Source organism: Ylistrum balloti, unplaced genomic scaffold (assembly GCF_031769215.1).
Source record: "Ylistrum balloti isolate Yb309-2 unplaced genomic scaffold, AGI_CSIRO_Ybal_v1 Utg370270, whole genome shotgun sequence".
NCBI lineage: Eukaryota > Metazoa > Mollusca > Bivalvia > Pectinida > Pectinidae > Ylistrum > Ylistrum balloti.
Genome location: NW_026782210.1, coordinates 49,897 through 121,985, shown reverse-complemented (window position 1 = coordinate 121,985; position 72,089 = coordinate 49,897). Strand labels below are relative to the sequence as shown.

At 36.6% G+C, this 72,089-nt stretch overlaps 6 protein-coding genes across 6 annotated transcripts; 1 reads left to right on the top strand and 5 right to left on the bottom strand.

Moving 5' to 3' along the window:
- Nucleotides 1–11,671: 11,671 nt before the first annotated feature.
- LOC132552708 (uncharacterized) lies at nucleotides 11,672–12,580 on the bottom strand. The gene has a single exon (XM_060216901.1). It carries the CDS (start codon nucleotides 12,578–12,580, stop codon nucleotides 11,672–11,674), a length of 909 nt encoding a protein of 302 aa, XP_060072884.1.
- A 567-nt stretch (nucleotides 12,581–13,147) lies between these two features.
- Nucleotides 13,148–15,739, bottom strand: LOC132552707 (uncharacterized). Its single transcript, XM_060216900.1, has one exon. The coding sequence runs from the start codon at nucleotides 15,737–15,739 to the stop codon at nucleotides 13,148–13,150; it is 2,592 nt and encodes an 863-aa protein (XP_060072883.1).
- Nucleotides 15,740–20,220: 4,481 nt separating this feature from the next.
- On the bottom strand, nucleotides 20,221–21,382 carry LOC132552706 (uncharacterized). Its single transcript, XM_060216899.1, has 2 exons — nucleotides 20,897–21,382; nucleotides 20,221–20,793 (listed from the first exon to the last, which is right to left on the bottom strand). The coding sequence occupies exons 1-2, from the start codon at nucleotides 21,380–21,382 to the stop codon at nucleotides 20,221–20,223; spliced, it is 1,059 nt and encodes a 352-aa protein (XP_060072882.1).
- Nucleotides 21,383–33,501: 12,119 nt separating this feature from the next.
- Nucleotides 33,502–40,148, top strand: LOC132552705 (neuronal acetylcholine receptor subunit alpha-6-like). Its single transcript, XM_060216897.1, has 5 exons — nucleotides 33,502–33,526; nucleotides 33,699–33,797; nucleotides 34,476–34,669; nucleotides 36,067–36,759; nucleotides 39,936–40,148. The coding sequence occupies exons 1-5, from the start codon at nucleotides 33,502–33,504 to the stop codon at nucleotides 40,146–40,148; spliced, it is 1,224 nt and encodes a 407-aa protein (XP_060072880.1).
- Nucleotides 40,149–43,172: 3,024 nt separating this feature from the next.
- Nucleotides 43,173–46,601, bottom strand: LOC132552709 (opine dehydrogenase-like). Its single transcript, XM_060216902.1, has 2 exons — nucleotides 46,545–46,601; nucleotides 43,173–44,913 (listed from the first exon to the last, which is right to left on the bottom strand). Exon 2 carries the CDS (start codon nucleotides 44,907–44,909, stop codon nucleotides 43,704–43,706), a length of 1,206 nt encoding a protein of 401 aa, XP_060072885.1. The 5' UTR covers nucleotides 44,910–44,913; nucleotides 46,545–46,601; the 3' UTR covers nucleotides 43,173–43,703.
- An 8,812-nt stretch (nucleotides 46,602–55,413) lies between these two features.
- On the bottom strand, nucleotides 55,414–66,681 carry LOC132552701 (perlucin-like protein). The gene is made up of 5 exons (XM_060216894.1): nucleotides 66,456–66,681; nucleotides 64,207–64,301; nucleotides 63,514–63,610; nucleotides 61,021–61,246; nucleotides 55,414–59,477 (listed from the first exon to the last, which is right to left on the bottom strand). The coding sequence occupies exons 1-5, from the start codon at nucleotides 66,661–66,663 to the stop codon at nucleotides 59,453–59,455; spliced, it is 651 nt and encodes a 216-aa protein (XP_060072877.1). The 5' UTR covers nucleotides 66,664–66,681; the 3' UTR covers nucleotides 55,414–59,452.
- Nucleotides 66,682–72,089: the final 5,408 nt, after the last annotated feature.

Sequence of the window (72,089 nt, the reverse complement as noted above, 5' to 3'; positions counted from 1 at the left end):
TAATACAACACACACGGCGAAATTATAATACAACACACACGTGGAAATTATAATACAACACACACGGGAAATTATAATACAACACACACGGGGAAATTATAATACAACACACACAGGGAAATTATAATACAACACACACAGGAAATTATAATACAACACACACAGGAAAATTATAATACAACACACACAGGAAAGTATAATACAACACACACAGGAAAATTATAATACAACACACACGGGGAAATTATAATACAACACAAGGGGAAATTATAATGCAACAAACACAGGGAAATTATAATACAACACACACAGGAAAATTATAATACAACACACAGGGAAATTATAATACAACACACACACACAGGAAAATTATAATGCAACAAACACAGGGAAATTATAATACAACACACACAGGGAAATTATAATACAACACACGCGGGGAAATTATAATACAACACACAAGGGATAATTATAATACAACACACACAGGGAAATTATAATACAACACACACAGGGAAATTATAATACAACACACACAGGAAATTATAATACAACACACACACACAGGAAATTATAATACAACACACACAGGGAAATTATAATACAACACACACAGGAAAATTATAATACAACACACACAGGGAAATTATAATACAACACACACAGGAAATTATAATACAACACACACAGGGAAATTATTATACAACACACACAGGAAATTATAATACAACACACACAGGGAAATTATAATACAACACACACAGGGAAATTATAATACAACACACACAGGGAAATTATAATACAACACACACAGGGAAATTATAATACAACACACACAGGGAAATTATAATACAACACACACAGGGAAATTATAATACAACACACACAGGAAAATTATAATACAACACACACAGGGAAATTATAATACAACACACACAGGGAAATTATAATACAACACACACAGGGAAATTATAATACAACACACACGGGAAATTATAATACAACACACACAGGGAAATTATAATACAACACACACAGGGAAATTATAATACAACACACACAGGGAAATTATAATACAACACACACAGGGAAATTATAATACAACACACACAGGGAAATTATAATACAACAAACACAGGGAAATTATAATACAACACACACAGGGAAATTATAATACAACACACACAGGGAAATTATAATACAACACACACAGGAAAATTATAATACAACACACAAGGGATAATTACAATACAACACAAGGGAAAATTATAATGCAACAAACACAGGGAAATTATAATACAACACACACAGGGAAATTATAATACAACACACACAGGGAAATTATAATACAACACACACGGGGAAATTATAATACAACACACACGGCTAAATTATAATACAACACACACAGGGAAATTATAATACAACACACACAGTAAATTATAATACAACACACACAGGGAAATTATAATACAACACACACAGGGAAATTATAATACAACACACACAGGGAAATTATAATACAACACACACAGGAAAATTATAATACAACACACACAGGGAAATTATAATACAACACACACAGGGAAATTATAATACAACACACACAGGGAAATTATAATACAACACACACAGGGAAATTATAATACAACACACACAGGGAAATTATAATACAACACACACAGGGAAATTATAATACAACACACACGGCGAAATTATAATACAACACACACAGGGAAATTATAATACAACACACACAGGGAAATTATAATACAACACACACGGGAAATTATAATACAACACACACAGGGAAATTATAATACAACACACAAGGGGAAATTATAATACAACACACACAGGGAAATTATAATACAACACACACAGGGAAATTATAATACAACACACAAGGGGAAATTATTATACAACACACACAGGGAAATTATAATACAACACACACAGGGAAATTATAATACAACACACACGGGGAAATTATAATACAACACACACAGGGAAATTATAATACAACACACACAGAAATTATAATACAACACACACAGGGAAATTATAATACACACACACACACAACACACACAGGGAAATTATAATACAACACACACAGGGAAATTATAATACAACACACACAGGGAAATTATAATACAACACACACGGGAAATTATAATACAACACACACTGGGAAATTATAATACAACACACACAGGGAAATTATAATACAACACACACAGGGAAATTATAATACAACACACACGGGGAAATTATAATACAACACACACAGGGAAATTATAATGCAACACACACAGGGAAATTTTAATACAACACACACAGGGAAATTATAATACAACACACACAGGGAAATTAGAGAGTAAGTCTTTACACACACAGGGGGACGACCGAAATGACTCAAGTGTGTCATCACACACGGGAAATATTAACGTGCACATGTATGTATATGTCTGGAGTGAATGACATAATAATTTATCGACGTAAGAATACATGTGGACATGACAACCGTAAGACCACTGAACATTGAATCAATACACATGAATATGTCTGGAACGTGTAGTCCATGAACGGTCACGTGGACAGGTAACTGAGATAACGAATGTAGTCCATGAACGGTCACGTGGACAGGTTATGAGATAACGAGCTGTAGCCATGAACGGTCACGTGGACATTGGTATCATCGATGAAATAACGAAAAATGTAGTCCATGAATAACGAGCTGTAGTCGGTCACGTGAGCAGATAACTGAGATAACGAGCTGTAATTTTTGAATCACGTGGACAGGTAACTGAGATAAAGAGCTGTAGTCCATGAACGGTCACGTGGACAGGTAACTGAGATAACGAGCTGTAGTCCATGAACGGTCTCGTGGACATGTAACTGAGATAACGAGCTGTAGTCCATTATCGGTCACGTGGACAGGTAACTGAGATAACGAGCTGTAGTCCATGAACGGTCACGTGGACAGGTAACTGAGATAACGAGCTGTAGTCCATGAACGGTCACGTGGACAGGTAACTGAGATAACGAGTTGTAGTCCATGAACGGTCACGTGGACAGGTAACTGAGATAACGAGCTGTAGTCCATCAACTGTCACGTGGACAGGTAACTGAGATAACGAGCTGTAGTCCATGAACGGTCACGTGGACAGGTAACTGAGATAACGAGCTGTAGTCCATGAACGGTCACGTGGACAGGTAACTGAGATAACGAGCTGTAGTCCATGAACGGTCACGTGGACAGGTAACTGAGATAACGAGCTGTAGTCCATGAACGGTCACGTGGACAGGTAACTGAGATAACGAGCTGTAGTCCATGAACGGTCACGTGGACAGGTAACTGAGATAACGAGCTGTAGTCCATGAACGGTCACGTGGACAGGTAACTGAGATAACGAGCTGTAGTCCATGAACGGTCACGTGGACAGGTAACTGAGATAACGAGCTGTAGTCCATGAACGGTCACGTGGACAGGTAACTGAGATAACGAGCTGTAGTCCATGAACGGTCACGTGGACAGGTAACTGAGATAACGAGCTGTAGTCCATGAACGGTCACGTGGACAGGTAACTGAGATAACGAGCTGTAGTCCATGAACTGTCACGTGGACAGGTAACTGAGATAACGAGCTGTAGTCCATGAACGGTCACGTGGACAGGTAACTGAGATAACGAGCTGTAGTCCATGAACGGTCACGTGGACAGGTAACTGAGATAACGGAAACAGCTGTAGTCCATGAACGGTCACGTGTGCAGGTAACTGAGGTAACGAGCTGTAGTCCATGAACGGTCACGTGGACAGGTAACTGAGATAACGAGCTGTAGTCCATGAACGGTCACGTGGACAGGTAACTGAGATAACGAGCTGTAGTCCATGAACGGTCACGTGGACAGGTAACTGAGATAACGAGCTGTAGTCCATGAACTGTCACGTGGACAGGTAACTGAGATAACGAGCTGTAGTCCATGAACGGTCACGTGGACAGGTAACTGAGATAACGAGCTGTAGTCCATCAACTGTCACGTGGACAGGTAACTGAGATAACGAGCTGTAGTCCATGAACGGTCACGTGGACAGGTAACTGAGATAACGAGCTGTAGTCCATGAACGGTCACGTGGACAGGTAACTGAGATAACGAGCTGTAGTCCATGAACGGTCACGTGGACAGGTAACTGAGATAACGAGCTGTAGTCCATGAACGGTCACGTGGACAGGTAACTGAGATAACGAGCTGTAGTCCATGATCGGTCACGTGGACAGGTAACTGAGATAACGAGCTGTAGTCCATTAACGGTCACGTGGACAGGTAACTGAGATAACGAGCTGTAGTCCATGAACGGTCACGTGAACAGGTAACTGAGATAACGAGCTGTAGTTCATGAACGGTCACGTGAGCAGGTAACTGAGAATAACGAGCTGTAGTCCATGAACGGTCACGTGAACAGGTAACTGAGATAACGAGCTGTAGTCCATTATCGGTCACGTGGACAGGTAACTGAGATAACGAGCTGTAGTCCATGAACGGTCACGTGGACAGGTAACTGAGATAACGAGCTGTAGTCCATGAACGGTCACGTGGACAGGTAACTGAGATAACGAGCTGTAGTCCATGATCGGTCACGTGGACAGGTAACTGAGATAACGAGCTGTAGTCCATGACGTGAGCAGGTAACTGAGATAACGAGCTGTAGTCCATGAACGGTCACGTGGACAGGTAACTGAGATAACGAGCTGTAGTCCATGAACGGTCACGTGGACAGGTAACTGAGATAACGAGCTGTAGTCCATGAATGGTCCTATGAGCAGGTAACTGAGGTAACGAGCTGTAGTCCATGAACGGTCACGTGGACAGGTAACTGAGATAACGAGATGTAGTCCATGAAAGGTCACGTGGACAGGTAACTGAGATAACGAGCTGTAGTCCATGAACGGTCTCGTGGACAGGTAACTGAGATAACGAGCTGTAGTCCATGAACGGTCACGTGGACAGGTAACTGAGATAACGAGCTGTAGTCCATTATCGGTCACGTGGACAGGTAACTGAGATAACGAGCTGTAGTCCATGAAGGGTCACGTGAGCAGGTAACTGAGATAACGAGCTGTAGTCCATGAACTGTCACGTGGACAGGTAACTGAGATAACGAGCTGTAGTCCATGAACGGTCACGTGGACAGGTAACTGAGATAACGAGCTGTAGTCCATGAACGGTCACGTGGACAGGTAACTGAGATAACGAGCTGTAGTCCATGAACGGTCACGTGGACTAGTAACTGAGATAACGAGGTGTAGTCCATGAACGGTCACGTGGACAAGTAACTGAGATAACAAGCTGTAGTCTATGAACGGTCACGTGAGCAGGTACCTGTGAATATGAGCTGTAGTCCATGAACGGTCACGTGAACAGGTAACTGAGATAACGAGCTGTAGTCCATGAAGGGTCACGTGAGCAGGTAGTCCATGAACGGTCACGTGAACAGGTAACTGAGATAACGAGCTGTAGTTCATGAACGGTCACGTGAGCAGGTAACTGTGACTATGAGCTGTAGTCCATGAACGGTCACGTGGACAGATAACTGAGATAACGAGCTGTAGTCCATGAACGGTCACGTGGACAGGTAACTGAGATAACGAGCTGTAGTCCATGAACGGTCACGTGGACAGGTAACTGAGATAACGAGCTGTAGTCCATGAACTGTCACGTGGACAGGTAACTGAGATAACGAGCTGTAGTTCATGAACTGTCACGTGGACATGTAACTGAGATAACGAGCTGTAGTCCATTATCGGTCACGTGGACAGGTAACTGAGATAACGAGCTGTAGTCCATGAACGGTCACGTGGACAGGTAACTGAGATAACGAGCTGTAGTCCATGAACGGTCACGTGGACAGGTAACTGAGATAACGAGCTGTAGTCCATGAACGGTCACGTGAACAGGTAACTGAGATAACGAGCTGTAGTCTATGAACGGTCACGTGAGCAGGTAACTGTGACTATGAGCTGTAGTCCATGAAAGGTCACGTGGACAGGTAACTGAGATAACGAAATGTAGCCCATGAACGGTCACGTGGACAGGTAACTGAGATAACGAGCTGTGGTCCATGAACGGTCACGTGAACAGTTAACTGAGATAACGAGTTGTAGTCCATGAACGGTCACATGGAAAGGTAGCTGCGATAACGAGCTGTGGTCTATGAACTGTCACGTGGACAGGTAACTGAGATAACGAGATGTAGTCCATGAAAGGTCACGTGGACAGGTAACTGAGATAACGAGCTGTAGTTCATACAAATTCAAATTCATTTATTGACTTTGTGCTTTACAGCTCATCAGTATGTACACAATACATATAAATACAGTGGCAGGCAATGCAATACCGCAGTGGAGAATGGACAGAAAATGCATGTAGTTACATATATTTCAACATTATATCATGCTATTCCTCAACTGGATGGCATCATATATATATTTACTTAACATAGTTAATTCTTTAAAGTTCGTTGTACTCAATAATTGTATCAGCTTGAAAACTGATGTTTTTTTTTCCAGTAATACAATTTTATACGTCTCTCTCTTAAAGCTTGATAAAATGGACAAATAAACAAAAAAATGATATTCGTCTTCAATATCTTCAGAATTACAAATTATGCATATACGTTCATTTCTAACAATGTTTCGGTATCTCCCGGTTTCACTATACAGCATATGCGCTGATAAACGTAATCTAGTTAGAGCAATTCTATTTCGCTTTGGTATATATTTACATAAATATTGTTGCAATGTTAAATTATCAACTAAATGTCTATACAAAAAACATTTCGAGGAATTCTCTAATATTTCAAACAATTCTTGCCGTGCATTATCAAAGATTCTCTGTTTAACAATTGGCAGGGCAACAGACGGGTTCACATTGTGTTGATTCAACCACACTTCGCCAAGACCGAGTAAAAAAAGTTTGTCTTTCACAAAAGTTACCAAATTAAAAACAGTATTTCGCTGTGGCATATACATGAGTTCATCATAAGCAGTTTTAAGAACACAGTTCTTAGTATTTAAAAGCTTGAACCAGTATTTGATTAAATTATAATGTCTGGTATGTACAATTGGAAATCTACCCAATTCAAAATAGATCATTACATTGCATGTTGACTTCTTAACACATAATATCCTTTTGCAAAATTCCAGGTGAACTTTCTCAATATCTATGTCTTTGCACGAGCCCCATACCTCAGATGCATAACACAGTATACTGTTAACATATGTATCAAAAAGTTTAATCAAGGTATGGCAGTTTAAATTCAAATTTTTACATTTTGTATATAAGGCAAATACTGACTTTCGACCTTGCCCGGATAATTGCTTTTGTACAACATTAAATTTATTGTTCCATTTAAAAACGATACCTAAATAAGTAAACTGTTCAACGACTTCTAATTTGTTTCCATCGAAGAACCATTCCTCGTTATTACGTAAGCGGTCTCCATTTCTAAAGACAACAATCTTAGTTTTTGCCGTGTTAACGGTCAATTTCCATGAATTCGCATATATAGACAAACTAATTAACATATTCTGTAGCTCATTGGCTGATTCTGCAAGTAGCACCAAATCATCCGCATACATTAATAAAAAGAGACTGAGTTCTCCAAAATCATACGGCCTAATATCGTTCATGAACGGTCACGTGAGCAGGTAGCTGCGATAACGAGCTGTGGTCCATGAACGGTCACGTGGACAGGTAGCTGCGATAACGAGCTGTGGTCCATGAACGGTCACGTGGACTAGTAACTGAGATAACGAGCTGTAGTCCATGAACGGTCACGTGAACAGGTAACTGAGATAAGAAGCTGTAGTCGATGAACACGACAGTGATAAATCTACATTGATTGACCTCGTCTACATTATTCTTCGTCCTATTTATTGGAATCTTTCAGGATCGATATTGAAGACACAAACATTCTTGTTAAAGGTACTTTATCTAATAATAAAAACGAGGTTACACAAGACAAAAATAATAGATAAATCCAACACAGGTGAAACTACACGATAATATTGACTAGAGAATACTACAACTTCCCTTTGTTTAAAGATAGATTGTAGCTTTACACATTCATTCAAATCTGTTGATTATGTTCTGAGACCATACAATTCATGCATTACAGGATTTGACTAGAATTTGCCAAACATTGACTAGCTAATAATTATATTTATCATTGTTATGGTATCACTGGTGTTATTTGTGTGTTCGAATACATAGGTGTGTAGGTTTGGGCGGGGAATGGGACGTACACGACGTGTGACGGGTAGCACGTGAATTCCGTGGGGCAGGGCGGACCAATACAGGGTGTATAGTTTGTAGCGTCATTCGAGCTTTTGCAGCCATACAGTGCGCTCGTGGTTTATACTACTCTAGTTAGTCTTTTTCTCTGTGGACTATGAGCAAGAATCGAACCCTAAACTTAATAGTGGTGGTACTGGGGCCCCTCGGCGTCTACAGCGGGCCACAATGCAGGGGGTTTTGACGCAGTTGAGGCCTTTTCCTTGTTTTGACAACAAGTTAGATTCAATCAAGGCGGATTTAGGAGGAGAGACGGAGGCCAACAGGCCTAAATCAGACAAGTCTGTGAAGTTTAAGTCCCAGGGGAATAGAATCAAATTCCAGTTAACGATGAACTTGAAGTGTTAGTTGCTAATTTGCAGAGAAAACTTGAGAAACGAGATTTTGAAGGTTGTGTTGGGTTGGTGGCCGACCTGAAAACAAAACTGTAGAAACTTAACAAGTTGATAAGACTCGCCGACAAGTCCCCCGCCGGCTGGCAAACGGTGAAGGAGTTAAGGCTTATGGACAAAGGCAGCTCGATCAGGTGTCCGATAATATATTCATTTGGAAGCATGGAACTGTCGCGACCAAGATTGTCGTATTTCTTGTACTTCAATGACATTTAAGCGAAAGCTGCAGTGAGCTGTATTCTATATGGCAGTGTTGAGTTTTAATTGATAAATGATTTATGTTCGTTTGAACTGGTGAATTAGAACATAATGATTGAATAATATGAAATAGACACTGCCTTTAAGCGAGCGCAAGTTGGTCAACAAGATGCACATTTTGAACAGCCTAATCCATGACTGCAATGGAGCGTGTTTTTTAAAACGATTTTTAAAGATTTTAACAAAACATCTGTGATGTCGAGTGAGTCCAAAGAAATACAAACTAAACGCCTTTAATGAGTTCCTTTATTACATATACAAAGTTCCCAGTTCCTATAGCCATAGTTCACAATCATCACAAACACAGTGTAGGGGTTCTTGGTTGCACCTAGCTTGCGCCCCAACCTGCGGTAAAAAACTGAAAAATACAGAAATTAACCTGTCCTTAGTACATATTTCAACAAAATTAATCAAACTTCAAACGTTTAAACCGTATTAAAGTTACCTCATGGGTCACCTAAGCCTTGCTAAATCCGTAAGTCTGTTTCCTTTGGACTTTCACGTAAACATATCCCATGATGCATTTTTCCACGATGTACAAAGAATGAACTCTGAACCCTGACCTGACTACCAGAGCAGACGGACAATATAAAACTAGCGTTTCACTACATTCCTCGCCTGATTGCTAAATCACTACTACATTTAAACCCTGTGTAACCTGGACGAGCGCGACTCGCATAGAATGGCACAAACACATAATATACAATATATACAAGTTTAATACACTATATACACATTATAAATTGTACACACAAATGTAAATATGTACAACTCACTCACTCATTCAAAACACACACACTTTAATAATTACATATGAAACAGTATAGTCTGTCCTCAACGAATCTGGAAAGAGGTCTGGAAACGTCTCTGGACCGACTAACAACCAGCAATGTTCACAGCATCGAACAGTTGCCCATAGGAACGTCTGATGACAAATGTCCAACGGAATTCATAATTAGAGCACAACTGTCCACACAGCATAGCACCTGCCCACACAGGATATCAGAACATCTGTCCACACAGGACATCATAGCATCTGACCACACAGGATATTAGAACATCTGCACGACCATATAGGACATCATAGCATCTGCTCACACAGGACATCATAGCATCTGTCCACACAGGACATCATAGCATCTGTCCACACAGGATATTAGAACATCTGCACGACCATATAGGACATCATAGCATCTGCTCACACAGGACATCATAGCATCTGTCCACACAGGACATCATAGCATCTGTCCACACAGGACATCATAGCATCTGCCCACACAGGACATCACACAGGACAGCATCTGTCCACACAGGACTGTAACTGGCGGCTGTCCTGGCCCACATATGACTCTGTATTCTATATATGTATGTATTCTGACTGTGTCACATTCGTTCCCGCCATCAACATGGGTAGAACTGCAATCACACAAGACTACGTCTGACTATGCTGACTATATAGTCTATAATGATTCATAAATATTTATACACAGTATTTCTTCTATTTCAACTATTATTTGTGTATATACATTCATCTGCCTACATACAGTAATTGATATGAATCTATTCACTAATTCTAGCCTGAATTCCATGTAATTCATTGACATATTGACAAGTTTCGCTTATATTTATTAAATACAAACTAAATTCATATAACAGTTGATATCTTATAGCTATAATAGAGATATATTGAACTGTACTCATATAGCGTTATAAGCATATACATTTATCGATAAATATTCGCCTCAAATATCAAACACAACAGATTTCGGGCATATAATTGCAATATAAAGGCACAAGAAATGATTTCAAACTTACCGCAAACTGTATTTTGCGTTGGCTAACCCCATATAAGCAATAACTGACTGCCAAAATTTACACCGCTGTTCTCGCTTACATGTATATTTTCCTTCCGGCGAGACTAATTTCAAATATTCGAACTCGGATCCGGAGAATCCGCATTTATAAAATTTACAGCAAATAATTAAGAAAATAAAAGTACAATATTTAGACCAGATAATACCTGATTTCTTTCATCGAATACATGTACAAATAGTTCAGACATTGTTTGATATATACAAAAATGTAAAATATACAAAAGTATGGTTGGGACTGTGACACCCTGTAAACATTCATATTATTTATAACCCGATGAAAATATATAATATCAAAACTTATCTGAATAACAATAAACTAAAGTCTATAAGCAATAAAATTCACTTGTCGCTGTCAATGTTCAACACAATAATTCACTCTGCCATCAATAGTACTAACTGAGTAATAGGACGGATATACGAAACCGATCGTCCATTACGAATTGTCTTAACTCTGACTTTACGAACAAGACCATCGTGACTAGGGAAAACACATTCAACAATTCCCATTGGCCAGTCATTACGATGAGAGTCATGATCCTTCAGCAAAACAATGTCACCTTGTTTGAAGTTTGAACGTTCGTGATTCCACTTTTGTCGCGTTTGCAGCGATTGTAGATAGTCTCTTCTCCACGCGTTCCAAAATTTCTGGGCCAATACCTGAACACATCGCCATTGGGATCGAAACATGTCTTTCACTGAGAAGTCTACCAAGGTTAGATCTACATTTGGAACGCCAGTCTTTTGCGTAATGAGAGTACTTGGCGACAATACCACTGGGTTTTCAGGGTCGTCAGATACGGGTACCAGTGGTCGCTGGTTCACTTATAGCACACGCTTCGGCTAGAAAAGTCGTAAGCACTTCATGCGTGAGGTGTTTAGTGTCAGTATTACGCAACATGTTGTCCAGAATCCTTCTAACGGTACCAATAAGCCGTTCCCAAGATCCGCCCATATGGGAGGCATATGGAGGATTAAAAGTCCATGTGATGCTTTCCTCTGAAAGAAAGTCTTTTACGGCTTTGTCCTCGACATCAATAACATTCAAGTTAAGTTCCTTAACGGCTCCTACGAAGTTAGATCCTTTGTCCGACCTAATGTGCTTTACCGGTCCTCTGATCGCGATGAATCTCCGCAGTGCGTTAATGAAGGAAGATGTGCTCATCTCCTCTACGACCTCAATATGTATCCCTCTCGATACCATGCAACAGAATATTATAGCCCAACGTTTTGCGTTAGCTTGTCCTCCCCTAGTTTTTCTCGCGCGCACATTCCATGGTCCAAACGTATCCAATCCAATATAAGTGAAAGGCGGACATGGTGTCAAACGATCCTGCGGTAAAGTACACATTTTTTGTTCCACAAACTTTCCTCGGAGTTTCCTGCACACGACACAGTGATGTAAGATAGAGGAAATTAATCGCTTTCCTCCCACTAGCCAATAACCAGAAGAACGTATTTTACCCTCCGTAATATGTCGGCCTTGGTGTTCCGATTTCTCGTGATAATGTCTCACGATTAGAGTAGCCACGTGATGTTTTGCTGGGACAATGATCGGATCCTTTCCAGGTAAGTCAATGTCACTATTCTGAATCCTACCACTAATCCTCAGGAGCCCCTCGTCGTCTAGAAACGGCGACAATTTCAACAAAGAATTGTTCCTGTTTAACGGCAGTCCTTTCTGCAAACAGTCGATTTCCATCGAATAAAACTCTTGTTGAACAACCTTCAGTATGAGGTTCTTTGAATCGTTAGCAAAACGCAACACGTCTGGATTGTCTGTTCCGTTGTGATGACGATGCGTCGTTACCGATCAACGGAAATACTTGGTCTCTATACGAACTTTGCAAATCACTCATGACGTCAACGGGTCCGTTCAACCACACTGACTTTCCAACGTCTTTCGCACGCATTGGCCTAGTCGCACTATCGGCAGGGTTACATTCACTAGAAACGAAACTCCACTGCTGTTTGGAAGATAACTTCAGAATCTTGTCAATCCGATTAGCAACATAAACGAAGAAACGGCGCGTGTCGTTAAATATATACCCTAGTACTACCTGACTGTCGGTATAGTAGTAGGTGGCGTCAAACACAACATCGACGTGTTCGGATATAAATAAACCGAGTTCAGTAGCAAGAACAGCCGCGCATAGTTCTAGTCTTGGAATGGTATGTCCGTGGGAAGGCGCTACTTTCGATTTGCCAAGAACGTATCCAACAGAAGCATTTTCCTGTACGTCATAAATTTTCATGTATGCTACTGCGCCTATGGCATCCTTGACGCGTCTGAGAATACGTGTAGTTCACGACGAATTGCCTTTTCCAATGACGAATTGGAGTAACATCTCGAAATTTCTAACTGTTCCAGATCTTTAAGCGAAGACCTCCATTTTTTCCAATCAGAGTTCAAGTCCGGAGGTAAAGGGTCATCCCAGTCAAGATCCTTTGACGATAACACATTTCGCATTAATAGTCTGCCTCCAAGAATAACTGGTGCCACAAAGCCGAGGGGGTCGAATACACTATGTATTGTAGAAAGTACGCCTCGTTTGGTGAACGGTTTCACCTCATCAGAAACACTAAACGTGAACGTATCACAACCGACTTTCCAACGTAGTCCGAGACTCCTATGAACGACATCATCGAAGTCCATATCGCAAATTTCGCTGGTATCCTCTTTTGGAAACTGCTTTAAAACATCAACACTGTTCGACGAGAACTTGTGCAAGTGAATGTTTCCGTTTTGCCGTAATCGAGCTTGAGTGTCTCTCAACAACTGCACTGCGTGACCTTCGTCAGATACAGAGGTCAACCCATCGTCAACGTAGAAGCTCTCTTTGACGAAACAACACACCTCGTCGCACGCGGAAAAATCGATATGGTCGCAAGCAGATTTCCTTAATCCAAGTGTGGCAATACACGGAGAAGACGAGTTGCCAAACACATGCACGCACATACGAAATTCCCTTAGCGGTTGTGTGGGATCATTATCTTGAAACCATAAGAAACGTAGAAAGTTTCTGTCACGCTTGTGCACATAGAAGTTGAAAAACATCTGTTCAACATCGGCCATAATCGCAATTCGTTCCTTCCTGAATTTCATTAACACACCAACCAAATTGTTTATGAGATCCGGACCTGTCATGAGAATGTCGTTAAGCGAATGTCCATTAAACTTTGCCGCCAAATCGAACACGACTCGGATTTTGTTGGGTTTTTGGGGATGATAAACCCCGAATATCGGTAGATACCATGCTTCCTCGCCGTCTTGTAACTCGGGAGCTACCTCTGCATGCTCCTTGTCAAAAATGTTTTGCATAAACGCACAAAACTGTTCGCGCTTAGTAGGATTTTTCAGTAACGACTTTCGTAGATTTTCTGCGCGATGCCTTGCCTGATCCATATTGTTTGACAAAGTGGGTCGTTCCTTTTTTAGCGGTAACGGTGCACTCCAATTACCGTACTCGTCCTTAATAAACTCCCCTTCCATGACACGCATGAATTCCTTATCCTGTTGCGAGTAACCAGGTATATCATCGAATTTTGTTCTTTGAAATATGTCCATTCCAATTGGCAACTTATCGGATTTTTCAAACTGAGCCTTGAAGTAATTCGGACACGGATCCATGAGAGTAGGTCTGCCATTCGGTAAAACGACCGTTTTGCTCACAGTTATGACCGTAGGTTTGTGAACGAGACCTAGGCACGATTCTCCTACAACTACCCAACCGAATTTTAATTTCTGTGCATATGGTTCACGTTCATGTCCAGTTCGCTGTTCCAACACATGATGCGCCGAAATGAGATCTCTGCCAACGAGAAGCAATATGGGCGTATCGTTTTCATACTCTGTGATAAGATGAGCAATGTCCTGCATGTGACTATAGTGTCGTGCAACTTCCGGTGTAGGTATTTCTTGTTTCACATTCGGAATATGATTGCATTCTGTAATCAACGGTAATTTTAATGAGTATTCCTTGTCCAATGATTCCATTACGTATCCGCTGCCTTGCCTCCCGGTTACCTGAATTTCACCGGCACATGATGAAAGTACGTATCCGGTTTCCGTAGAATGATCTCCAAAATAATCGAAGAACTCACTTTTGGCCAATGTCTGATTGCTCTGCTCATCTATAATGGCATAAGCACGCAACACATTATTAAGTTGTCCGTCCTTGTAGATATTTACTAACACCGTTTTTGCACACGATTTCCCCACGAAGGGACCGGTTTCACCGCACAACTGTGTACACTTGGAATTTATCTTACGATTGTCTCCCCTGATACTTGTCCTTTCCTCGCCGTGAGACTGGCGGGGCTGATATTTGTCATCATGAAACATGGTGCAATGCGATGAACCTTTACACACAGTACAGATTACTTTTTCTGTACAGTCCTTGGCCAAATGTTTGTCCTTACAACACTTAAAGCACACGCCGTGTTTTAAGAGAATTTCCCTCTTTTCGTCCTTGGATTTCGATAGAAACAGGTGGCAACCTGATAACAAATGCTTCACTTCTCTCGCACTGTCATGAAGTGGGCACAAAAATGCTGTAGGCACATTATTAACTTCCGTTTTCTTTGAAAAGACGTATGCATTCCTACTTCCAGTAGACGCAGTACGACGTTGTTCTTTGCTGACGCTAGGTACCGCAGTACCATCGGTGTAATTGAAACTCGGGTTGTTCATTCGCGAGCTCATTTCCTGTATGAACCTCTCGAAAACACTGAATTTCGGATATGTAACATTGTGCTCGGTTTGATATCTGCACGCATAGTCAGTCCATTTGTTCTGTATGAACACGAGTAACTTGCAAACAATTGGGTTTATACCGCTGGACGAATCGTAGTACGCCATTATCGAGCTGAACGCCGTGTTTTCCTTTACTGCCTGAATTTCCGCCAATATGTTCGAAAGATCAAATAATTTCTGACCATCTCGGTTCGTTAATTTCGGGAATTTGTTTAGCCTTTCCCTCAAAGATAACTCAATTTGCTCGGGCGCGCCGTACTTCTCACTGAGCCTAGTCCAGATTTTACACAAGGCTTGGGGTGGGTCGTGTATGTTTGCAGCACGTAGACTTACAGCCTTTTTCGAGATTCTGGCCCCAACCATTTCGATAATAAGTCTAATTGTTCTTGAGGGCTTACATCAAGTTCCTTTACAACATTTAGGAATGACATTTTCCAGACACGATACTCCTCGGGTTTATCAGTAAACTGAGTGAGTCTACCCATAAGCAAGTCTTTCTTTAGCATAAATTTGGTCAAATCATTCAGTCCAGTTACACACTGACCTGGGGTGAATTCTCGAGCCTCAACGTTTAACGGCACTTTATGTGAATAGGGGTCGGATGTTTCATAACCAGTGTTCAAATTTTCGGCTTGACTTTGCACAAATTCAACTGTCCTAGACTTCCTGTGTAACTCCTCATCATCCGACTGTGCTTGTGAACAATGTCTGATAGGGCTACCAGTGTCAATAACGTCATCCATAGCCTTGAGCTCGGCTGCTGCCTCGTCCAGTTCTCTTTGTGATTTTAACAGCTGAAGGGATTTTTGCAATTCGGCCTCTTTCTCAGCAAATTTTAGCCTCACTTTGGCCGCTTCCAATTTCGCTCGTTGTTTCATATATACTGAACTGACCCTGGAGATGTTAGTTATGCTAGAACGCACTGAGGTTTTACTTGTTTTCGACTTTATTGACATAATATCCGAAACGCCGTTTTTATATTCACTTACACTATGCCGAGGATTTTCCTCGACTACAAACCCCTGTGAAATGTTATCGACCACAGATACAGTTTGAACTGGTTTTATTTTGTCAATAAATGATTGAATTTGGTCCAAAACCGTGTCACACTGGGATTTTAATGTTTCCACAGCTGTCATATGAGATAATAATTCTTCCTGGCCTTGTTCCGTTCTACTTTCTTCCAAATATTTACTGAATTTGGTTGAAAATTGTTCATAGGATTCATATGATTGGGTAATGTCTGATGCCAAGGATTTTAATTCATCCAAGTTCATATTTTCATACTCAATATCAGTTATGAGACAATCTAAATTTCTGTATAAATTTAACAGTCTATGTTTATACTTGCCGACTGTGTCCTCAAATGCCTGACGTGCCTTTTCCGTCATTTTGATGGTTCTTTTTCCCGGGTTTTCAGCCATGAGTTTTTTACTGTGATGTCGAGTGAGTCCAAAGAAATACAAACTAAACGCCTTTAATGAGTTCCTTTATTACATATACAAAGTTCCCAGTTCCTATAGCCATAGTTCACAATCATCACAAACACAGTGTAGGGGTTCTTGGTTGCACCTAGCTTGCGCCCCAACCTGCGGTAAAAAACTGAAAAATACAGAAATTAACCTGTCCTTAGTACATATTTCAACAAAATTAATCAAACTTCAAACGTTTAAACCGTATTAAAGTTACCTCATGGGTCACCTAAGCCTTGCTAAATCCGTAAGTCTGTTTCCTTTGGACTTTCACGTAAATATATCCCATGATGCATTTTCCCACGATGTACAAAGAATGAACTCTGAACCCTGACCTGACTACCAGAGCAGACGGACAATATAAAACTAGCGTTTCACTACAACATCGGCACACACAAATGTACCAATATATCATCATCTTTGACTACATATGTAGACTATAAGAATTGATAAAAAAGATCTTCAAAATAAATGCACAAGACTTTCCCTTTTAGAGTTACAGATATTGCAGAGAGGACTATCTATCATCTTTCCTTTACAAAGCTGTAACTCGCTATTTGTAAACACATCTCCATTTTAAACACCGCCATCGAAATTACGATTGTTGCCGAACCACGTCGGAAAGTTCATGACCTGATCTCGCGAGAGTTGAGGTTTCTACTTATAGAGGAAGCACATGCAGATATGTCTACGGTAAGTTTTTGTTTACAAACATTGTTTGCGAAGTCTTGTCGTAGACTTGAGGTATTCCTGTGATAAATATTCAGTTGTTGGGAAATTATTAGAAGGAATAATTAGTTTAGAAACGATACGACGCACAATTATAACGTTAGAATTCAGAACTGGCCTGATGTACGATTGGAAAAAAAGGAAGCGACTGGTGAATGTCTGTACTGTGTCTGCCATGTTTACACACGCGGTATATGCGCATGCGCAATGTCATCGCTACGAGCGGTAATGTATGAATTATTGTGGGTCCCACATTATTTTCCGATTTTTTCAATTTTTATTTAAATTGAAAACAGTCAGTTTTATTTTCTTTAATTAAAGGAAAGTGTTTGTTTTGTTACATATATTACGGGGAAAATAAGATAAAGTTTGTTTGTTTATAGTGATTTTTACGTATATTGGGGCTTTAAAGTACAGTTTGTTAAATTCATTTGAATTATGTAAGACTATTTCTTTTTCACGGAGGCTTAAAAAGATAATTTGTCAAATAATTTTAATCCATTCAACGTGTCGGCAATTTTCGATGCGTTCTGCCGCAAGTGTATTTTCGGTAATGAAGTTCCAGCCACACTTTCGTTTAAAGTTGATCGTATGGGCAGGTTGGTGGCGTTGAATTATCACACACACACACAATACCATAAAGCGCTCGCTATTATTATTACCAGTTCTTATGTGTCCATTGTCTTAGAAGTATTTTGCGCTGTAAAACATTGAATTTGTAGCTCTGATATTTTACTACACAAATAAGTATTTTAACTTTAAAAAATGTCAATCTGGAATGCTTTGATCCTTCGGGAAATAAAATGTAAAGCTTCATCTTCCCACATGACTGAATTCCATGCGAATGATTTTGGATTATATAAAAGACCGAAATTGTGATTTCAACACAGAATTAAGCACATGAATGATGACTAGGGTATGTAGACTGCCATCCCTACACATTTACACATTAGAGGGGAATATTCTGCCCCTTTTCACATAAAGCACATAAACGTCGTAGCGTTTCGGCTTGGAGATAACACGACCACTTCTTGACTTGAATGGAGAACTTGGAATGATTTTCGGAGGTCCTTGTGATTCCTTCGAGTTGGATACACCAGTGTTTTTCGCGTTAGTATGTGTGTAAAATAGAGTGTAGAAGAAGAAGGACGCAGATCGACGCTTCATATTTTTATTCCATTTAATAAAAAAAACCTACAAAGACAATACACAAAGAATTAAGCAGATATCACAGATATTACTAATCCTTACATGATGTACATGAAGTGCTCAGTGAATACATATTTCATATGTTATCACGCTAAAACTATTCAACAAAAACAAGAATAATAATCTATCTTTATAATGAATACTTTTATCATCATAAATATTTATCTTAGAATAGAAAATGCTTATACATTGTTACTATAATATCTATATATCATATTCATAATTGACTACAATCAGTAAAATACACATGTACCTACCCCAACTATGGGTCGGGGGTTTCACAGAAGAACTTCTGTATAAAAACTTCTTAATCTACGTGTATGGATTATCTGTAAAAGATACATACCAACACATACAGATCATGTATGAACAACATTTGCAGACAATATGAACGTTTTCGCCAATACTAATATGATTCTAATAACTTTATAATCTTTACCAATAATTTCAATCCTTATCGCTAATTCCAATTAAGACATACTTTTTCCAAAATTCACAATAATAAATAATAATTCAAAATAACCAAATATATCATTAGATTATATGACAACTAAATGTTGTACATACCATATATATGATCTTCAGGAAGACTTCACAGAATAGTAAAAATTAGGAAGAACCGGACTGTGTGTAACACGTCCGCGCAGTTCCTCTACAAATGTCTCTCTAAAACCGCGCCAAAAGCTAACAAAGACACTGACCACTATACCAAAACGAGGTAACACCTATATATAGAACCATAGAATAAGTAAACAGGTTAGACAAGTGACAGGTACGAACATACACGTATACAGGTACACAGCCTAGCGACCATACGCAGTGCACATACACACGCAAACAGCACAATAAACGCGGCGCAACATTAAATTTAATTTAAAATCAAGACAAATTATAAAACATCATTATTTGCACTTTGTTACATCCTCCCCTTACTTGAAATATGACGTCCTCGTCATGAACAATATCTATCAACCTAGACTATGACAATACTATCATCAATAATATTGCACAAATTCACTTAAGGGGGTATCATACATAAATTTCAGAATTATCAAAATTCCAAAATATAAAGTAGAAAATGTACAAAATATAAAAACATGAAAATATCTCCATCTGGTACAATAATGTGACAGATACAATAATTAAATCTGCAGGAATAATGTCAAAAGTGAAAAATTACACAAGTCCTAATATACTGTTGACAAGAACTTGAGCAACATCCGGTGACACTCTACTTAAAACACTCTGCTGTGCCAGCGTCTCTAACAATGCCATCCGAGAGCTCAAAGTTGTGTCCTGTTGTGATGATGATGCCTGTTGCCTAAATACGTAGTCACCAGATCTCTTCCAAGCAGGCGTTGCTCGTTGTCTGGTGCTTCGTCGAAGACCTCTATCAGCCTGCACATCCTTTCGTCCTCCCCCTCCTAAAGATCCATCCTCTCCGGAGAGCTGGTCGTCACCAGATGGACGTACAACATCAACCGCCTCAGCAACACCATGATCGTCATCCGGGTTCTGAGGTGGGATCACTTCCTGGGTTTCATCAGTAGGTACTGGTCCTTCTGAGATCCGGGAATCAATATCCTTGATATCCTTATAGTGGCAAGCAAAGTAGTCATCATCATCATCATCGTTGTTCTCGTCTTGCGTCTCAACTTCCTCTGGAGCACTATCTGGCAACAGTCTTCGTTTTGCGTTTCGCCGGTATGGGCCGATCCCCTGGAACCTCTGGTTGTTCAGGTAATGAACCTATCGGAAGGAGATTGTTGCGGTGCAGAGTCCGTTTCCTTCCATTTCCAGACTCCGGTTCAACTACATATACAGGGATGTCCTTATTCGATTGTTCCAAGACCTTGTACACTTCCTCCTCCCAGATATCCGAAAGTTTATGTTTTCCGTCAAACGCTAGGATCTTCACAAGGACTCTGTCGTTCACCTGTATAGTAGCTCCTCTTTTTTTCTTGTCGTACTGTGCTTTCTGTCTGTCTTTCGCCTTGTATGCAAATGATGAGGCTAGCTTGTAAGACTCCTCTAACCTTGTCTTGAGGTTGTCCACATAATCCGAAAGCGATGTTGTTGAATCGTTATTTCTGTCCACGCCATAGGCAATGTCTACTCGTAATCGGGGTTCTCTACCGAACATGAGTTGGAATGGTGAAAGTCCAGTAGAATCGTGGCGAGTGCAGTTATACGCATGTACTAGGGAAGAAATGTGACGAGCCCAATCACACTTTTCGCTCTCCTCTAGTGTCCGTAGCATGTTTAACCATGTCCGGTTGAACCTTTCTGTCGTTCCATTTCCCATGGGATGATAGGGTGTTGTCCGTGATCTTTCCATTCCCAGAATGGAACAGCTCCTTCATCATATCGCTCTCAAAGTTGGTTCCCTGATCTGTATGGACCTTCTGTGGTATGCCATAATGTACAATAAAGTTGTTGAATATTGCTTCAGCAGTTGTTTTGGCTGTTTGATTCCTTGTTGGGATGGCTTGCGCGTATCGTGTAAAGTGGTCCGTTATGACAAGAATGTTTCCAATTCCTCCTTTTGATGGTTCGAGTGAAAGGTAATCGAGGCATAACATCTCCATGGGTTGAGATGTATGGATACTGACCAGTGGGGCTCTTATGTTGGCCGATGTCATCATGAAGTCCCTTGAGAGCTCCCTCAATGAATGATGATGGCAGCACCAGCTGTTCTTGTCTGCCTCTGTCTCCATCAGTGTTAATCTCACGGTATAACACTCCACGCTTTAGTCGCAATTTGTCGAAGTTCCGATACATCGTGGTATGATCATGGGTCATGGGTAAACTTTGACGTCTCAGACGAACATGCTTCATGACAGCATCCATCCATGGTTTCAATACTGGATCCTGGGTTTGTGCTCGCCTCCACTGTCGGTTAGTCATTCCATCCATGATTCCACCTTCGGCGTCCAATAGTACATCCACGGCTGTACCTGACATCGACAGACAGTTGACATATGCTGAGGTAACTGATGACTGAGATACAGCTTTGACACTATCCCTTGAGATTTTTTCCTGATCCTCAACAGAGTCTGGCAATCTAGATAATGCGTCTGCGTCGGTGTTGGATTTTCCTGGTCTGTACCTGATATCAAAGTCAAACGCTGCTAATGCCGACAACCATCGATGACTGCTAGCATCTAATTTGGCTGAGGTGAGGACATAGGTAAGTGGGTTGTTATCCGTCAGCACTGTGAATTTACTCATGTACAGGTAATCATGGAATTTCTCGGTTATGGCCCATTTTAGAGCCAGAAACTCCAGCTTATGCGCAGGATAGTTCTTTTCCGATTTGTTGAGTGCACGACTGGCGTAACGGATGACTCGGAGTTGATCGTCCTGTCGCTGGTATAATACCGCACCTAGTCCTTTACTGCAAGCGTCTGTGTGAAGCTCAAAGGGTAGCTTATACTGGGCATATCCAAGTATGGGTGGCGACGTTAGTCGTTTCTTGAGCTCCTGGAATGCCGTGTCCTCCTCTAAACCCCAATGCCATGATGGATGGTCTGTAGTTTTCGGTTTCTTCTTTCGCCCAGTCTTTGTCCTAGATTTGGCACAACCTGGAAGTAAGTCCATGAGCGGCTTGGCTATCTTGGCAAAATCCTTAATGAATTTGCGATAGTAACCAGCGAATCCCAAGAATGAACGAACTTCCTCTGGACTGGTGGGTGTAGTCCAATTCATGACCTTCTCTAGCTTAGCAGGGTCTGGTGACACTCCCTCTGCTGATACCATGTGTCCTAAGTATATTACCTTGTCCTGTAGAAACTTACACTTCTTCGGGGAAAGCTTGAGGCCACATTCCCTCAATCTCTGCAAGACCCTCTCTATTCTTCTTAGGTGTTCTACATAGGTGTCAGAGAAGATGATCAAATCATCCAGATAGATCAGGCAAATCTGAAGATGCAGGTCACCTAGGCACTCTTCCATCAGCCTTTGGTAAGTAGTCGGGGCGTTGCTAAGTCCGAACGGCATCCTATTGTACTCAAAGAAGCCTAACGGGCCAACAGTAAACGCTGTCCGTTCCTTGTCAGCTTCAGCAATTTCCACCTGGTGATAACCTGATTTCATGTCCAAAACGGTAAAGAATTTGGAACCAGTGAGAGCATCAAGTATCTCCTCGATTCTTGGAAGTGCATAAGAATCTTTAATAGTCCGATTGTTTAATTCCCTGAAATCTATACACACCCTCAGTTGTCCATCCTTCTTACGTACTAAAACGATAGGCGAAGCCCAAGGACTGTGGGATGGTCGAATGATTCCAGTGTTAGACAGCTGATGAAGATGATTTCTAACTTCTTCATACATAGATGGAGGGATATGTCGATGCCTCTGCTTAAATGGTGTAGGATTACTCAAAACGATGTGATGTTTGACAGCCGATGAAAATCCTATGTCCTCATCATTATGGGAGAACACATCTTCAAATCCTGCCAAGATGTTCCGTACTTCTGCCACCTTATCTTCTGACAGGGTATCGGAGCCAATCTCCAACTTCTCCAAGATATCATCAAATTGTTGACGTAGTTCTTCTCTCTCGACATCTTCTTTATCCTCCATGTTGACTGGAGTAATCTCACAGAGAACAGCTCGAGGTGCGATGACCATGGTGTGAGTGGACATGTTAAATAGCTGAACCCGTAGACTCCTATTACCTTTGTAGTGATAGTTGATCATAGCAGGGTTCAAGTCCAAGTCCGGCTGAGATGTGATGCATGTCACGTAAGCATGTATAGTTTGTCTATAAATGGTAAGTTTTAATTTGAGTTTGTTTTGCGGTGTAAGGACTCTTAATTGTCCGCACCACTGGGCGGATACACGTCACGGGCTTGACCGGTTATGCACGGAATGGACACTTGTTTACGGTCCACAGTTTTGTGAGTTCGTGTAGCCGATATGTAAATATAGCTGTTTCCGATATTGTGAACAAGGCACAGACGACAGACTGTGGTAAGTTATGTTTCTTTCTTCCGTTTCCATATGGTTTTTTTTCTGGCATTATTTTATCCATGCCGTCAAATCTATCGGGTCAAGCAATCGAGGTGTCGGTGCGCTCCAATCATGCGTAACTATTGTTGATACATGTAGTACACTTGTTTTGTGGTGTGTTTCTGCTATATCATTTTAATTTCATACTTCCTATTGATTTCTGGTGTATTTAGATAATATAAACATAATAGATTGTTGTGTGTAGAATTATTTAATAAATATAGGGTTCTTGTCCGTTTTAAAATTCTATGGAAGCTCTGAGCTAGAGCTATAGCGTTAGTTGGAGTGTGTACGCGCACTGGGTAAAAAAGTATGGAAGCCGTGAGACGCCAACTTCTATGAATTGTGCTTAGTCGTGTTTTTATAGCCATTTGGAGCCGCACACGTATCCCTTTATCTTTATTATATTGATTTACGTATATTTACAATATATTAATGAATATTTATATTATTGATAATTAATTATTAGTTAATTAGTATGCCAGGTGAGAGTGAATCTGTGTGACTACAGCATTATTTTCCACTATGTATTATTGTAGCTTCACATAACGGACTAGGATTCTCAGCTATCAAGCCAGGACCAGTCAGCTGTGCCAACTCATTGTGACTCCAGCGTCAGGACCGACCGGATAAGTTCTCTTCGCCAGGGTCAAGGTCAGCATGGAATACATGTGTTGGGTCGTTACGTAGGCCAGGGTCAGCGACTTGCTTGGAGGCTGAGTCACAGTATATCTACTATTGGGATGGCTGTCGTGTCAAGGACACTAGTGTGTATATCCCAGCTTTCCTGTCGTGTCTTGGACACTAGTGAGTTTGCCATTTTGGGCGTTTCAAGCAAGCATGGTGCTGCTTGATGTGTTTATACCTCTTGGCTCTGGATTGAGCGTGGTTGCAGGTTAGCGACTGTCTTGCACCGGAACTGTACCAGGATCCCATTCGTCGTTGTGTGTGTAGCTACAGACTGTAACTTGTAATAATTGTGTTTGTGAATGAGTGAATTAGTGAGTGTGACGTGTGGGTATTATAGGTTTTTTTTTATTTAATCTCTTTATTGTCATCATTGTAAATAAACATTTGTCATTGCAATCAATCTTTTCGGTGTTCATTTCCCGGATCGCTGACCGACGCTCGTTCCACGTTAACAGTGACGTTGATAGTAGAACAGGTAGAGATGCTGACTTTCTGGCATTTGATGTTCTCCATGCTATGTTACACCAGATTACAGATGATTTTTTTTTCCATTTGAGGACGGAAGTTGAACTATCAATCTCAATTCAGTAGATTATCGCGTTAAGTAATTTGAGCGTCGTCTGTTACAAATGTGTAAATTTTTCGAATTTTGAACAGGCGGACTCCAGGAGTTATTGACGGTAAATTCTCATTTGTGATACGTTAGATGCGAGTGCAATATATTACAAAAAGGATTATATTGGAGGTGTTAAGATTGTATATTTGAATATTTCAATTAATTTTTCTGACTACGCTCCTTTGGTTTAAGTTTGAAGACAGTTATGAGTAGTCGTAATGGAAATAATAAATTGTGTACGGTAAAATATGTGACTTGGACAGATGGTACCAGAATGAGTTCCGTTGAATTTATAAATGACAACAAAGGATTAATTGCTAGCTCATTAAATTGGATTATGAATACCATAGATAGTATGAATTCTCGTCTGGGAGTTTTAATGAAAATATCCATTATGAAGTGGTTAGTTTTGTTCTAATGATAAAATTGTAAATACATATTTGTTGTTCATGCCCCAATGGTCTGTATTTCAGACTAAAGAACCATATAAGCCCTGACTAAACGATGAATGTAAAAGTCTGGATAAAGCATATAGAGAAAGTTTGTTTGTAAATCTTCAGAAAAAAAAATGTTTCGGTTCGCTTCAAAGAACATTAACAAAATGTAAGAAGCAAGGGTGAAATGAATGGAAGATAGAAGGTGATATGTTAAATACCAACGTTCCAAAAATCGTTTTATCCAAATTTTTCATGGCGTAAAAACTGGACGATGAAGGTTTAAGTTTAGATCAGTTTTATGAAAAATTCAAATAATTTCTTAAATGTTCTTTGATTCTTCTGGAAACATGGAACAACATGTTATGGATAATGAATTCATTAATCCTACTTTGGATACTGAAATTAGTCTCAATGAACTGATTGTTTCAGTTAAGGAGATATCTAGGGGTCAGGTATCAGGGCTTTTGCACCATTTTTCATAAAAAAAATATACTATACTAAATGCTGTTTGTATCTCTAAAACTTGGTCAGAAAGGCTAATTATACCTTTGTTTAGGTAAGGCAATAAAAATGATGTGATTAATTATGGGGATATTACGTCACTTTTAAATAACATGAGGACCACACCCATTTTATACTTTTATCTCCAGTATATTCAGAAATAAGATCGTTATATATTAAACCATACTTTTATCGTGGTTTGAAATTGATTAAACTGTTTTCTAGTAATAACGTACAACCTCTTCGTAATTTTGGTAGGTATCTAATTCACACTACGGACAAGATAAATTTTTATTGCATATATGAGTTACTTAATACATCTTTTATTCTTTTGATGTTTTATGTATGTGAAACTAATAAATGCTTGTAAATTTATTTCCTTACTCTTTTCATAATATTATGAGGTAAAAAAGTGCACATAAATTTCTTTTTTACAACAAATAGAATATTGTTGACTCATGGTATTATAATAGCCCGATTCATGTTGAGGTTGCTTGTTATAACTTTTTTCATTATGCACACTTGTTTTTTCTCATAGGTACAGCATTTATGTAATTGTATATACTTTACAGTTTGTAGATTAATGCTTTAGGTTATATGTAATTGTGTACAAGTATTTTGTCATGCGATTCAAATTGTATCGTATTTATCATTTTTCTAATCTACGTTAGTAGGGCTTTTGAACGATATGCTTGAAACATTTTGCTATGTAATAAAAAGGTGGAGTAGGTCAGAAAATATATCGAAAATGTATTGAAAGTATGTAGAAAATTTTCAAATTTAATATATTGAAATTAAGCTTTATATTTGTAGCGCTATTAATTAAGTACCTATATTTATATTAGATAAGCAAGACAAAATCCAGAGTTGTATGTAATGAAGGTACGAGATTATCGGTATTGAGAATTTCCGATTTAATATTATCTAATTTAGCGTGTATACTTGTAGTGCTAAGACATATTCACCTGTATTTACCTAGATTTCTAATAAATGATGGAAGTTTATAATGATATCTGTGTTATCTTTGTAATAACTTTCTGATATAAACAAATCATACTTCTTCCAAGAATGTTTGACCTGAATTTGCAGTTTTGGGACAAACAGGACTAAACCAAATGGCCATCTTGCTACATTATCCATTTTATGTCTGTTTATGATTTTAAACTACGTTACAACTAATTTGGCAGTTGATCTCGATAATAGTAATTTTCCTAATAATATCATTAGGATTTTATTAAAGCACGTGTATACAAATGAACCGATGACAGAGAGCAATAAAAATAATAATCTAGATAGCATAGATAGTAAAATTTAAAGAAATATTTATTCCGATGCTTTCAAAACTGTTTGATGCTAGTTCCATTATGGGTGAATTTCTATCCAGTTGGTATAAAGGTATTATTTTTTCCATTGTTCAAGAAAGGTGATCCTAATGACACTAATAATTATAGATGGATAAGATTGGTAAGTTGTTTGTCATAATTATTAACAGTGTTTTAAACAATAGGTTACTAAAATGGTCTGAGCAGTTTGATATTATCACTGATGCCCAATTCGACTTTAAGGCAGGCCACTACACCAATGACGTCATATATGCACTACATGGTATTGTAAAACAGTACTTGAAAAAGACATAAGCTAAACTGCTGTATTGTAGATTATCGCAATGCTTTCGTCAGTATGAACAGAAACAAATTGTTGTTGACATTGTATCGAAGTGGATTGAGAGGAAGTTTTTAGATATTTTTAAGTCCCTTTATGATAGTTTAAAATTATGTGTGAGAGAGAAGTCGGAGTTGTCTGATTTCCTTTCATGCGCAAAAGGCTAGATGTAGGGTGAGGGCTTATTTCCCTTTCTTTACTCTACATTAATGTATTCAGAGGACCTTGACAATCACTTTATTAATATGTTGTGGCAATTGTCAGTTGATATAGACTAAACTTAAATTGTTATATTCGGGGAAATGGCGGAACACTTTATACAAATGACAAGTTTATTTTGAAAACAATGAATAAGAATCTGTTGATAACTTTAATTGCCTTAGTGTTACATTGAACTTTAACGGTAGATTTACTTAAACTCAGTTGAGTCTTGCTGGCCAAGGACGAAAATATATGTTTTTAATATTTTGAAAGTTTGTAATAATCTAGCTTAAAATGTTGAATCTAAGTTAAATTGTTTTGATGTCTATGTTTCATCTGGTCTTAATTATAACTATGAAGTATGGAGTATTATCCAAGTCGATTAGATAGAAAAAGTACATTCCTATTTCTTTAAGAAAAGTCTTGAATGTTAAAAAGAATACGCCTTCTTTTATACTATATTCTTAACTAGATCGTTTGCCTCTGTATATTACCCTGAAGTGCCGAATAATTAAATACTGACTGCAATTAATTAAAACTAATAATTGTACATTGAAGTCACGTTATGATGATATGATTAAATGTCATCACAGAAACTGTAACTGGCGGTGTCAGGTTAAAAAATTCCTTATTACTATTAATTGGTTTTGAAGACGTTTTGTTAAATCATAGATTTGATAACGAAAAAAGTATTTTTATAATTTTCTTCAAACAGCGTTTTGTCAACAATTTTATTACGGAATGAGTATGCTGAAAATTCATCAAAATGTTATTTGTACAAATTCGTGTAAGTATCGTTTTCTTTACAGCACTATTTATCAATATCTATTCCAGATAATTATCTTCGACTTATATCTAAATTTCGATTATCTCCTCATCAGCTGCGTTTAGAGGAAGGTAGATATCAAAATATAAGGAACAGAGGATTTGCATTCATTGTAACCAGAATGTAGAAGACGAGTTCTAGTTTATTTTCATTTGTCTTCTGTGTATAGATTTACGTAAAAAGTTTATTAAAAGGTATTAATGTAACCTTCCCTCGTCTTACAAATTTGTACAATTACTAACAGTACGTCATAGAAAAAGAACTTTGTTTTCTAGGCAAATATTTACAATCAACATTTTAAGCCTAATGTGTGTTGTTAAATTATCATGCATTTTATGCCAATTAGCCCTTGTAAAATGATATTGTCTGGTATTATTAAAATAATGATTGTCGTATTATATTTCTATATGTGTTCTCAACTGTCCGCCAGTCTGTCGTTTTGCTTCTCGTCTTGTACAATGTACGTTAATTTTCATATTATATCTGAATATTTAGTATGATATATAATTATATTATATTGCACATGTACATTGCATTCTTAAGTATTCAACTTTTATAATTTTGAGATGTAACGCGTAAATGAATAAACAATACAGTTCAATACAATCCAGGTGAATTCACTGGCCATTGAGCTAATTAAAGTCCTGTCATGACCACTCTGCCCCTCAGGTCAGTAGTTTCCCCGCTGAAAGGTAAGTGTGTACTTAAGTACCCCAGGGCATTTGGGACCTAACAGAGATGAATAATGTGATGAATATTGCATTTTATAAACACTTTATGTTAAGATAGAAGTAAAAAAAGGATCAAAGATGGTTCCCATCACTAAAGCGAGAACGAGACAAAAATCGTAAAACAAGCAACAAAACATACAATACTAAAATTCTTCAGCTAAATTAACGTTGTCACTTCAATGAAGTTATAGATGTACAGAAATCAAAATAAGTTAGAATAACTTAAATTCGCCATACCATTCATCAAAATGCTGAATGCCTATAATTGCATATAATAATAACGACGCTGGACAAGACACAATACGATTCATAGCCCATATAATCATTACAGCAATCGTTTAGCTACTTTAAAAATCAAACTGTTATGATCTAATAATTTTTAAATCTTTACTTTTTAGTCGTTTTATGGTGTTAGATATGATTATTCTATTAAATAAAACCGATTTATTATACAAAGGGTGCATAAACTCTACTAATGAATGTGTGTATTGTGTCAGATTTGAGATCACAAATTATCGATCAATGAGAATTATAACATAAGGGAAATAACTCTGGATATCTTAACTGATTAATCCAAAGATTGCCAAAGCCGAGCATGAATAATTTCTGTTTTACAACAGAAACCAAGTTTTTACAGTTAGCTTTAACATTTTCAGCCATTCGGTGAATTCCTCATAGGCTGTTTGCAAAATACATTTTTTAGACTTTAATTTCCTGAACCAATATTTGAAGATAAGAATTACTGCAAAATGTGCAAGAACATATCAACCAAGTTCATAAACGTTCATAAACATAAACCATAACATTACAAGTTGAGCGTTTAACCCCTAACAATCTATTACAGAAATTTTGGTGTACCTTTCAATAATATTACAATTCTTTACGTCCCAAACTTCAGTTACGTAATAGAGAATACTACTTACATACGTATCAAAAAGTTTAAACATGGTTTGAAAATTTAAACCAAAAAGTTTTACATTTGGAATTTAATGCAAACATAACTTTTCTAATCTGACCAAATCAGTAGTTTGAACACTTAGGTTATCATTGCACCTAAACAACATACCTAGATAGCTAAATTCATCCAATACTTCAATAGAAGTACCATCGTATAACCAAAATTCATGTCTGAAATTCTGTTACCATTACGAAACAATTGTATTTTTTCATTTTCAATTCCCATGTCGTTGAGTACTTCTGGAAGTTGTCATATAAATTTTGAAATACCTCAACACTCCAAGAAAAGACAAAATAATCTGCATATAAAATCAAAGTAAGGTAAAGCAGTCATTACAGTTTGTAATGACAAAAGATTCAAAACCATGAATAAAAAATAACAAAGGTGAAAAAATTTAGCTAAAAATCCAGGGTCAGAAACACTTGTTTATGCTCTAGAAAAATAATAATTGCAGATCAGCTTTCTGGAATATGCCCAGATTCAAATAAATTACTAAACATTTTTGTCAGAATTGGGACCTGAAACTTTTTGCATTCCCTCATTAAATCACTAATGGCAGAATTGATTTCAAATTTGGTTGCACTGGTGTGATATTCTTCGTATACAATATCTTCCTCTTTATTGATAATAGCATGTTGCAAGTTACCTGCATATTCACTATGTTATCGTGATAAGCTAAGGACCTAAAATGTTCAAACAACTGTTTTAACCCTATATTTGACTCTTATTATGTTCAGTATTTTTTTTTTTTTTATGAAATTCTCCTGGGTTATATTTTCTTTGACAATCAAGCATATCTCCTTCTATACTGAAGTATTGCCTTTCATATCTTTATCAGCACTATTATATTTCTTTCAATTGTTAATCAAATTATTATGATTAATTGTATTTTTGCATTAGTAACAATTTTTTTTTAAAAATCTGCAAATATGCATTCCGTAAGTTAAAAGTGCTCAAGGTTTATGGTCAGCAAATTGTACATAATTACAATACTTAGAATTACGTGGAGTTGAAGATCTATTAATATTATTTTATTTACAAGACAAAAAAGGATTCACAAGATTTGTAAATTCTTTAGAAAATTTATCAATCATATTACTTATCGACTGTTGCCTAAAGTCACTATCACATATATGATGCTATTTCATTTATCAGTGTTGATCCGCACAGATTCAACAAATTGATTTTTAAAATCACTTTTCCACTTGTAGTCTATAACTTGGAGCACTGTTTAAATCTGCATTAGCTCCATTATAGTCATCATCAGATATATCTGCTTTAAGTTGTAATTGGGGAGAGGCTGATAAGAAAATTCCGTGAAGTTACATACAATGAAACGATTGACACATTTAAAAAGAACAGCTAGCATCAAACAATAGTCAATTACACTCACACCCTGGGCACCACAAAAATATAATTATGCGAAAAGCTTTGTGGGTCACGCTCATTATAAATGCGTATACCAATAGATTTACATAAATTACGTAATCTGTTGCCGGAAGTATTTTTACCTCGGTCAAGATTAACACTTACGTATGAAACCAGTAATTGAAACATGTCCCTCATACTAGGATGTAGAATGTCACACTGGATATAATCAGCATCGGTTCCAATACGGCTATTGAAATCTCCAATATGTAATGTGTATCCCTCTTTAAAGCTTCCAGCCAAAAGAGACACTAACTCATAGAAGAAATCAATCACAATTATAGATTGTGTATTACTGTGAACTTGCTTGGGATATATATACACACTACACTAGTAAATCTTTATCTAAATTCACTACAGTTTTGTCAACCTGGAAAATTACGATAGTATCGGAAAGAACTTTGTCAATAGATATATGTGGTGGTCACAGTTATTCATTCATGTCAGCGAATAGGAATCTTTATCATAATGGATATTTCAAGTAAAAAATATTGTCTAGAATATGGTTGTTAAAAACATAACTGAGGTAAAGATTTGTTTTTTTTTTTACTTATTTAGATGTACGGTCAGCTTCTATTTACACTTGTATGCTACGTTCAGTAGCTAAACACAATAACTAGTATTCAGTGCATTATACTCGAGGGACTGTATTGTGGGAATTTCAATAGCTATAGACCATCAGTAACAGCTATGAATTATTTTAGCCAAAACAAACCATACCATTAGCAAATGTTTTTGCACAATGGAAGGATCTGACAGCCATGTCTAATTGTCATGTGAATGAGGCACTATTGCGTTTTCATGAGTATGTCCAACACTGTTGTTAGCCTGTGGATAATCATTAAGATGATGACCCAAGCATCAGTCGGTTTTCGCACATTTAAAATGTTGACCTAATGTCAGTTTTTAAGTCTGTAATGTAAGCTGAGGAAATCAAAATTAGCTGGGATAAATACCGGATCACACAATAGTAAGTATAAGTTCGTAACACAAAGCTATAATGTAACTGAATTTATGTTATAAATAAAATAACAGATTACACAACGTCTACATTAAGCGCGACTTCTTAACACAATAATGTTACCAGAATGTGTTACAAAAGTGTTCGTGTCCATGGCAACGGACTTGATTTACACGGCAGTTTACATGTATTACAAAAAGTAATTCTAGCATTCAATTATAATAATTGTAGGCAGTAATTGGACAAATTACAATCTCTTAGTTAATCAAAAAGATTACAACAATAACACTGAATTTTGTATTAATGAAAATAGATAACAAATTCCTAAATGTTCTGCGGATTAATTGTGAAATTAACGTAGTATAAGTTCAGATATGTCTCCATAATAGTGATGCAAAGACCTAATACATCTTAAGTGGACTTTCAATAAAACATGAGGAAAGACAAGCGACGTGACGGTAAATGGACTGCTTAATTGACGGAAAACCTTATGTGTTTTACAGTGATTCTTCAAATTGTATGATATACTTGGCGTTTTTTCTCAAAGAGAACATTGCAATATATCGAGTCAGTATCACAATATACTTATATATATAGTATTATATTTTCTTCAGATGCTTTTATTTGCAGACTTGAGGATCATTGTGAAAGGCTCTGAAAACGGACAGATCGGTTTCAAAGAAAACTTTTTGGTCTTTGGACAAGACCTGAATACTCGCCAAATGACAGGTATTTTTCCCATTTTTAATATTCTGTATAGAGCTCAACGCATTAGGCCATTCTCATCGGATTTTATGTGCATTGTAATTCACGCAAGCAACAGATGAGGTATTGCAGCCCATAAAGATATTTAATTCGTGAGAAAGTTAAATAAATACACAAAATGTTAAAACAATATGACAAACATGGCTTATTATGTATCATCTCAACATTATTTGAAATATCTTAAATTCATTTAAATCTTTGACTTTCTAATACAACTAACGAACACAAAATGGTCCAAAGCATAATCACACACATAACAACAGCCTATCTGCCTATTCTGCTGATCTTTACGCATCCGACAAAATAATGTTAAAGTATGTTTTCTTTCAGAATGCAGTTTTTTCCGCAACTCAACAAGATACAAAATACTTTCCTTCAAAAGCAAAGTGCCATTAACAGATGAAGTAGTTTGAAGAGGAGATAAATGACGAATATTGCTCAATCTGTATGTGGACATTTGAAACTAGGTTTCATATCGGCCTTTGATTGACGTACACTTCACAAGAGTAACCATGTATCTGTCTATTGTTCGAGTTATCCTGATCAACATAAGTTTACAAACCTTTCTTGGTCACAACAATATTATGATAACAGGTGCCACTAACTATGTTAAGATTCTTTGGAATGATCTTTTCGTTAAAGGTTCTTATAATAAGTTTATTCGCCCTGTCATAGACCACAATGTACCTGTAATTTTGGAAACAAGACTAAACCTTGTAGCCATTTTGGATGTTAACGCTGTAGAGGAGAAACTCACGACCACTGCTTCTTTAGTTCTAAAATGGAAAGATGAGAACCTTTCTTGGGATCCAGATGATTACGGCGGTGTAGAAGAGGTATTGTGATTTCTTTTTATCTCAGAATCGCTGATATTTTGCAAACCTATATGTAATCTGTCCGCAAACTTGTCGAGAGATCTTCATTTTGCTTCGTCTCTATTTCTTATTTCCTGGGGTTTCATCCGCCGTGGAGGTGTTCTACAGTTCTTCAGAAAAGTTAAAGATTGAATTGATATGAGTGTCGATGATAGCAATACGCAGTGCACATAAAAATTCGTATTTCCATTACATTTACTATGGAAACTACTTGATGTCATCCGAGTAATAAATGTGCAATTTAAATGAAAAAAATCTAAGTGTATTATGACACCGTGAATACTACCACATGTTTCATTACATCATTTACAACTGCGTGGGAGTTTAAATGACAGTTACCTCTATAATCACTTTTCGTCATTTTTAACGATGATAAATTGACTTTGATTTCAACTTTTACACTACTTCCATCACTGAAAGCTAGGTAGCAAACCTGTTTGTATAATGTGTTAATAGTTACTCAAGATAAACCTCTTTTTATAACCTTAATCTACACCAGGTAATTGTAGCTGATCAATATAAGAAATATCAAATGTTCATTCATGCAAAACAATGAAATGTACTGTTTTTATTACGATATCAAATGCTTATATACTCAATGAATACCTGAAAATAATGCAGTTACATTTATGCTCTGAAAATACATCGAGAACATCCCGTTTATTGACCTGAATTGAGTCATATTTTTCATTATTTCACTATCTTTTTGACACTATTACTTACAAAGCCACATTTAAATATAGTTGTCTTATTTTCTCCCATACTCACTTTCCTTTCTTAACCTTTGGGGTATTTTAGCACGTTTTGGTAATTCACCTTTCGACAACGAACAATGAGGGTATTTCTTTAATTTTATGACGTGATATGTTAGGGGTTGTCATAAATATTATATAAAAAATACAAATTTACAGCGTTGGGTCGCCCAAACCGTAAATATGACCCAATGCCATTGTTTCGCTTGTCATTTACATTTTAAACCTCGCCTTGAGTTCCACCAGAGGGATTGACATCAAACTTGGTTTTGAGGTAGTCCTGACAAAGAGTGATTTTTAGGTAAATAAGAAATTAATCTTTACCAATATGAAGGTTTTACCAAAATTATTCAAAATCAAGGGAACGTTTTGAATCGATATACACAAGTATAATCATCGTAATGAAATTAACACTGTAGACTGGAAAGCACATTAACCGTTGGATACGGTAAACGGCATTCCAAGCTGTGTGTAATCCTCAGTGAAGAAATAAAGAATAAAACTAGTTTAAAATTGACAAAATATAGTTAATGTTCTATAGATGAAAAGTATACCAAACAACTCGTAGGTTTGCGATGAACACATATATTGTTTTTGCACTTGCAGCTGTTGATACCCCAAACCGAAATGTGGACACCTGACATGGCTTTGGACAACAATTTCAACAAGATGAAGGGATTAGGAGATGGCTTTGTTTTAATCAACGTAAAATATGATGGATCTGTTTACTGGGAACCTTATGAAGTGTTTGTTACCAAATGTGCAATGAACATCGAGAATTTTCCCTTTGATATTCAAATCTGTCATTTAAATGTAGGCGTCTGGACCAATGAAATCGACAAGGTATTGGTGAGGCTTGATCAAGATGAAATAAGTTACGAATATTTTCAAGAAAACTCGGAATGGGATATAATTGGACAGGAAACCCAAATGTTCCAAACGACAACTAGAAACTCTATGATAGAATTTTCCCTCAAAATCAAGCGAAAACCCCAATACTACCTGTACAACATCGTCGCTCCTATTCTTATGCTGTCCATATTAGCTGTATTTACCTTTGCGATTCCAGTGGAAAGTGGTGAAAAACTGGGATTCTGCATGACAGTATACTTGGCATTCGCTGTGTTTCTCACAATCATAAGTTCTTCACTTCCTGTCTCGTCCGTTATGTCTCTACTTGGAAAGTATCTTCTATTTCTCTTAATCATTGGAACGCTGATTGTGATGATTTGCACACTTGAGATTCGAATCCACTTCAGACGTAACTCTCGTAGAATACCAGGCTGTGTGCAAGGTCTGGTAAGACTGAGCCTCGTACTTCAATGTAGAAGTTGTCAACGTCAGAAAATTGACTATGACAAAGAAAAAAATGATTCCGAAGAAAATGCGTCACGACATCAGTCTGTTCAAATTACATGGATGGATGTTTCCTCTGCTATTGACTTTTATTGTTTCTGGATATTTCTTGTAACAGTTACCACAACTACACTGGTATTATTTTGGAGAGGCTTTTGAATGGAATCGCCAGAGTTGAAATAGAAGTAAGTTAGTATTTAGTGAAGACAATGTTTTATTTAATGTTTGTATGGCTATTGGCTATTGACGGCTATTGGTTGTTTGTACATTATGTAAAGGTTTTCAGTTTACGTATGCTTATATTGATTTACTCACGTCTCGATCGGTCTTTATAGACATAGATGAAGAAATCGCGCTTAACATGAGAACATCAATGGACTATTGGTGATATTGTGTTGTACTTTCTATTGTGTTGTAATGTATGTTGTGCTGTTTACAATTTTTCTTCTCGCATCTGTTAGGATTGTAAAAGGACATGAATATGAAGGGGTACCAACAGCCATGTCATATCAGGAGCAAATAGAATGGAGATAATGATATCCTAAGTGTAGCCTCTTCCATGTTTCCCTTATAGAAGGAACTTAGTTTCCTGCTCTGTCAGAGGAATGGGGTAAAGCAATATGAATTAAAATACAGATACTAACTCTCTCTCGAATTGCTCTCGGTATATAATCTGACAACACCCTATAAGGACCACGTTGTGTTTCCGCTCTGTTACTCCGCTCTGTAAGTGGGGAAAAGGATAAGACTTTAATTATTTGACTTGTAAATACGCGACGAAATGAAAAGATCACGCAAACTATGTATCCCCCCTTCATTCACGTTTAAGATTCGTTAAGCGGTAATTTGAATAGCCAATACAAGGGTTCCTTAATGGATGTTGTCAGATCGAATGTGAAAAGGAAGCAAGATGTAAGATCTAAATTTATATCAGCTTTTCGTCATGTTAACGGGAAAATCGAAGCTCTACATTGACTTTTAAACATGTGCGGACAATAAAATCTTAAAATGAAACTGGAAAAATTCATTTTTCTTTCTTTTCCTCTTTCAACTATGTTCGAATACGCAGGTGTATAATAGAAATATAGAGGATTCCCTTTTTTGGCTGGATATTAATTCTCTTACGAATGTGTTTTTGTCAGTTTTCGAGTACTTTTTTTAGAACACGCTTCCGATAAGAACCTTATATTGAACTATACCGACGCGTGAAAGTTTCAAAGAAATATACGGACGACGAAATCTTAATAATGATTAATGAATATATGAGTTTCTGGTTGACAACATTTTTGTCGAGTTCGGTGGTAACAACAACCTATCGGCACACCTATCTGAACTACCAGTGCCCACTCTGTTGGCCGAATTGTTTTGGTTTTTTACGAGGCTGAATTCATTGAAGAGATTACCACAAGTCAGTTCACACAGACCTTGCAAAGTCTTTCAATTTCACATTTAGATATATTTATAACGTCTTTTCTTTAATTACCGAGAAATAAAGTGACCATGATCATCATATCTACCCACCAGAATCTGTAATCAAGGACAAGACAGCCGCTTATCACGGTCGTGTCAAACAACGAAACCAACTCAGACAGCTTCCCAGTAAGCTGCATGATAAGCGTGATGTTTGCAATTTCTCTATTCTTATTTACTTTTTTTCAAATTTCTGGGTAATAAAATCCCTGCATTCCCAGGCTATGGTGTTTACATATCGCAGTTGATTCGATATTCCAGGGTATGGTCAACATCAATGCCTTAGCATCACTGACGAGTCCTTGAAGGACCGAACAGCTGTATGATGCAATAAAATGCATTGTAAGGTTGTACTGTAGCTAACACTAAAATTTGTATTACATGTTACTCACTTGTCTTTCAGCTAACATGTGGTAGACACTGCTGGTTGACTTACAATCCCCGAGGTTTGCCGTAGACTGCAAGCCACATTTTAATTCATTTGATTCAGAATATACACTTTCACTTGACGTTGTTCTAAAATTATCTGATATATGAAAATGCAAATATTTGCTGAATCATGGTGCTAGTGCACATCCCCATTTAGATTTTTTTTTTTACATTTCTTTCAATCACTTTGGATTTTAATCCTATGCATCAATTCAGTTAATTGTTTGTTTCTCCTGTATCATAGTCTAATAGGTGCTATTCACTTGTGTGACTTTAGTTCAATCTTTGAAAGGTTTGATTGCAATGGCATTGCAGTGAAGAGAGGTAATGAATATAATGTAGTTCGAACATAATGGGCTCTTAATTATTTCTGTATAAAGCAGCATTGAAACGTGAAAGCCAAAAAACTACGTATTTCTAAACTCGATTTCTGACTTGCCATCCAGACAACAACCGACTCGCTTTAATCTATCGGTGGTAATTCATCTGGCCTACATTGTCCAAGATTGCTTTAGATAAGAAGCACTATTTTGACAATGGGTATCTTTGTCTAGACTCGGCACTATAATTGAATTGTTTATTTTGTTATTAGGACAATCAATATTTACTTAACCTGCATTACATTTCATTGTCTGTAAATAAAAATTGATAATACCTTTACAAATATAAACGTTTTTGACCTACCGATTGCCACCGGTATTTGTTTACATAGTAAATAGATCCTATATGTTAGGAACATCAAAAACAATGTAAATTTCAGATTGGCATCCATTAGGTTCTCAATACGTACGTGGCCTGATTGATAAGTTGTGAGCCTCATGTTGAATGGTTTGACTTTCGGTGGACATAACGTATTATTTTTAACATATCCCCCTTCAGTATCTATACACTTTTGCCAGCAATGTTAAATCGCCTCAATGCCACTTTAACGAGGACCATCAGAAAGTCCTCCACTGCATGTATGTCATCAGCATCTGACTGCAAGTGAGCACCGTAAATGGTGTTTTTCAATTTCGGATATTAACACGAAAGTCTGATGGAGCGAGATCAGGCGAATAAGGCGGATGCTCAATCAATCTTAATCCATAATCGTTAATGGCAGCCACGGCAATGACCGACTTTTAAACAGTGGCATTGTTCCGCAGCGCTTGAGTTTAATATTTTCTCTTCCTAGGGAGTGTTGCATAATATGTGTCATTCATTGTTTGTCCCCTTTGCAGATTATCTACCATCAGAACACCATCAGCTTCCCAATCAAACGAGGCCATAACCCCTTCAGCTGGAATAGTCTTTTCTGGCAGGGTCAACCATGGTGCTTCCACTGCTCAGACTGCTGTTTGGCCTCTGGGGGAATTGATGGACAAACGTTACCAGGATCTGCCTCCAAAAGTTTCAGATTAGCACGCGACAAAGTTCGCCTAGTGTGCATTTGACCAACTGTCAACTTCTGGGGTTGCAACAATGACAAGACTTCCAGGACAGGAGTCATTTCCAAGGTTCTGCCTGTCACTCTTAAATCCGCCACCAACCATTTAACTATAGCATATGAAGAGGCACCATTCCCTAGTGTTGCCTCAATATCAGTATGGATATACTTAGGTGCTACAACTGTCTTATACAAATATTGAATCACTGTTCTATCAGCGATTTTGTCCATTTTGCAAAAACTCATTTGCACACTTTATTTAGAGTATTACCTCTTCGACATGAACTAACCAAATGACACCAGTCTTCCGGTGCACAGCCTTAAATTGTCAGTGAATAGTAGAGCTGACAAGGGACATCCCTGTTTAACTTCTTCAATACAAAGCTCACAACTTATCAATCAGCCCTCGTATCATAAAACATTGTCGACAAATCGGATATATTAGTCATAATGCGTTATAAAAATCTAGCGTTTCAGTCTCACTTCAGATGGAGAGTTATTTCAAATGAAAGCCTAGCTACAGTTGTGGTAATGCACAACGCATCAAAAACTTCGTGCGCACACACGCACTATACAGTCTCGACCGTACAACTGAGCGATAAGATCGCACATTTTGTGGTATTTGGGAAAAATGGTTGGCTAATATTACAGATTGAAAAATCAACGGAAAACTTGTGTACTTATTACTAGATAGTGATCACAGGAATAGTACAATTATTTGGTGATTATTAAAGTCAATTTCAATTCGACAGTTTGCAAAATATCACTTGATCCGGCATTTATCCGGACGTGTCAGGTTGATGTGCCAATTTGTGGCAGGAAAGCCGATGACAGAATGACAAAGTAAATAACTAAGAACGAGAAATCATACACAAATCAGAAGTTAGTTCTCAGTTTACATTAAAATCACTATTGAATGAGACATTTTACTTCCCAGTACGATGGATATCTAAGTAAAGGGATATTTCGCTGAAGATCTTAAAACTAGTTATAGCCACTAATTATATAATAATGTGCGAAATTTTGAAAATGAACAAAACAACAAACTAATACCCCTAATTACCAACATGACAAACTAGTACCCCTAATTACAAAAATGGCAAACTAGTACCCCTAAATACCAAAATGACAAACTAGTACCCCTAATTACAAAAATGACAAACTAGTACCCCTAATTACCACAATGACAAACTAGTACCCCTAATTACTAAAATGACAAACTAGTACCCCTTATTACCACAATGACAAACTAGTACCTCTAATTACCAAAATGACAAACTAGTACCTCTAATTACCACAATGACAAACTAGTACCCCTAATTACCACAATGACAAACTAGTACCCCTAATTACTAAAACGACAAACTAGTACCCCTAATTACCAAAATGACAAACTAGTACCCCTAATTACCACAATGACAAACCAGTACCTCTAATTACCACAATGACAAACTAGAACCTCTAATTACCAAAATGACAAACTAGTACCTCTTATTACCAAAATGACAAACTAGCATCCCTATTTACCAAAATGACAAACTAGTACCCATAATGACCAAAACGACAAACTAGTACCTCTAATTACCAAAATGACAAACTAGTACCTCTTATTACCAAAATGACAAACTAGCACCCCTATTTACCAAAATGACAAACTAGTACCTCTAATTACCAAAATGGCAAACTAGTACCTCTAATTACCAAAATGGCAAACTAGTACCTCTAATTACCAAAATGGCAAACCAGTACCTCTAATTACCAAAATGACAAACTAGTACCTCTTATTACCAAAATGACAAACTAGTACCTCTAATTACCAAAATGACAAACCAGTACCTCTAATTACCACAATGACAAACTAAGACCCCTAATTACCAAAATGACAAACTAGTACCCCTAATTACCAAAATGACAAACTAGTACCACTAATTACCAAAATGGCAAACTAGTACCCAAAATGACCAAAACGACAAACTAGTACCTCTAATTACCAAAATGACAAACTAGTACCTCTAATTACCAAAATGACAAACTAGTACCACTAATTACCAAAATGGCAAACTAGTACCCAAAATGACCAAAACGACAAACTAGTACCCATAATGACCAAAACGACAAACTAGTACCTCAAATTACCAAAATGACAAACAAGTACCTCTTATTACCAAAATGGCAAACTAGTACCTCTAATTACCGAAATGACAAACTAGTACCTCCACTTACCAAAATGACAAACTAGTACCTCTAATTACCAAAATGACAAACTAGTACCTCTAATTACCACAATGACAAACTAGTACCTCTAATTACTAAAATGACAAACTAGTACCTCTAATAACCAACATGACAAACTAGTACCTCTAATTACCACAATGACAAACTAGTACCTCTAATTACCACAATGACAAACCAGTACCTCTAATTACCAAAATGACAAACTAGTACCTCTAATTACCAAAATGACAAACTAGTACCTCTAATTACCAAAATGACAAACTAGTACCTCTAATTACCAAAATGACAAACTAGTACCTCTAATTACCAAAATGACAAACTAGTACCTCTAATTACCAAAATGACAAACTAGTACCAATAATAACCAAAATGACAAACTAATACCACTTATTACCAAAATGACAAACTAGTTTATCAAATGACCAAAATGACAAACAAGTACCTCTAATTACCAAAATGGCAAACTAGTACCTCTTATTACCAAAATGGCAAACTAGTACCTCTAATTACCGAAATGACAAACTAGTACCTCCACTTACCAAAATGACAAACTAGGACCCCTATTTACCAAAATGACAAACAAGTACCAATAATAACCAAAATGACAAACTAGTACCTCTAATTACCAAAATGACAAACTTGTATCTCTAATTACCAAAATGTCAAACTAGTACCTCTAATTACCAAAATGACAAACTAGTTTATCAAATGACCAAAATGACAAACTAGTTTATCAAATGACCAAAATGACAAACTAGTTTATCAAATGACCAAAATGACAATCTAGTACCTCTAATTACCAAAATGACAAACTAGTACCTCTAATTACCAAAATGACAAACTAGTACCTCTAATTACCAAAATGACAAAGGGTCCTCTATACTAAAAACATAGCCATTCTGATTTGTCAAGAAATCTTATTACAAATTATGTATTTAGTTGCATATTGAAACATATTCGGCAATAACTAAATTTCTTTCTTTCACAGAATAGTGTCTTTACTTAGTCCATAGCTAAAAGAGACAATAAATTCACTTGAAATACTGACGATTTTCAGGAAATGTCCGAATGATCAAAGTAGCAATAATCAAGACATATTGATAAATATATAAATTATTGTAATTCAAAATTTTAACGAGTTGTCATTTCTCTGACTATCCATCCACGATTACATCCCATCTGATTAGTCTTTGTAAAACATTAATATCCATCATATCTTCCTATAGTCAGAACGATTAATGAACTCTGGTTAAATAATATTTCTATACGTCAAACATTGTTTTGATATCTTTCAACTGGAATCTGATTAACTATATTAAACAACGAGTCAGCATTGACCTGGCAACAAAAGCTGTTCGACTGTATGAATACCAAACACCTGAGGGGCTCTTGTCTGAGACAAATCACGACCACGGAGTTCTGATCCAACGATATACTCCATCCCGAGGCGCTCTTGTGCCCAGCTAATTACGGTATCCATAGCTGGAGTCGGGACATTGACAATCACGGCAATTCCTTTAAGAACTACCAATCCGAACGGGATATCTTCACGGGTATAGCGATAAGAGAAGTCAGGAACATAACCTCCTCCTTCCGCATCTTTCATTGGATGCACCAGGCCGTTGTATGCTTCATTGGTCTGAAAGGCACGCTTCAGTGAACTTCCATCCTTCACTTGATCGGCATAGTATTCCTTTATCCAGTCCTGAATATGAGTAATCGGTGAAATATCAAGGGAAGTTTTGTTTTTGATAGTTTGAGATATGAGTAATACTTCCTCGCTGATTTGAGTCAACAGGTCTGCCTGAGCGTCATCCATTCCCTGATAAAACAGCGGTTTTTCTGTGAGAGGTTTACCATTCCAGTTCCTCCACTTAACGTACATAATTGGAGGATGAATCATTGTTTTCGCCATTAGATTCACGACTAAACTATTTTGTACTACATTTAGACGTGGCTTGTCGCCAATCAGCAGCTGGAGTGTGCTAATACAGTCAAACGGGATGTTGCAACTTTCACCTTGCACCAAAGCAGTTCCAACTTTCTCTTTTATACCAAGAACCTGGGCATGCGCACCAAACTCAATTATTCGACATGCCCATGGAAGCGTTTCTAGCACAGCTAGAGTACACTGTTTTGCCTTGCTCCCAAATATATGTGTAAATTGAAAGTCTAGACCAGGATGTCCTGGCATGCCAACTATGAACGTGTTTGGTCTACAGTATGGTAGAATAGCTTGCAATACCGGGCCATGCGCATATGACGGAACAACGATGACTATGACGTCAGCTTCCGGAATCACAACTGCTGGATCCTTTGTGATCAAAGATGGTTTTGACTTTAATTGAATCGATTCCGCAGGAAAGGATACAACCATATCGCTTTTCATGGTTTGTGTCCATCTTTCAGCTTCGTCTTCAAATATTGTCAAAACACTAACGTGAGTGTCTGCACGAGTAGAAGCAAGCGTTGAGAAAACGTGGGCGCCATTTCCACCACCACATACCACAACCTTCAAAGGCGAAATTGACATGACGCTGAAAAAAACAAAATTGTAACTTATAAAAATGTATGAAACAATGGAAATTAAATATTTTGCTTACTGAACAAAATTGTTCTTAAATATTTCTATCGATTTAAATATTTCAAATCTGCATAAGAAATCTAAGACAGGTCCAGCGCTATATTTGCTTAACTGACGTTAAGCTATGCCCTGACAGCAAACCAGGTATGTTTTGTAATCACAGAAATAAAAAAAAACGAAAATAAATAAATTTAATCGTAGATGTAACAGAATTCATATTTGAATTATGAGCTTGTATGTTACAAGATATCAGCGTTTGGCTGATAATCGCACCGTTTTTTCTTTTTCCCTAAAACCAAATAATTATTATGCAACATTCAAATTTTAATCAAAAGTAGATTACGGCATATGTACTGCTCTCCGATGCATTATTAGAATTAATCAACGTATTTTCAGTATCGGGAAACAGACACGATTGGACATGGTGGGAAGCCTTATGGAAGTATACCATATTTTCTTGCAACCTCTGAAGGTGCTTCCGCCATATACGCAGACGAAACAGGCATTTATCCGTCGATTAAAACTACTTTATGATTGACGAGGATCAACACTTTGTACCGCGATTTGCATTTTTGAGGGGGTGAAAATATGGACGTAACACTCAACGGCAAATTGTAATGTTTCCGTTCAAAGTGCAACAGTTTTAAAACGTTGAAACAGATTTTGAAAGAATATTTGAAATTTATTTGATTTTTCGTTCTCGAGATATATATCACTTATTATAATCCTAGACTGGGTTTTGGGATTCGAGCCGAGACCGGATACGTTGTACGCCAGCGATCAGCGTCATTAAGAGTGAACGGCGTGATGTAAACGTGAAAATTAGGCGTACAGCGACATGAAAACTGCAAAGTACACGCCGTGGGGACAAGGTTACGGGCAATGTATACCGCCACAAGTGATTTCGGCATAGTCGTCGAGTTACGCATTAGACACGACAGCGTGTTTCAACCGGACAGGAAAATGTCTACCGAGCTAAGTCTTCTTATCAATTTCGTTCATCAAACACACCCAAGCCCAAGCCTCAAATCATTAAAGAGACTTCTCTTAATTACTATGTAAATATATCTCTAGTTTGAGTCTTACAACGTTACATGATACTTTGATAATTACATTTTGTTATGATTTGTCAAGAACGATTAAATAGTCAATTAGTATTGTATATTTAAGTATAATATGACATTAATTGCGAACATGATGCCTGAACACTGCTTTAAATGATGATATTTCAGAATAAAGTTAATGGATAATGTTTTAAACATTTAACATATGTACAAGGTATATCACATAATATAAGACATGTGAGGAGGAGTAAGAGGAGGAAGAGATATTACCATATCTGAGATAATACATATATATTCACATCACCGACATATTGCCGTTGTACAAACCAGCCCTCATAATGGAAGGCACGCCGAACTGGAAGAAGAGAGACAACTCTTGCTGTTTGTAGCAGTCTCGGTCTACTGACTTCACGTTTGTTTCGTGCTCATCGTGGTATACACGTTTGTACGTTAATACCTTTAATACCTTACATATCTGTTCATGTAAAACGAGATAACACAATACATGCTTTCCACTTACAATATACTCAATATAGTGTTGCTCCAGGTGGACAGTATGTCAGTAACTCTTCACGACCACTCGACGAGAACTGCTTACTATTATGTCAACAAACCAGTTTTCCCGATAGCCTTGATAATATCTTAAAAAGGTATAGTTTTCGTAAAATTGTATTTACAAAGCTACTTAACGTGCTATTCCGATAGATTATTAATGGGATATTCAGTATTAAGTGATTTCTTTCCTATTTGTTCTTTCTGGGTTTTTTTAAGTTTTTTTTTTCCTAATACATGTACATTTAGATATATTGTTCTCTTTACAACTTTAAACAACACAAATGTTCATCAGACAAACAACACTTAGAAGTTGTTATTAAGGTTTTTAAAGACACCAAAACCCTAATTGTAAAGAAATAAGTAAGCTGTAAAATAGCAGAGAAAATTTCCGGAAAATTATCTTTTCTTCAACGTCAATAAAGTCTATTTATAACTAAAATGGAGAAATCATTGGATTTTCAATTATTTCTTTTAAACATATTTAAAAAAAAACTAGATCAAGTAGGTTTTAATTTAATTTCTATCTTGTAATAAAACAATGAAAAACCAGATATCAAAATAGCTTGAAGTTTTCACTTCGTTTTGAGAATACATATCACTCCCTTTTCCAAGGACACATCATATGACCGTTCAATAGATAACACTACAGCTGTTTTGTATACGTGTAGATACGGGAACACTTACCTATATGACAGAGGACACGTACCAACCGGACTCCATAGTGATGATAAAGAGATAAATTTTGAAGCCGAGGAAGTGACTCGCCGGAACAGAAGTGACACGCCAGAACACTGACGTTCGTCGGTGAGACGATACTCAGACACGGGAGGAGTCACGGAGACTGAAAACCGGTGAATCATATCGACTAAGTGAAATCCACAGTATCAGAAAGCAAAGTCAAAACGTAGATGTGGAGGTGCACAAACCCTGTAATTCAATAATTTTCATTTACATCTGACGGTTTCCGACTTGTCAACTTTATTATACACGTACATTCTGAGCCGTACTACTATTCATACGAATTAAAACACGCAACGAAGAACAATTGAAATATCCTAATAAATTATGTAATGTAATGTTCATATGTTATCGACGTCACTGCCTCTGTGCGCGTGATAAACATACACATAGCAGGACCAGAATATACAATACTATTACAACCCAGTATGAAAACAGTGAAAAACAAAAAAGTACACAAAAATAATAATAATAATAATAATAATAATAATAATAATAAAACAAATAGATAAAAAATAAATAAATAAATAAATAAATAATACTTTCGTTCAATTTCAGACAACAAGAAAATAGTCTACTGATAAATTAATCGCTTTCCTCTGTTTAATTTAATAATGTCTATCAGACGGTTAGAACATGGAATACAATAGTATTATACAGTATGCGAAGGATGTTATGTACATAATTTTACAAAACATTAGCTAAATACGATTATATTTCTCATTTCGTTTGTTTTGTAGATAAAAATGGCCAAGTCAAGTTTAAATATATTCGGTCTAACATAATATTTCCTATTCTAAAATTTTGACCTAAGTTCAAAATATAGACAACATTTCACAATAAAATGATCTTCATTTTCAATTTGATTACAAACAACAATAACGTATTTCTGGAGGCATTAGATTTGGACGATGCCACCTTCCCGCCTCTATGTTTAATCATGGAGATGCCACTCGAAACTTTGTTAAAGTTTTTTAAAAAATAATTTGTTGTTAACGCAATCAAGATACCTCTTGTTACCAAATTCATTTGAAAAAAAAGTACACTACATGTGGCCCTTGGTGACCCTACAAGTTCACTATGCCAATCTTGTTTAAACACGTTCCGTACTCTAGTCTGAAATTATGTTTAAAATATATCATTATCTCCAACGCGCTGTTAAAATCAGACATAACCAAAACCACGAGTACATAAGACGTGTTTCAGTAGTTAGGCCCAATTTATGATACGAGAAGTTAACACAGGATAAAGCAATCCAAGGAATAAAGCATAGACATGTTTCAGCGATAAAGTAATATTTTTGTAGAGTTTTGTCATGTTGAAACAATGAGTTTGAACTTTGACCTGTTGAATTCAGCTGGGCTTCCGAAAAAGAGCCTCCCGGTGTAAAAACAACCCATAAAAAGGAAAACTTTTTAACTATCTGCAACTCTTGAATTCTCTGGTATTCTTCCTCCTTTTTTGAAAACCATCACTTTAGATTTTTCATCATTAAATCCCAGTTTCAATCGTTTACAATAAGCATCCCACATGTTCCATCCATTTTGCAAACTAGTACCGGAACTCGCTACCAAAGTGACATCGTCAACTTATAAAAGTATAAATAATTTGAAAAATCCTTTCGAAGCACTCTCATATCCATTCATAATAAGTTCGTGCTCAAGGTCATTCACAAACCTGGCAAATAAAAATGGGGATACACTTTCCCCTTGTTTTACCCTGTCATACATTCAAAATCTTCTGAAACTTCATCTCTAAATTTCACTCGTGCTTTAACCGAATAATACATGGGCAAAAAATCTTAAAAAATCACAGCTCATCTTGTTATTTCGCTTAGTCACGAGACACTGAGAGTTCATGTATTTGATGCGATCGCGATTATCCTTACACCGGCGTGCGCGCTCGTTGGTTGGTTGACATGTTTCCGTCTCCGCGACTCCTACCGTGTCCGGGTATCGTCTTACCGACAAACATCAGTGCTTTGGCGACGTGAGGTGGCGATCTGCATCCCCTTCCCCCTCTCCCCCACGCCTGTAGCGGTGAACGTTTTGATTAGGCCAGCTTTAGAAGACGGGTCCAGGGCCTAATAATACCCGCTTATCGTAACTCTAGCAGTTAAAACATGTCGAGAAGCTGCAAAGAAGAATCGGGACCCACCTAGATTTAATTTATGTATGTGGATTTGTTTGTTTATATAGTTTTATTGGACTTGTCCAGGATTTAAATTGCATTTCTCTAAGCATGATGTCTGGTTGTTTGTTATGAACACATGGATTTTGATCTATGTGTTTTGTATCTCCCCATGTTCTTTGTACATAAACAGACCCTCTCTGTTTGCCCTACCTGCGGTTAGCGAGTCCACATGCCACTGACCAAGACCTCAAACTCGAATCCGACTGGATGATCAGTTCATTTCCGTTGGACCGGGAAGACTCACCTTGATCTGTTACGAACAAATTAGTAGTATGACTAATATTTCAACTGACGAAAATAGGCGATGTGAAAATAAACCACGCCACGATAGTTTTGTCGTGTGTTATTGTTTTAAGTGCTATATACAACGAGGTTTATTTACTCATAAGGTTTGTATGAATTTTGTTATTGTTATTTAATTTTAGAGTCATTTTTTATAAAAAAAAAAAAAAAAAGATACGTAAAAGCGCGTGTTTGCTTGTGTGTGTGTGTGTTTTTTTTTTTTTCTACGTTTTCAGCAGCGAGCATTCCGCTCGTTCGTGAAGTGAACAGTGTTATTGTCGCGTCTGATTTTGGGAATTGTCTCCCTTTGACCTTTCGGTTTACCGTTTATATTTTGTCTAAATAGTCGATCTTTCTTTTGAATTCGATGAACAGTCTATGCACGAGTTTTTCATTTTTATATGATGTTAAAATCTGGCTCATGAACGTGTGTTGAATTTTTATTCTTTCTAATTTGGAAATAGGATAATTTCTTTTCTTGTCGCATCTTTTGCAAGATCGAAAATAAATGTGATCTTGTCTCTCTTCTGAATTTCTTTAACAATCATGCTGATATCACTATTTTGTATAGTTGTTCCTAATCATAGTCTTGTGTTGACAATATCTTCTTATTCATTTCGTCCTAATGCTTTCGGTTTTGTATTTGGTTGAGCTGTGATTTTCCTAAAGTTGTAGTTATCTGACCGTTGATTGACGAATGAGTGTACTTCTGTCATGGATAATTTCACCTGACAATTCAAAGTGTATCATGTTTTTCCGATCATCAGCTTTTTCGTTTGGTATATTGCTATGTGATGAAACATATTCAAATTTAACCCAAATTTCCTGTCGTTTTTAAGATTTCAATCAGGTTGAGTATATATCTAATTACATTTTGCTCTTGCGTTATTTCTAGTATGTATTGATCGTAAGGAGGACAGACAATAATTTATGAAAATTACTGTTCTATCTATAGACTTTTTGATGTTAATGGGTCTAATAGCTAACTCTGTAACAATGATTTCAATGGTATCAGCTGATCACTGACCGGTCAGTCTGAGTGATAATGCGATGTTGTTTTCTCCGGAATAAATACCCAACCCTTCTCTACTCGTTTGTAGATTTTTTATCCTTCAGTATAATATTTTGATATCGATGTTATATTTCTCGTCAATCATAGTTAAAGTTATTGCCCTTGTTTCAGACGTATATTGCCTTCTGATTGTTTTGTCTTAAATTTCGGTACTAATTTCGGAAGTGTCTTATTTCCAGAGCTCAGTTGGATTAGGAATAATTTCTTCAATTTTAACTTTGTATAAATTGTGTCTGACAAGGTCTTAGTTTGGAATATCGTTATATGGCGGTTAAGCATGTTGTTTTTATTTGTCTCTGTCTTTGATTTATTGCGTATTGATTTTATTTGTGAACTATTAAAAGTTATCATGAAAGATTAAATTATTCAAATTTTGGTAGACATAAGTCAGATGTTTCATCATAATGCATCTACCTGTGTTAATTTATTACTGACATCTACTGTGAACAATTATGTATTGACCAGTGGCCAGAGGTATTCTGTCGTTACTGATCTACTACATTTGTTCATGTATTAGTTCGTTCCCTAATTATATAAGTCATTATCTGAAGCCTATCTAAGCAGTTTGTATGATGGTCAGTGTAACCTTACCTTGTTGTAAACAGCCGAATCTATTGCCATTTATGTGTGCAAGGCCATGTCAATAACTCATATTTACTTCAATCCCTCTTCAACCACACACTGTTGTATGAGTTTTCTTACCATTAATTCAATTGCGATTCGTCGGATGTTTTTTGAAGTTTTTTGGTGTGTTTTAAGAGCGAATTATATCTAACAATTTAGATGTAGTATCTGAAGCCGAATTGTACGCCTGGCAACCATATTCCATGTTCGATCTAATAAGCGTTTTATATAGAGCCAATGGAGTAAGTTGGTTTGTGCCTAGCTTATTTCCCGAGACGTATGTTAATGTGTTAAGTGCTTTTTTGCAGCCTTCTTCATTAATGTTTTAATTGTGGATTCTCTTTTAATTTTCTATCAAAGATCATACCCAATTATCGCGTTTCTTTCACAAACCGAATTTCTTTTTCACCTAGGTATATCTCTGGACATTTTTCTTTTCTCGAAAAGGACATCTTTTTGTTGCTATGCCAATGCTGGTACCATCCGCGAACTCATCTATGTTAACTATTTTCATTTTTTTTTCTTTTTTGTCTTTAAAAATAATAATAATAATGATAATAATAATATTACATTGTTAACGGCCCGTCAACACTTAACAGGTCAGTAGGGCCATCCAACGGTAAAACACACAGCGATCCAAAAGGAAATATCATTAAACAAACCAAAAGGCAAAAGACAAATGTTAGAAATCTTAAATGGGTATGTTAACACAAAAGATTAAAATGCTACGTCATAGTCTATTTTATAGACCAACATCTTTCAGGTAATGTAGAGTTTTTACAAATCTCAACAAGCTAAGAAGCAGCAAAATCCCAGGGACGAAAACCTTAAGAAAACTACAAAAGAATTAGAAGATAGGGATAATGTTGATTCAAATGACTTAGAAGATAAGAAAAAAGAACTTGAAGCAATGAGATTACATAATATAAGGGGTAATATTATTAGATCAAGGGCAAAATGGCTAGAAGAAGGAGAGAAACCCACAAAATATGTTTTAGGTTTAGAAAATAGAAATTTCACCTCCAAAATTATTCCTAAGTTACAAAAACCAAATAATGAGATAACATCTGATCAGGAAGAAATTTTAAACAATGTTAAAGATAAGTTATAAGATGACTCAGATGATATAGAAGATGCTAATTTGAATGATTTCTTATCTCATTGTCATGTTCCCAAATTTAATGTTATTGAGTCTAATAAGTTAGAAGATATTATTAAGTTAGAGAAAGCTGGGAAAACTTTAAGTAAAATGAAAAATAAAAAGTTCAGGCTCAGACGGATTTTCTACAAATTTTTAAAAATGTTTTTGGAAACATCTTGGTACTTTCGTGATTAGATCTTAAATTTTGGCTATTATAATAATGAACTTTCTATTACACAAAAACAAGGTATTATTTCATGCATTCCAAAAAGTGACAAGCCAAGACATTTTATTCAAAATTGGCGACCAATAGAATTAAATATTGTTTACAAAATTGCTTCTGGGGTTATAGCGGGTAGGTTAAAAACTGTTCTAGGAAAACTTATAGATCATGATCAAACTGGATTTTTAGAAGAACGTTACATTGGTGAAAACACTAGGCTCATATATGATATCATGAATTATACAAAAAATAATAACATTCCTGGAATGCTCGTCATGGTTGACTTTCAAAAAGCTTTTGACTCTGTTTCATGTAAATTTATAGACAAAACTCTTTCTTTTTTGGCTTTGGGAACAGCATTGAAAATGGATAAGAACAATGCATAATAATGCTAATTCGGCTATAACACAGGGTGGAAATCTCTCTTCTTTCTTCAGGGTGAAGCGCGGCTGTCGTCAAGGGGACCCTGTCGCCCCATATATCTTTATCTTATATACAGAAATATTATCAGTCAGGTTAAGAAACAATAATAATATAACAGGTATAAATGTCAATAACTACCCAATCTTTCTCTCTCAATATGCAGACGACACCTCACTCATTCTTGACGGGTCAGAAAAATCTTTACGTGAATCAATCGTTTTGTTCACATATCTGGATTAAAAATCAACACAAACAAAACTCGGATTATTTGGATAGGGAACAAAAAATATAACAATGACACTTTTTTACCTGAATTAGGCTTACTATGGGGTAGGGACAAATTTACTCTCTTGGGGTTGGAATTTAGTGTTAATTTACATGAAATTCCAAAATTAAATTTTGACAAAAAACTAATAAAGCTAAAATCTTCAATCAAGTCCTGGAGTAGAAGAAGGCTAACACCTATTGGTAAAATTCATGTAATTAATCATTATTAATATAACAATTTAATTACCTGTTTATATCATTACCAAACCCAAGCATTTCATTTCTTAATAAGTTAAATACAATCCTGTATAAATTCTTATGGAATGGTAAAACAAAGTGAAAAGAAATGTTATAACTAAAGAATACTTCGAGGAGGGTTTGAAAATGGTAAATATTAATTCTTTTATAGATGCTCTAAAAGTAGGATGGATGAAGATATTTTTTTTTCAGTTCACAATTTAGAAAGTGGCAAGTTATACTTAAGAGTTTTTTTAATGTTGACTAAATTATAAATTGTGGAACTGATTATGTACATGTGTCAAAGAGCGTGCAAAAATTTATTTTGGTGTGATGTCTTAAAAGCATGGAAAAGACTATTGAACTCTGAATCTCTAAAGGGCAGACAACTCTCTTTGTTGAAAACTCCTGTTTGGTATAATCCTAATATAACTATTGGTGGAAAGTCTACTTTTTACCATATGTGGTTCATTAAGGGCATTAGAGTAGTTAACGATTTGCTGAAAACTACAAATCCTGTCACTTTTTACTCTTATCAGGAATTTTCACAGAAATACAGTTTATTTACAAATTTTCTTCATTTCCAAGGTATTGTCAACTCTGTGAAATTATTCATTACTGGCAAACCTATTGATCAGGACACACATCTTTTACTCCCCTTCATTCCTTTGAACCTTTCTTCAATAAAGTTCAAGGAACAAAACATTTATATAAAATTTTATCTAAGAATGATGAAATTCCAACTAGGAGAAAAAATGGGCCAATGATTTTGACTTTGATAATTCTGACTGGGCAAATATTTTTCATTACCTTTTAAAATAACAAAAGATTCAAAATTTCAGTGGTTCCAGTATAGGATTTTACATAATATTCTGACAACTAATTCAATACTTTTCAAGGCAAATATAGTGTTAAGCCCTCTTTGTACATTTTGCAAATCAGAGTCCGAGACCATATCTCACATATTCTGAGAATGTCAAAAAGTACAAAACTTACTACAGAGTCTTGACACACTTTTAGATGCTTTTTTAATTCCTTTTACTATTAAATTGTACAAACAATCTTTAATATTTAGTTTTTGGCCAATTAGTCACGAATTTAGTAGAATAGATAATGAAATTAATATCATCATTAAACACTATATTTATAAAACTAGATGTTTTGATACCACATTAAACATACATTCACTAATAAACTCTAACCATAATGTCCAAAAGTATATAGCAATAAAAAAGGGGTGGTACTTTTCTTGATGATTTTAATAAAGAATGGGGAAAATGGAAAAAGATTCTAATTTTTAATAAGAATTGAAATATATTATCAACCTAACTCTGACAGTTGGGCTCATTTTAATCTTGATTTTCTTATTAAGTTATGCTGTAGTCAATTTTGATCTCAGTTAGTTTCTACTACTCTTACACATTTTTGATACTTCTCTTTATACTTCAGGGTGTTTGTTTTGTCTTTGTATATGTCTTTGTTGTCTGTCTTGTCAATACATCTCCCTCCCGCTGTCTGTCTGTCTGTCTGTCTTGTCTTGTTTTGTTTTGTTTTGTCTTGTCTGTCTGCTACTTGTAACTGTCCGCGTATGTCTCTATTCTTTTCTGTCATATAACATGACACATGACAATATGGAATATTCACTTCACTTTAATTTCATTAAAACATGTATGATCATCGGGGTATGAACTTATGTAAGCAAGGAATATATACGCTAACTAGTATGAATGTGGCTGATTAATATAAAATGTCTATGCATGTTTAGAAAACTGGAATGAATGATCTTTTTTTCTGTACATTATGTATTACTGTCATGTCCGCATTTCCTTTGAAAAGAAATGAATAAGATATGAGTTAAAAAAAAAATCTCAACAGGTTCAAAAAGGGATTTTTGACATTTCATGTTACGATAAAACGTTCTTGAGCAGACAGAAGGTCACTGTAGTCCAATAAAACATGTTTAACGGTGAACGGCACATCGTATCCTATGCACCAAGGATTATCTTCGCCTTTCACCATATGTGTAAGGTATGTATGACCCATCCGAAGACGGGCAAGGACAACTTCGTCTCGGTGGTTGTCTCTATAGCCTGGAGACCATTCACCGATAACAGGTTTAACGGAGTGCAATTTGTTATTGGTATAGGTATTCCAATCCTCCTGCCACTGAGCTTTTAAGATTCGTTAAATAAATGGTTTAAAATAGGTAAAATGAAGTATAAAAACACCAAGTGGTAGCGATAAATCTGCCTTTGCGGAACGATCTGCCTTTTTATTGCCTGGTATTCCCATGTGACCAGGAACCCAGCAAAAAGCAATACGAAAGTTAAAAGCAAGTTCATGATATAGTATTAAGGTATTACGAATGAATATATTTTTGATATTTCTATTGCTAAGAGTTTGTAGAACAGAAAGAGAGTCTGAATGGATAACAGCTCTTATTACTTTGTATCTTTGAATATATTCAAGGGCGAGGTAGATAGTTTGCGCTCCTGCCGAGAATATTGAGACTTTGTTCGGTAGCCGGCATACATAGGTTTAATCTTGTGTAACCATGGCCGCAGCAACCTTATCATTATCTTTTGAAACATCAGTATATTTCTTTAAAAAGATGTCTGATTTATTGATATATATACTGAAAAGTGTTGGTGATATAATACCACTTCGGGGGACGCCATTGCCTAGTGTTAATTCATCCGACTTAGTGTTGTTAACTTATACTTGAATTTTACGATCTTTTAGAAAGTGTATAATGAGTCCTAACATGTTTCCGGTTATTCCTACTTCTTCAAGTGATATTAAAAGACCCTTGTGCTAAATTACGTCATTAGCTTTTTCTAAGTCAAGGAGGACACTTATGGTATGAATTTTTTAAAGTTTTGCATAAGTGTGATGTTAAGGACATAGGTCTGTATGACGCCGGATTTTTTATTGTCTTAACCGGGTTTTAGAAATGGAATTACTATAGCTTTATTCGATGTTTTAAGGATGTTGTTTGTATTTGTTAACGTGAAGTACTGGAGGAGTGGTTAGTGATGGTGAGGATAAAGCTGTTTGTGTTGTTAAAGTGTTGTTTGGGGGGTTGGTGATGGTGTTGATGACGCTGTTTGTGTTGTTGAAGTGTTGTTGGAGTGGTTGGTGATGGTTTTGATGACGCGGTTTCTGTTGTTGAAGTGTTGTTGGAGTGGTAATTGATGGTGTTGATGACGCTGTTTGTGTTTGTTGAAGTGTTGTTTGGGGTGTTGATGATGGTGTTGATGAAACTGTTTGTGTTGTTGAAGTGTTGTTTGGGTGGTTGGTGATGTGTTGATGACGCTGTTTGTGTTGTTGAAGTGTTGTTTGGGTGGTAAGTGATGGTTTTGATGACACTGTTTGTGTTGTTGAAGTGTTCTTTGGGTGGTTGATGATGGTGTTAATGAAGCTGTTTGTGTTGTTGAAGTGTTCGTTGGTTGGTTGATGATGGTGTTGATGACGCTGTTTGTGTTTGTTGAAGTGTTGTTGAAGTGGTTGGTGATGGTGTTGATGACGCTGTTTGTGTTGTTAAAGTGTTGTTGAAGTGGTTGGTGATGGTTCTGATGACGCTGTTTGTGTTGTTGAAGTGTTGTTTTTTGGGGGTTGGTGATGGTGTTAATGACGCTGTTTGTGTTGTTGAAGTGTTGTTGGAGTGGTCGGTGATGGTTTTGATGGCGATGTTTGTGTTGTTGAAGTGTTGTTGGAGTGGTTGGTGATGGTTTTGATGACGCTGTTTGTGTTGTTGAAGTGTTGTTGGAGTGGTCGGTGATGGTTTTGATGGCGATGTTTGTGTTGTTGAAGTGTTGTTGGAGTGGTTGGTGATGGTTTTGATGACGCTGTTTGTGTTGTTGGAGTGTTGATTGGGTGGAAAGTGATGGTATTGATGACACTGTTTGTGTTGTTGAAGTGTTGTTGGAGTGGTTGGTGATGGTTTTGATGACGCTGTTTGTGTTGTTGAAGTGTTGTTTTTGGGGGGTTGGTGATGGTGTTAATGACGCTGTTTGTGTTGTTGAAGTGTTGTTGGAGTGGTCGGTGATGGTTTTGATGGCGATGTTTGTGTTGTTGAAGTGTTGTTGGAGTGGTTGGTGATGGTTTTGATGACGCTGTTTGTGTTGTTGAAGTGTTGTTGGAGTGGTCGGTGATGGTTTTGATGGCGATGTTTGTGTTGTTGAAGTGTTGTTGGAGTGGTTGGTGATGGTTTTGATGACGCTGTTTGTGTTGTTGGAGTGTTGATTGGGTGGAAAGCGATGGTATTGATGACACTGTTTGTGTTTGTTGAAATGTTGTTTCGGTGGTTGATGATGGTGTTGATGACGCTGTTTGTGTTGTTGAAGTGTTGTTTCGGTGGTTGATGATGGTGTTGATGACGCTGTTTGTGTTGTTGAAGTATTGTTGGAGTGGTTAGTGATGGTGTTGATGAAGCGGTTTGTGTTTGTTGAAGTGTTGTTGGAGTGGTTTGTGATGGTGTTGATGACTCTGTTTGTGTTGTTGAAGTGTTGTTGGAGTGGTTGGTGATGGTGTTGATGACGCTTTTTGTGTTGTTAAAGTGTTGTTTGAGTGATTAGTGGTAGCGTTGATGACGCTGATTGTGTTGTTTAAGTGTTGGTGAAGATGCGCTGTTTTTGCTTGTTGAAGTGTTGTTGAAGTGGTTGGTGATGGTGTTGATGACGTTGTTTGTCTTGTTGAAGTGTTGTTTGGGTGGTTGGTGATGGTGTTGATGACGTTGTTTGTCTTGTTGAAGTGTTGTTTTGGGGGTTGGTGATGGTGTTGATGACGCTGTTTGTATTTTCAAAATGTGAATTTTATTACGTTTATTACATATTTCGATTTTGTCAATTAAGTATGGAATACAAAATATATTTGCTACATTATATATGTCTAGCCTTACACTTGCTACATTATATATGTCTAGCCTTACACTTGCTACATTATATATGTCTAGCCTTACATTTGCTACATTATATATGTCTAGCCTTACATTTGCTACATTGTATATGTTTAGCCTTACACTTGCTACATTATATATGTCTAGCCTTACACTTGCTACATTATATATGTCTAGCCATACACTTGCTACATTGTATATGTTTAGCCTTACACTTCCTCCATTATATATGTCTAGCCTTACACTTGCTACATTATATATGTCTAGCCTTACATTTGCTACATTATATATGTCTAGCCTTACACTTCCTCCATTATATATGTCTAGCCTTACACTTGCTACATTATATATGTCTAGCCATACACTTCCTACATTATATATGTCTAGCCTTACACTTCCTCCATTATATATGTCTAGCCTTACACTTGCTACATTATATATGTCTAGCCATACACTTGCTACATTATATATGTCTAGCCTTAAACTTGCTACATTACATATGTTTATCTATGAATTCGATTCCGCATGCTTTAGCTGATTCACCTGTCTCCGTTGATAATACTGTCTACTTTCTTGTATTGTCTTTAATTACTTATGCTTGAACGATGTATTTGCTATAACATACCACCATCTGTAGACCTCTTCTACAACACATTAGATGGTTTTGACCATGTTGATACACAATTATTGCATCAATTTGTTCTATATAGAAATGAGTTGGGAAATGTTGATGGTATGGCCCGTCCCTTTTCTGGTAACTGTTTCTACCTTCCTCTTCAAGGAACTGATCGCAGACCGACGCTGAAAAATATAACATTTGAATACATAAGTAAGATAAGGAGGACGTGTTTTAGATCATGACAGAATGATTCTGTTTTTTCTTAATATTTTCATTTACAACGTCGTGTTACAATCTTAACGTTTTGGTGACTTCTTTACACGAAATGAAGTGAAAGGATTGGGAACAACAAAAACACCATTGTTGGATTCCAGTGTAACGATAATGGACTAAAGCTTAATGATTAGTTAGAACATTGATTCTAAACAAACAGTCGCCACATTGACCACCCGTTGGTAGAACAGTCTGGCATAAAGCAATTTATAACTAGTACATATCGTCTGGTGTTACAAAACACGAAGTGCTATCTTTGAAAAAAGATGGGATTGTAACCTTACTCATACGTATGTGGATTTCCCTACAATATTGAAAAAAAAATTAAAAACGGGGAAACGTTATACACACGATTTCAGGTGTTTATGACAATGCGGGGAACATCAACATTTTGCCTGGCATCGTTCGTGACATTTTGCCTGCCATTTTGCCTGACATTGTGCGTGACATTCTGTCTGACATCGTGCGTGACATTTTGCCTGACATCGTGCGTGACATTTTGCCTGCCATTTTGCCTGACATCGTGCGTGACATTTTGCCTGCCATTTTGCCTGACATCGTGCGTGACATTTTGCCTGACATCGTGCGTGACATTTTGCCTGACATCGTGCGTGACATTTTGCCTGACATCGTGTGTGACATTTTGCCTGACATCGTGCGTGACATTTTGCCTGACATCGTGCGTGACATTTTGCCTGACATCGTGTGTGACATTTTGCCTGCCATTTTGCCTGACATCGTGCATGACATAGTGCGTGACATTTTGCCTGACATCGTGCCTGACATTTTGCCTGACATCGTGCCTGACATTTTGCCTGACATCGTGCCTGACATTTTGCCTGACATTTTGCCTGAAATCGTGCGTGACATTTTGCCTGCCATTTTGCCTGACATAGTGCGTGACATTTTGCCTGACATCGTGCGTGACATTTTGCCTGACATCGTGCGTGACATTTTGCCTGACATCGTGTGTGACATTTTGCCTGCCATTTTGCCTGACATCGTGCATGACATTTTGCCTGACATCGTGCGTGACATTTTGCCTGACATTTTGCCTGACATCGTGCGTGACATTTTGCCCGACATCGTGCCTGACATTTTGCCTGACATCGTGCCTGACATTTTGCCTGACATTTTGCCTGAAATCGTGCGTGACATTTTGCCTGCCATTTTGCCTGACATTTTGCCTGACATCGTGCGTGACATTCCCCTGCCCTTTGCCTGCCATTTCTCCGATATTTTGCCGGATATTTGCCCAGACATTTCATGATAATTTTCTTCACAGTGCGGTTAAACCTTCACGTTTCCATACCTCACTCGCCATAATTTTCAATGGTCTAAATACAATGTCGATGTGAACGTCATTTCTCATTATCATATGTATAAAATTATGCGATGGGTCGAGTTATTTGAATTACATCAGTTTCTTTGTTAGTATATCAAACCACTTACCTCTTTTGACATATTGCACGACATTTTCCAGAGTGATTTATATCGTTCCATTTATGGCGTGTTCCTCCTACCGTCAGGTAGTGTTCTTGTCGACCAACATTGTTCGGTTCCCCTGAAGCCCAGTTTGTAAATCTAATCCTCTCTCCTGTCCTTATCCAGATCCACTCTCCCTCATTTGCTTTATCCGTGCCGCCTAGATTGTAAAAACTGTACTTCGGCACGCCCTCTACAAATACCAAAAGTTGTCAAATAGTCAAAGGTGACATAGGCATACACACTGAGGAGCAACAGTAACAACACTGACACAGTTGTTTATATTGGGTATAATAGTAATAACACTGACACAGTTGTTGATTCTGGGTATAATAGTAATAACACTGACACAGTTGTTGATTCTGGGTATAATAGTAATAACACTGACACAGTTGTTGATTCTGGGTATAATAGTAATAACACTGACACAGTTGTTGATTCTGGGTATAATAGTAATAACACTGACACAGTTGTTGATATTGGGTATAATAGTAATAACACTGACACAGTTGTTGATTCTGGGTATAATAGTAATAACACTGACACAGTTGTTGATTCTGGGTATAATAGTAATAACACTGACATAGTTGTTGATTCTGGGTATAATAGTAATAACACTGACACAGTTGTTGATATTGGGTATAATAGTAATAACACTGACACAGTTGTTGATTCTGGGTATAATAGTAATAACACTGACACAGTTGTTGATATTGGGTATAATAGTAGTAACACTGACACAGTTGTTGATATTGGGTATAATAGTAATAACACTGACACAGTTGTTGATATTGGGTATAATAGTAATAACACTGACACAGTTGTTGATTCTGGGTATAATAGTAATAACACTGACACAGTTGTTGATTCTGGGTATAATAGTAATAACACTGACACAGTTGTTGATTCTGGTTATAATAGTAATAACACTGACACAGTTGTTGATTCTGGGTATAATAGTAATAACACTGACACAGTTGTTGATTCTGGGTATAATAGTAATAACACTGACACAGTTGTTGATTCTGGGTATAATAGTAATAACACTGACACAGTTGTTGATTCTGGTTATAATAGTAATAACACTGACACAGTTGTTGATTCTGGGTATAATAGTAGTAATACTGACACAGTTGTTGATTCTGGGTATAATAGTAATAACACTGACACAGTTGTTGATTCTGGGTATAATAGTAATAACACTGACACAGTTGTTGATTCTGGGTATAATAGTAATAACACTGACACAGTTGTTGATTCTGGGTATAATAGTAATAACACTGACACAGTTGTTGATTCTGGGTATAATAGTAATAACACTGACACAGTTGTTGATTCTGGGTATAATAGTAATAACACTGACACAGTTGTTGATTCTGGGTATAATAGTAATAACACTGACACAGTTGTTGATATTGGGTATAATAGTAATAACACTGACACAGTTGTTGATTCTGGGTATAATAGTAGTAATACTGACACAGTTGTTGATTCTGGGTATAATAGTAATAACACTGACACAGTTGTTGATATTGGGTATAATAGTAATAACACTGACACAGTTGTTGATTCTGGGTATAATAGTAATAACACTGACACAGTTGTTGATATTGGGTATAATAGTAATAACACTGACACAGTTGTTGATTCTGGTTATAATAGTAATAACACTGACACAGTTGTTGTTATTGGGTATAATAGTAATAACACTGACATAGTTGTTGATTCTGGGTATAATAGTAATAACACTGACATAGTTGTTGATTCTGGGTATAATAGTAATAACACTGACACAGTTGTTGATATTGGGTATAATAGTAATAACACTGACATAGTTGTTGATTCTGGGTATAATAGTAATAACACTGACACAGTTGTTGATTCTGGGTATAATAGTAGTAACACTGACACAGTTGTTGATATTGGGTATAATAGTAGTAACACTGACACAGTTGTTGATATTGGGTATAATAGTAATAACACTGACGCAGTTGTTGATTCTGGGTATAATAGTAATAACACTGACACAGTTGTTGATATTGGGTATAATAGTAATAATACTGACACAGTTGTTGATATTGGGTATAATAGTAGTAACACTGACACAGTTGTTGATATTGGGTATAATAGTAATAACACTGACACAGTTGTTGATTCTGGGTATAATAGTAATAACACTGACACAGTTGTTGATATTGGGTATAATAGTAGTAATACTGACACAGTTGTTGATATTGGGTATAATAGTAGTAATACTGACATAATTGTTACATTTTGCATACGTTTAATGAAAATATATCAATATTTTGTTGGCATATTAAAAATATTGATAAATAAAACCGTAAAAGTTATAATGATAAAAGAACACTTGTTTAAAAGCACTATATCAATTCACCAACAAAACAGAGAAAGTTACTCTCCCTCTTGAGTAAATTGGAATAGAAATGTTTGATCACAAACCTTGATTGTAGATTCTCTGCAGTTCCGATTTGACGAAGTAACTATCTCGCTCATTTATGATCTCCGCAAGGTCCGCGTTCAGGGATAGGCAGTTTTCCTTGTTTAGATAAGTTAAAAATACCTCATAAGACATATATATATACATATATATATATACCGACTATAGATTAAGATGATACAATAAGATTAGCTGAAGACAATTACGATAGTTTGAAACAGTTATACTAATATATGATGTGATATAGCCACTATAGATGATTTTATTTCGTACACAATTATTCTGATGTAGAATGTTCCGGATATTTGAACCAGAAATAAGTACTAAATTTACGTCATACTTTCCGGTCTTTTTAACCCAGTCGCCAAGATGTCGGTTAATGTGTATTTTGGGATATGCTGTTAGTTCTGTCGTACATGAATGTGATTTTTTTCTTTATTTGTAGAAAACTTGCCATCATAACACGTAGAAACCCTTTTAAATCTGACATTACTTACATAACGTATGAAATGTAAATTTGTGAAAAAGTATTACGTAATCAAAACACGTCATCACAAGGATATATATATTTGTATAAGTTATATCTCCTCTCAGACGGTATGTTCATAGACTGGAGACTTCCAGGAACTTTTGTATTTCAACACACATCTTCAAATATTCTTTCTACATCTTTTTAGGTAAAGTTTTAAATTTACCCTCGCAGCCTGCCACGTGGTCTTTGTTGTTGTGAAAAGGTAACAGTTATCGTCATGGTACAACCAGCCTTCAGGACAGGTGAAAAGAAACCCGCCTACAATATAAAGACACGAATGATCACTAAATAACGGCAGGAAGACAGGACATCAGAAGGTAAAACCACCTACAATTGATGGTACACCATTTCTGAGGTAAAGTAAATCACAACAAAGAAAAGTGTATAGTATACCGACATTTGGCGTTACTTCAATCCTAAATCGGTGTAAATGCGTTATCTTACACCGTAAGGGGGTGACTTTACACCAGAATCTCACCTAAAAGTGTTACTTTACACCGTAAGGGGGTGACTTTACACCAGAATCTCACTTAAAACTTTTACTTTACACCGTAAGGGGGTGACTTTACACCAGAATCTCACCTAAAAGTGTTACTTTACACCGTAAGGGGGTGACTTTACACCAGAATCTCTCCTAAAAGTGTTACCTTACACCGTAAGGGGGTGACTTTACACCAAATCGATAGCTTTAATGTTATCTTACACCACACGGGTGCAGCATTACACCAAATTTTCACTTAAAAGTGTTACTTTACACCGCAAGGGAATGACTTTTACACCAAATCAGTACTGAAACCTGTCACCTTACACCGTGTGGAGCGACGTTACACCAAATCGTCACCGAGAGGTGTTATCTTACGGCCGCGCGGGACTGTCTTTACACCAAATCGTCTCTGAGAAGTGTTACTTTACATGTTAAGCCTTTAGAAAAAAATACATTTAGATGTGTTACCTAACACCGTAAGGAGTGATTACTTAACACCATATTCAATGAAAGCGTAAGCAGAAATGTCTCTGGTGTAGCTTTACACCGTGAGGGACACTCGGACACCAAATCAAATCCTATGTTAGTTATTCCCACACCAAGAGCAAACTGCAGCTAACTTTTAATGTATGTCTATTTCCGTCGGACAACGTTGTGTCCCCCCGTATTGCAAGATAAAATGTTGGGTAGCGTTCCATTTTTGGTACAGTATACGTAGCCTCACGTTGAATGCCATTTGATTTTGCCTGTTAAACCTGGGTTTATGAAATGTGGACATACCTAAAAGTTTGTTGTCGAATATAATGGACAATTGCAATAAAATGCAAAATCTGTATTTGCAATAGTCACCATCATCAGTTAAGCCATATGCTTTCAGTACATAGATGCATGTTTGAACGAATCGTTCTGACCGCTAAATGAACAGGACTTTAGCTGCAAAAACCATAATATCATGAATTTACACCCGTGGTGTAATCTCATGGGATGGTTTAAAGTTGCTGTGGTGCCACCTTTTTTGTATAATCTTTATCCCAGAAGTATACAGTGTTCAAGAAAGTTTAAAAGAAAAAGAAAAAAAATGAAGAGACACTAAATATCAGTATTGAACACTCAGTCTTCAGAATAAATAAATAAAAATGCACTAATCATCATGATGTCACGCCCTGGGCTCCGTACAAGTGAATGTAATAACACCTTCAGTAAAAAGGCGATGAACTTCTATGTTACACACAACATTAAGTTCAGCTGGAAATTAGCCCACCTGTTATAAATTAGTGCAAAATATTATCTTGATACGTGCACTTCCGTTCATCAGGACAGATTAAGACACGCACAGTATTCTAAATTCTGGACGATCCCGTGTATTTTTGTCTTTCGACACCGAGATGAAGTGAACTTCAAACTGTCTCAAAACAATATGCCGGAGAACATATTTATAAAATAGGTAGTGTTACTTAATGTCATGGTTGATTGAACTTAGTCAATTGAATGGCAAACTTGTGTAGACAAGGTTTTGATCGTTATATGGAACTGTTTACCGATAAGAATTGTATGAAGGGAGATATCTCTCGCTTGTCGTTCCTTCATGAATATTTAGCGAGTTCATTTTTCGCGTTAGAAAATTATAGCGAATAAAGCGAAAATTAAATGGACGCGAAAAAACAACAACATTTAAACGGTATGATACTCATACATATTCAATCGATACGTGGAAATTTATAATCAAAATGTGCTATATTCTTCCATCCGATCACTATTGATTTTTATACATTAATTACAATCGAAAGGTATAAAGAAATTTCATCATCTGTCAGTTATTTCGTGCCCATGTTTTCCGTCCGTTTTTACATGAACAAAACCAAAAATGAAAATTAAGTATCTTTATACAAGGAGATGAATGAAAATAGCAGAAAATGATTCCAATTTACCTTTCAGTGACGTGAATACTTGCTCATATTCTTGCCGGATTTTTTCAGAATCTTCCTTGAGGATACGTCGAATCATGGGCAAAGCATATTCCATGATGTCCAATGTCTGTAAAGCTTTGCAGTGGCGTCTTTTATGTTCAGGAAGTATATTTTGTTGATAAATGACATTGATCTGCGTAAAAAAGATGAATATTAAAAAAAAATTCATTGTGAACAGTATTACTTAAATATACAACATATGCAGATGATGCACTGCTAGCAGGCCGATTCTAATGAAACTTCTGAGATCAAATTCCATGACTGGAGGTACTTCACCGCGTTTCTAACAATAAGGAAGTGACCCTCTTATTCAAATGAATTTCTAAGTGATTGTACACGTATTAGATATCCTTTATCATGAACTTTATCAAAATTGCTGTGGACCTACGTAATAAACAGCTGTTTAATATTGATGTCTTTGTCTTAACTTATCAAACAACCTGATTACTTCTGTAGAAAATCTCAAATAGCCCATACATACACCAGTGATCCCCTCTCTTCACTGGGCACTTTGTAAGTGAGGAGAATTTGCCATAAGGATATGAAGACATACCGCGATATATGTGAAATAAAACTATGGCACTACTGAAATAAAAAGACCTCTATACTTTCACGATAGCTATATTTCACATATAGTGGTAAAAATGATCATTTACCGACGTACTTTTGGGTTATTTCTATAACGGTGCTCTGTCATTACAGCTCAGGATTAAAATTCCTGGTGCACATGTAACTGTGCTGAAACTGCTGATAAAGCCTAACCTAGTCCCCATCACAACTAACACAAGTGCTTTTGAGTATGAATACGAGAAAAGTTCAATTGGCAATTATATCATGCACGTATGAAATTAAGCATATTGGTGTCATGATGTATGTCTTGTAAAGTGTTTATTTCGTTTGTATGATTATGTGTTGTATTGTATGTATATTTGCGTGTTGTCTTGTATTTTATGTATGTTTGTGTGTTGTGTTGTATTGTATATGTGTTTGTGTGTTGTATTGTATGTATGTTTGTGTGTTGTGTTGTATTATGTGTGTGTTTGTGTGTTGTGTTGTATTGTATGTGTGTTTGTGTGTTGTGTTGTATGTATGGTGTGTGTTGCGTTGTGTTGTATGTATGGTGTGTGTTGCGTTGTGTTGTATGTATGGTGTGTGTTGTGTTGTAGGTATGTTTGTGTGTTGTGTTGTAGGTATGTTTGTGTGTTGCGCTGTATTGTAGGTATGTTTGTGTGTTGCGTTGTATTGTATGTATGTTTGTGTGTTGTGATGTATTGTATATATGTTTGTGTGCTGTGTTGTATTGTATGTATGTTTGTGCGTTGTGTTGTATTGTATGTTTGTGCGTTGTGTTGTAGGTATGTTTGTGTGTTGTGTTGTGTTGTAGGTATGTTTGTGTGTTGTGATGTATTGTATGTATGTTTGTGTGTTGTGATGTATTGTATATATGTTTGTGTGTTGCGTTTGTGTTGTGTTGTAGGTATGTTTGTGTGTTGTGTTGTAGGTATGTTTGTGTGTTGTGTTGTGTTGTAGGTATGTTTGTGTGTTATGTTGTAAGTATGTTTGTGTGTTGTGTTGTGTTGTAGATATGTTCATGTGTTGTGTTGTAGGTATGTTTGTGTGTTGTAGTGTGGGTATGTTTGTGTGTTGTGTTGTAGTGTATGTATGTTTGTGTGTTGTGTTGTAGTGTATGTATGTTTGTGTGTTGTGTTGTAGGTATGTTTGTGTGTTATGTTGTAGGTATGTTTGTGTGTTGTGTTGTAGTGTATATATGTTTGTGTGTTGTGTTGTAGTGTATGTATGTTTGTGTGTTGTATTGTATGTATGTTTGTGTGTTGTGTTGTAGGTATGTTTGTGTGTTGTGTTGTAGGTATGTTTGTGTGTTGTGTTGTAGGTATGTTTGTGTGTTGTGTTGTAGGTATGTTTGTGTGTTGTGTTTTAGGTATGTTTGTGTGTTGTGTTGTAAGTATGTTTGTGTGTTGTGTTGTGTTGTAGATCTGTTTGTGTGTTGTGTTGTAGGTATGTTTGTGTGTTGTAGTGAAGGTATGTTTGTGTGTTGTGTTGTAGGTATGTTTGTGTGTTGTGTTGTGTTGTATGTATGTTTGTGTGTTGTGTTGTATGTATGTTTGTGTGTTGTGTTGTATGTCTGTTTGTGTGTTGTGTTGTGTTGTACGTACGGTTCCGTTTAGGGTTGTATGTATGGTTGTGTGTTAAGTTTAATTGTGTGAGATTTCAGATTTCGAGTTTTAGACCTCATAGCCAGTGTTCATCCCCAGTGCCCGAACAAACAGGGTTCCGTATATTAAGAGCTAGGGTACAAGACCCCAATCCGACTGTAAACCAAGCCATGTCCGTTGTACCCATACTGGAAGTAGAGTCTTAAATGTGGAGTTGGTTTGTGTATTTTCTTCATTTTTAGTCGTTTGTTTTAACACATACTTGAAGGGGCATGCTTACTTCTGTGTGCTGTTTTATTTTTTGCACTGTTTCAGATTATTTCATAAATCTGAAAGCTGGGCATGAGGCACAGAAGAAGGACACCACATACTTTATGAGATTTCAGTATGCACCAGTGAATGAGAGTTGTAATTTCTTTGATACAGTCCCCCCTAGATATCCCGGGAATCCTACCTGTTGTGTTAAGTGTTGTGTAGATTTCCGATGTTTGGGAGTTGTCTCCCTTCGACTTTAACCGTTTATATTTTGTCCAAGTAGTCGATTTTTCTTAGGAATTCTACAAGCCGTCTATTCATTAGTCTTTCATTTTCAAGTGACCTTAATACCTGGTTGATGGATGTTTACTGGGTTTTTAATCTTTTAAATTTAAATTTAAATATCCTGATCAAATATATTGCAGTATAGATATATGATCTTCTGTCTCTTCTGTTTTACAATGCGTGCAGTCTGGAGAGATATCTGTGACCATTATACTGATGTTACTTTTTAAATTCATGGTTCCTGATCTTAGTCTTGTGATGATGATATCGTCTAATTTATTTCGTCCTAAAGCTATTGATTTAGTATTTGGTTAATCTATAATTTACCTTGGGTTGTCAGATCTTTCCAAAATTTTCCATGTTTCCGACCATTTATTATTAATTTATTGATTGATAATATAACATACTTCTGTCTTTCTGTAATTTCACCTTACATTCTATTGTGTTTTTCCGAAGAGCTATTTTGATGAGATCATCAGCCTTTTCATTTCCATGTATATAAACAAGTAATTGTACATACTCAAAATTTACCAAAATTCCCCGTTGTTTTAGGTTTTAAGATATGGAGTTAATTACATTAGTTCCTTCGTTTTTTTCTAATCTGTGTTGATTGTAAGAAAGAGAGAATACCTATGATAATTACTGTTCTATTTATGGACTTGTGGATGTTAATAAGGCAAAGTGTTAACTCTATAACAATGATTTCAATGGTATCACTTGAGCACTGACCTGTCAGTCTGAGTGACAAGCGATGTTGTTTTCTCCGGAATAAATACCTAACCCTACACTACTCGTTTGTGGATTGTTTGATCCGTCAGTAAAATATTTAATATGATCGTTATTTTTTCTCGTCAATCCTAGCTAATGCTATTGCCCTAGTTTCTGCCGGATTTTCCTTTTTGTTGGTTTTGCCTAAGATTTCTATACTAATATCGGGAGTGTCCCATTTTCAGGGCAGAGTTGAATATGTTTTTTTTTTTCAATTTTAACTTGCTCTAAATTGAGTTCAACGAGATGTTGGTTTGTTACAAAGTTATGTGGCGGTTTTTGTTTGTCTCGGTATTTAATGTCTTTGACTTCAGAAACAATTTTATTAGGTGGAATATCGGGTCCAAGTGTTTGTGTTCTTGCCCAATATCGAAGTATGAACCTTTTTCCTTCTTAATTTTAATGGCAATTCGTCGGTTTAAGCTAAAATGCTTATTGAAGCGGTGGTTTTCGAAGCGACTAAAGTATTTCTATTGCTTTACGCTAAATAATACCTGACATTTTTAGTGCATTATCAGAGACCGAATGGAAAACCTGACAACAACAGTCCATTTAAGATCTAATGAGTGCTTTATAGAGAGTCAATAGGGTTAGTTTGTTTGTATCTAATTTATTTCCGGAGACGTATGTTTATATGTTAAGTGCATTTTCGCAGCGTTCTTTTTATAATTTTGATGTGTGGATTCTCTTTCAATTTTCTATCAATGATCATACCTAAGTTTCTTTAACAAACATAATTTCATTTTCACCTAGGTATATTTCTTGACATCTCTCTTTTCTCGAAAAGGACATGGCTACTGTTTTGTCTTTTGAAATTTTAAACCTCCATTGGTCAGCACATTCCTGGTTAGTGTCTAATGTGTTTTGTATGACATTTGCGGTTGAATATTTGCGTTACAATGTCAAATGTTTGTGTCATCCGAAAACTGACCTATGGTAGCTATTTTTATCTTTTTTTGTACTTTTTTCTTAAAAAAAGAGGTGCAATTTATTGATATATATATAATGAAAAGTGTTGGTGATAAAACACTACCTCGGGGGACGCCATTGTCTAGTGTTAATTTATCCGACTTAGTGTTGTTAACTCGTACTTGAACTTTACGATCTTGTAGAAAGTGTATAATGGGTCCTAACATGTTTCCGGTTATTCCTATTTCTTCAAGTGATATTAAAAGACCCCTGTGCTAAATTACGACACTAGCTTTTTCTAAGTCGAGGAGGACAGTCTTAGTATGAAGGTTTTTACTTCTATTGTTTTCAATCTCTGATGTCATTCGGAAGAATGAGTCTAAAGCTGACCTATGAATCCTGAAACCGCTTTGATTTTTGCTAATTAGATTGTTGGAACTGATATAATTTTTTAATCGATTGTTCATCTTGGTTTCTAGGGTAGATGCTTTTATCGTCTTTGTCTGGTTTTAGAATTTGAATTACTACAACCTTATTCCGTGTCTTGGGGTATAAACCAGAAGTCCAGATTTTACAATTCAGATATATAATTTCTTTGTTGACTTTTGGTGGGTAGTGTTTGAATATGGTGTATGGCAGGTTATCGACTTCAGATGAAGTTTGGATTTAAGGGCCGGAGAGTATTAATCTAAGGTAAATGTTACTTACTTTCTTTCCCTGTATCTTTGAGTTTATTGCTAATTTCATATTGTTTAACTATCATTTACTAAAACTTCTCTAGAACGGTTATACGTACAACTTTCTTTTTGAAAATACTTATTTTATTTCAAACAGTTTTTGTGTTGGATATATTGTTTAAAGATCTACAGAATTTCTTATGCCATTAAATTTATTTTCTACGATTTTATATGAATTTTATGGGTTGTGTTTTCTATCTGTTGGTTTGCTTGAAGTTTTTGGTATTCTTTATGTCTACCATGATAATTGATATGTTTCTGTGTCTATTTCTGAAGATAAATTTTGGAATGTCTACCAGGCTGCCCTATAAACGACCCATTTTAGGGATGGAGGTTATCTATTTTTTATTTTTTTTCTCTAATTGGTTTAAAATTAAATCTAGCTAAGGTGGGGTAATGATCAGAACCTAGAGTGTGGTCCATGATGCAATCATATAAGATATTTCAGGGGAGGTAACTGTGAGATC

What these genes read in the sequence shown, in the direction of transcription:
- LOC132552708 (XM_060216901.1), bottom strand. Translation starts at nt 12,580, where the DNA reads ATGGAAATCGACTGTTTGCAGAAAGGACTGCCGTTAAACAGGAACAAT.
- LOC132552707 (XM_060216900.1), bottom strand. Translation starts at nt 15,739, where the DNA reads ATGGCGTACTACGATTCGTCCAGCGGTATAAACCCAATTGTTTGCAAG.
- LOC132552706 (XM_060216899.1), bottom strand. Translation starts at nt 21,382, where the DNA reads ATGGAAAGATCACGGACAACACCCTATCATCCCATGGGAAATGGAACG. An exon ending in GGGAGGAGGAAGTGTACAAG is followed by an intron (nt 20,794 to 20,896) that starts GTCTTGGAACAA and finishes TCCTTCCGATAG; the next exon opens with GTTCATTACCTGAACAACCA.
- LOC132552705 (XM_060216897.1), top strand. Translation starts at nt 33,502, where the DNA reads ATGAGGAAAGACAAGCGACGTGACG. An exon ending in GAATACTCGCCAAATGACAG is followed by an intron (nt 33,798 to 34,475) that starts GTATTTTTCCCA and finishes TTTTCGTTAAAG; the next exon opens with GTTCTTATAATAAGTTTATT. An exon ending in CAGGCTGTGTGCAAGGTCTG is followed by an intron (nt 36,760 to 39,935) that starts GTAAGACTGAGC and finishes TCCCCTTTGCAG; the next exon opens with ATTATCTACCATCAGAACAC.
- LOC132552709 (XM_060216902.1), bottom strand. Translation starts at nt 44,909, where the DNA reads ATGTCAATTTCGCCTTTGAAGGTTGTGGTATGTGGTGGTGGAAATGGC.
- LOC132552701 (XM_060216894.1), bottom strand. Translation starts at nt 66,663, where the DNA reads ATGAATTTTTTTTTAATATTCATCTTTTTTACGCAGATCAATGTCATT. An exon ending in GCAGAGAATCTACAATCAAG is followed by an intron (nt 61,247 to 63,513) that starts GTTTGTGATCAA and finishes TGGTATTTGTAG; the next exon opens with AGGGCGTGCCGAAGTACAGT. An exon ending in CGTGCAATATGTCAAAAGAG is followed by an intron (nt 59,478 to 61,020) that starts GTAAGTGGTTTG and finishes TATATTTTTCAG; the next exon opens with CGTCGGTCTGCGATCAGTTC.